General features: G+C 36.5%; 8 protein-coding genes across 17 annotated transcripts in view; 3 read left to right on the top strand and 5 right to left on the bottom strand.

The window, feature by feature from the left end:
* Window positions 1–5505, bottom strand: part of LOC116168239 — a 5965-nt gene extending 460 nt beyond the window's left edge. The window contains exons 1-6 of the mRNA XM_031483945.1: window positions 5071–5505; window positions 4865–5025; window positions 4393–4815; window positions 3945–4344; window positions 3002–3757; window positions 2766–2915 (exon numbers count right to left, since the gene is read on the bottom strand). Of these exons, the coding sequence (XP_031339805.1) occupies window positions 2766–2915; window positions 3002–3757; window positions 3945–4344; window positions 4393–4815; window positions 4865–5025; window positions 5071–5179 (1999 nt within the window). The 5' untranslated portion in view covers window positions 5180–5505. The remainder of the gene's footprint in view (window positions 1–2765; window positions 2916–3001; window positions 3758–3944; window positions 4345–4392; window positions 4816–4864; window positions 5026–5070) is intronic.
* A 3913-nt stretch (window positions 5506–9418) lies between these two features.
* On the top strand, window positions 9419–16970 carry LOC116168733 (balbiani ring protein 3-like). Of its 7 annotated transcripts, XM_031484694.1 has the most exons (6): window positions 10079–10466; window positions 10521–10630; window positions 16193–16441; window positions 16492–16619; window positions 16697–16756; window positions 16808–16837. In XM_031484694.1, the coding sequence occupies exons 1-5, from the start codon at window positions 10256–10258 to the stop codon at window positions 16716–16718; spliced, it is 720 nt and encodes a 239-aa protein (XP_031340554.1). In that variant the 5' UTR covers window positions 10079–10255; the 3' UTR covers window positions 16719–16756; window positions 16808–16837. The 7 variants fall into 7 exon arrangements, with proteins under 7 accessions (XP_031340552.1, XP_031340551.1, XP_031340550.1 ...); XM_031484692.1 differs by adding an exon at window positions 9419–9605 and having other exon boundaries at window positions 10326–10466; window positions 16193–16619; window positions 16697–16970; XM_031484691.1 differs by having other exon boundaries at window positions 10075–10466; window positions 16193–16619; window positions 16808–16970.
* Window positions 13943–21558, bottom strand: LOC116168731 (arylsulfatase B-like). 2 transcript variants are annotated; one of them, XM_031484689.1, is made up of 9 exons: window positions 21266–21558; window positions 20856–21192; window positions 18639–18938; window positions 18284–18590; window positions 18092–18234; window positions 17776–18046; window positions 17417–17730; window positions 14245–17355; window positions 13943–14188 (listed from the first exon to the last, which is right to left on the bottom strand). In XM_031484689.1, the coding sequence occupies exons 1-7, from the start codon at window positions 21380–21382 to the stop codon at window positions 17568–17570; spliced, it is 1638 nt and encodes a 545-aa protein (XP_031340549.1). In that variant the 5' UTR covers window positions 21383–21558; the 3' UTR covers window positions 13943–14188; window positions 14245–17355; window positions 17417–17567. The 2 variants fall into 2 exon arrangements, with proteins under 2 accessions (XP_031340549.1, XP_031340548.1); XM_031484688.1 differs by having other exon boundaries at window positions 14245–17730.
* A 1839-nt stretch (window positions 21559–23397) lies between these two features.
* Window positions 23398–26428, bottom strand: LOC116169302 (arylsulfatase B-like). Its single transcript, XM_031485367.1, has 7 exons — window positions 26200–26428; window positions 25796–26132; window positions 24562–24861; window positions 24208–24514; window positions 24013–24155; window positions 23697–23967; window positions 23398–23651 (listed from the first exon to the last, which is right to left on the bottom strand). The coding sequence occupies exons 1-7, from the start codon at window positions 26308–26310 to the stop codon at window positions 23483–23485; spliced, it is 1638 nt and encodes a 545-aa protein (XP_031341227.1). The 5' UTR covers window positions 26311–26428; the 3' UTR covers window positions 23398–23482.
* A 2096-nt stretch (window positions 26429–28524) lies between these two features.
* On the bottom strand, window positions 28525–32521 carry LOC116169991 (arylsulfatase B-like). The gene is made up of 7 exons (XM_031486220.1): window positions 32146–32521; window positions 31744–32080; window positions 29851–30150; window positions 29497–29803; window positions 29305–29447; window positions 28992–29259; window positions 28525–28946 (listed from the first exon to the last, which is right to left on the bottom strand). Exons 1-7 carry the CDS (start codon window positions 32257–32259, stop codon window positions 28778–28780), a joined length of 1638 nt encoding a protein of 545 aa, XP_031342080.1. The 5' UTR covers window positions 32260–32521; the 3' UTR covers window positions 28525–28777.
* Window positions 32522–34566: 2045 nt separating this feature from the next.
* On the bottom strand, window positions 34567–38490 carry LOC116168174 (zinc transporter 9). The gene is made up of 10 exons (XM_031483850.1): window positions 38230–38490; window positions 37610–38176; window positions 36937–37063; window positions 36749–36887; window positions 36545–36700; window positions 36387–36498; window positions 35233–35443; window positions 34994–35186; window positions 34831–34944; window positions 34567–34781 (listed from the first exon to the last, which is right to left on the bottom strand). Exons 1-10 carry the CDS (start codon window positions 38291–38293, stop codon window positions 34737–34739), a joined length of 1728 nt encoding a protein of 575 aa, XP_031339710.1. The 5' UTR covers window positions 38294–38490; the 3' UTR covers window positions 34567–34736.
* Window positions 38491–41798: 3308 nt separating this feature from the next.
* LOC116168175 (proton-coupled amino acid transporter-like protein pathetic) lies at window positions 41799–60917 on the top strand. Of its 2 annotated transcripts, none has more exons than XM_031483851.1 (8): window positions 41799–41944; window positions 48149–48218; window positions 48565–48669; window positions 48716–48866; window positions 49259–49380; window positions 56632–56716; window positions 59830–60287; window positions 60343–60917. In XM_031483851.1, exons 1-8 carry the CDS (start codon window positions 41911–41913, stop codon window positions 60743–60745), a joined length of 1428 nt encoding a protein of 475 aa, XP_031339711.1. In that variant the 5' UTR covers window positions 41799–41910; the 3' UTR covers window positions 60746–60917. The 2 variants fall into 2 exon arrangements, with proteins under 2 accessions (XP_031339711.1, XP_031339712.1); XM_031483852.1 differs by lacking the exon at window positions 41799–41944 and adding an exon at window positions 48055–48086.
* Window positions 60918–67553: 6636 nt separating this feature from the next.
* Window positions 67554–69337, top strand: part of LOC116168965 (proton-coupled amino acid transporter-like protein CG1139) — a 5687-nt gene continuing 3903 nt past the window's right edge. Inside the window, exons 1-2 of one of the 2 annotated variants that reach the window (XM_031484993.1) lie at window positions 67554–67689; window positions 69242–69298. In XM_031484993.1, coding sequence (XP_031340853.1) covers window positions 69249–69298 — 50 coding nt within the window. In that variant the 5' untranslated portion in view covers window positions 67554–67689; window positions 69242–69248. Of the gene's footprint in view, window positions 67690–67799; window positions 67905–69241; window positions 69299–69337 lie in introns of those variants that run through there. The other variant, XM_031484994.1, reaches the window with a different exon arrangement.

Here is a 69337-nt window from a genome sequence, read left to right as displayed (position 1 = left end):
GAGAGTACCAATTCTATTACTTTAACACATTGCACTTCGGTTTAATTTTAATTAGTCACAAATTTGTGTTGTTCAGGTTCGACTAATTATTGTCTTATATCGGGTAGCGTATCGAAAAAGTTCCAACGCACCTTTTGCTGATGGTGCTGATTTATCGCCACTTTTTTTTGGGTTTTACACTGTCAGTCGTAAGAGCCTATTGGGTAAACTTATCCACTAGAAGCTGAAATGATGTGAGTGGCCGTGCATGTACCTAAATTGAGCTTTTGATTAGTGCAAGAATCACCTGCAATGTTCTACTTTTGTAATTTTGTGTAATAATTTGACTCAATGATTAGATAAAGAAAATTCGTGGGATTTATGAGAATCATACAGCGCTTTTTAACAGCGTAACTCAAAAATGATATTTTTATTATAAAAAAATTGAGCAGAACCGAAGAAAGGAATTATAAAATTGTCCTTCCATTTTAAGGATGTTTCGGACCGTTTTAAACCTTTCTTCTTTCTGCCACTGAAAAAGCCGGAGCCCTAAGAAATCCTAGGAAAGATCTAGAAGGCTCTTGGAAACCTTAGAAAGGATCTAAAGAATTCAAGGACTCAAAACTCTGGAAATGTTAAATGCCTTTCACGAGTTTCTGTACCTACTTTCCAGAGCAACGTCTTCCAACGCAATACAACAAAAACACTCCAGGGCCTTAAATTGACATTCTTGTTGAAAATGTTTGCCAGTTTCAGAACTCCCTAGACCCTTCGCAACATTTTCTATGCCCAAATTACTTTACTCAGCTCAGAAAAGGGCTGAAAAATGCTCTTTTTATTTTATTTTCAAAATATTCTAGTGTTGCAGATCTTTCAAAGCGTTATTATAAAATACTAGAAATGGTCTACTACATGTCTGGAAAGTAATTAAGAGACTCTTGCTAAGGTCTAAAGCTTTTTCTATGGCAACACCTTACAAAATTTTCGCAAAACCATTGACGATAACCACGATGACCATCCTGCCTATTGTCCGGATTTGGCGCCTTCCGACTTTTATCTGTTTCCTTGTTAAAGAAACACCTTCGGGACTGCCGTTTTGACTTGCTTTTGCTTAAAAACTGCTGTTATCAACTTTTTTGCGGACAAGGAAGAAATGATATTTTTCAATGGTATTAGTTCGTTAAAAGGTATAAATAGTTTAAGTGTATTATAGTCCAGGGAATAGAGGGTTTTAACTTGCAAAATGAGAAGTAGTTCCAATTTCTTTTGCATGTCATAGACAGTCATCTGATGGTTAAGAATCCAAGTTTTCGACCTCCCACCCCTTGTGCTTCCCCTGCACCACCCCCAAAACCCCTGAAATTTTTTTAGTTTTTCAATCATACCTTTTTAATGGTTCACTTTAGAAAAAAATATTGTTATAAGAAATTGTAGACCATAAAATTCTACACAACTACTTTTTTTGTGAAATGTTTATTAAAAAAGATATAGAGCTCGAGAGTTGAAGTGAGATACTTTTTTGTTTGTTAGAAAGCCCTACAATCTCACAGTGCTTCAAATATCCCCACTAGCAAGGGTTGAAAGGTGAATTATTAAGCATCCCATTTGGTAAGGGTGCAGCGTAGGGGGATTTATACCACGATAAGTTCAAGATATTTTCCCATAAAACTCTTAATTATAAAGTATGAAATTTGGTTAAAACATCTTCATAGAAATTTCAGAATTCTTAAAAATATAAGCAACTCTGAAGCTCTATATCGTTTTTAATAAACATGTCACAAAAAAGTAGTGTATATCAAAGTTGTGTACAATTTTATAGTCTACAATTTCTGATAACAATATTTTTTTTGTAAAATTAACCTATAAAAAGATGTGATTGATAAACTAAAAAACCATCCAAATTTCTTTGGTTTTAAGGGTGGTACGGGGGAAGCACAAGGGGTAGGAGGTCGAAAACTTGGATTTATAACCACCAGATATTCTTTCATGACATGCAAAAAAATGGAACTACTTCTCGTTTTGCAGGAAATGGTCCATTTTCAGTCTCTAGTTCCTGGACTATTAATGTTAGTGGAGATTACGTAGAAAAATAAAATAATGAAAACAATCGTATATCTTTTGTTTCATGCCGAGACATTTCTTTTCTATTATCCCCCGTAGCCTCCATAAAACCCTCTGCGAGAATATTTGTAAAAGTGTTTAATTACTTTAGAAATCACTTGTAGGATTGGGATAAGATTTCAGAAGGTCTCCCTTTTAAAGTTTCTAGTGATTTCCTTCGAGGACTGTTTGGATTTTTATGGAGTTAATGAGAGTTTTGTAGGCCCTTTCCCTAACTCTCTAGGGTCTTTAGAAACTAGACGCACTTAAAGTTGATAGCATTACCTAGCACCCCACGCTTGAACGCAAGCACCAAGCTCAGTCATTGCTATAGATCTTGTTACATCGCTTTTCCCCGGTGATAAAGTGTTGGCGTCAATGATGAAACAGAACGGGAGAGGTAGGGGCTTAGTTCTATCTAGTATCTATCTTTAATTGAAGCTAAGAAAACCAGATTACAACATAAATGTAGCACAATCTTTAAAAAAGCGATAGATTGTTCTACCACATGAAATGGTTTTTGTTCTTTTTATATACCTTCATAGGCGTGATTTTACGCAAAAGCATAATGTCTTACGCTCTTTTTAATGGTTATATCAATTTCAATGTTTTTGTTTGGTAGATATAATATGTATGGGAAGGGGAGCGGAATCGGATCTCAATTTCTACTTTTTGAATTAACTTACCTTTCGCTATGCTCCACCATGGCAAGGTGACATACGTCAAGAACGCATTCAGAGGAGTTGATTGGGCACGTTTGTTCTCCTTCCAGAAATGAAAGGTTTGAGTGAATCCTCTCATTGTCCAGAGCGGATTGTAGGCACCGTCATCCAATTCTGAAACAAAAAAGGCTTACGTTAGTTCATTTTACGCTGTAGTAGGTACATTCAAGAAGAAACACTGAAGCGCGCATTGTTTTTACCTGGTCGTCTGGTCAAATCGCACCAATAGTATATGTGAGTGCCATCGGGCGTTATTCTGTGGGGCGGAAACACTACCGGACGATAAAACTTATGCTTGATCTTTAGCTTAGGCAACGTGCAATAATTGCGACACTTATTTTGCGTTAGTTTATTGTAATTTGAATCAAAGCGCGAAACGTCCTTCTCGTTTGAATTGATATTACCATTAGCAATGATTTTTATGTTAATATCTTGTAGCTTAACATCATCGCTTGCGGTTAGGTTGTTTTGCTTAGTCGATACTGATATGGGGTATTTCTTGATTTCTTCGGCACATGGCAATTCTTCTTTGCCGTTCACGTTAATGTAAGGATTATCCGTGAACGCCGTTTCTTTAAAGGATTGCGTACTGGATTCGGATGCTCTGCTCGACGGCCGTTCGTCACTCGCGTCTCCATTTAAACTGATGGCGTCGTCTGCAAACTCGAACTCTGCAAAATTCGCGTTGTTACGCAAGTCGCGAATCTTTGTATAGTTCTTGGTCTTAATTTGCTCCTTTCCAAGTTCGTAATCGGATTGATTCAGTAAGCTTTGTATATTGTGCGGAGTATTGCACACGCACTGATCTTCGAGCGGACCTAGGGGAGCCCTTTGAATGCAAGCTGAAGGCGAGGCACATGCACGACAGTAGATTTCAGACAGAGCGATCGATTCTCGCTTATGCCGTCGAAAACAACCACAGCAGCCAGCTTTAGATGCAGAAGCAGGACCAGACACTACAACCAAAAGAATTTATTATCATTTCAAAATAAGTAAAAAAAGACTAAGTCTACGCTACGTTTTATATAACTACGTGCTAACATTTTCCAGTCCTGCTTCGCGCAACCAATGCTGATCAGTCTATGATGGAATAACGCTGTGCTATAAGCATATGCCTAGTGCAGCAGCAGAAAAATGACTTACCATCTCTGACGTCGCCAGCCTCAATTTCGCTAATGTCGTTGTCTATACAGTCTAACCCTTCGTTTTCGGATCTAGACTTCATATCTAACTTTGATTTCCAGCTACCACGAACGAAGTTATTTAGGTTTGAACTTGGGTCACTCAAGCGCCGTTGATGGCGAAATAAAAACATTTCCTCCGGATCTTCGTCCCAGTCCGAATCCCACATCTCCGTTGCACAAAATCCCGGCTCAGAAGACGGCGTTTCGGCGCCCGAACCTTTCGGCTTCGTCACCGCCATTTCCGCATGCCCTTTGCCTTGAGGTCCCTTCATACGCACAAACTCGCATCGCTGAGCGCTCGAATTGGAAAACAACCCGAATGTCATACGTTGCGCCATTTTCGTGCTTAAGCTGGATTGCTGTAAAACAAAACGATTGTAAAGTGAGCACGGAAGAGAAATACCCACCCTGGCGTCGTAAACCTTCTTCAGGGCATCGTAACGAATCGACCCCAAGAATATAACACCTTGCACAATTCCCTCGCGGTCAGATGCGACCAACTCCACGCAAACCATCTCACCATCGCGCACCAAAATGTCGCAAAACACTTCGTCAAAATTATCCACCATGAAACAGATGTGCGGGTACGTAATTTCCTCCAGATCACCTTTGGTATCCATTCTTCGTCTACTGGGCGACGCGTACACCTTCTGCGAATGCCTTTTCAAGACTTGCAACTGTTTCGGGCTCGTTCGCGTGCAAATTGCTAGCGTAAGCGTATACTCAAACTGATGTATGATTAAATTGAGATAAACGGTCTCTTCCCAATCAATATCTGGGTCTCCAATGGGTAATTTGCGACTGTCTTTTCGGAACACGTCAACTTCAGTCTAAAAACAACAACTTGAAACTAATTTTCGTTTTCGCTCGCCTCATCACCTCAAATTTTGGCAGATATCTTGGAGAACCCTTCACGTGCTTTTTGCGCACGAAGAACAACAAATCGTCGCCGTCTATTGTCGATTCATTTTGAAAGAGGAAGTGTCTGACAAACAAGTCCGTCCAGTACGTCGTTCCTTGCAGCATCACAAATCCGGAATCTGGAAGTAATTAGCTTATTTCTGGACGAATGCGTTTATAATTACCGTCTTTGAGAAGCTGCCGCATTTCCTTGGTCCTTTGGAAGTTGATTTCTTCCAAAAGTTGCTCTAACGCGTTAGGTGGTTTAAAAATCGAACTATTTGCAAAGGCCATAGCTGTCGATAGGTTCGTTTTACGTACGTCGAAATGAATTTACAATACGATTACGAATAGTAGCACCATTATTATTAATCTATGAAAAATATGTTTCGCAATTACCTTTAAACAGTTACGGAAAAAGTGATATGATAAAAACGCGCAGACAGTACGGTGACTGTAATTCCGTAATTGTAGTACAACTCCCTCTTTGGTGCGCAGTAATCAATAGTGGAATGACTCACGATTTTCGCGCTTGCGAATTAACAATGACGAGAAGTGTTCATTTAATTTGAAATTCAAATTCATTTTTTCTACCCGTGTTTGTTTAATTATAGACCTCTATGTAATGAACATGTCTGGTCACGCAGATAAACTATCGTTTGTAATATTATTAAACAGTGAGTGATTACTGATGTATGTCGTTCTGATAATTCGTCCTAATTGTTAATCCAATTGAAATGGTACTTTTGGGATAGTACCCCGAGTCATTGACATGGGAGACTAGAAGGTTTACTAAAAAACTGTTTTGGAAGAGATTTCCGGAACAAAAATATTTACTTAAGACTGCTGTGTTCGTTCATTTGGCTGTTTATATTTGTGGAGAGAGTTGTTGATCATTATTTTGTTTGCCTAGCTAGAGAGCACAATGGTGACTAAAAGATATTTATGACCGTTAACAAAATGGCTGCATATAGGTACACACCATTTTGTAAAAAAAAGAAACGCGAACCGATTTCTGTGAAGGTTCCCAGTTCAATACATTAAAAAATCTGTCATATGTTCTTACGTGAAATAGAAGCTTCTTGGAAACGGTTTTCGATTTCGTATTAGATTTGAAAATTGCGAAGTACGAGATATATTTATTGACGCCAAATATATGTACTATTTTGTTATTGTTCACACTTATACGTAAAGAAGGATATTCATTTTGGGTGTTCGAAATGTCGCTTTATCAGGATCTACCTAATAAATATAATATAATAATATATTTCTGAATTTTTTGTATTATCCTATTTATCAAAAATACAATTTATATATTCAAAAAATAATGACAAAATAAATATAAATATGTATCAATTACGTTGACCAGTAAAATTGATTAGAACAAATTACATGGAAATAAAGGTGTCATCATTGGCATTGAAAAATGTTAGCAAACATTGCTAATTTTGTCCACTAATTACATTTTAACGTACAACCAGATAATCAGGGCCGTAACTAGATATGACCGCACCCTTGGCGGCACTTCAAGTTTGCGCCCCCCCCCCTTCCACACCTGCGCGTGGGGGTATTAAAAACCCCCCAACAAAAACGCAAGGACCTCCCCGCTCCCGGTCCTTCTCCGAAAATTTTCTTAAGTCCAAGGTTTGAAGCTTTTTGATCCGAGAATTTCGCTTCTTTAAAACATGGAGAAAAGATTACAACATACAGTGTGTCCAAGATAAGAATGAACATCATGGACACATCGGAAACCATAAGAAGTGCACAGTCGGTTAAATTAGAAGAGTTGCGCATTTTAGGGCTTAATCAAACGATGTTTTAAAAATGCGGAAATTCCGATCAGTTCCGAAGATATTAAAAAAAACCGAAAGTAACTTTTTAAGCTCACCATTTTACAAGATTTTCGCTGCGACGTTTCGTCTTTGAGAAACCATCATCAACTTCATATTTTTATATGGACCGGAAAAAAGTACATAATGTATTGAGTAGCATTTTTTATTACGAATACAATATTATGTATGGTACAATATGTCATTTAGAAGAACAAATTATTTTGACATTTTGTCAACGCCTACTAAACCAAAATGTTAAAAATTTAGTAACAAGCAATTTTTCTGAGCTAAATAATAAATAATTTTTAACATTTTTCTATAGTAGGCGTTGACAAAATATCAAAATAATTCATTGATGGTTCCTTTAAATGATATAGGTGATAAAGAATCTAATTGTGCCATACATCGTTGTTGATGGTTTCTCAAAGACGCCAATTGTACAGCTTAAAAAGTTCCTATGAGGAAGTGTTATTTGTTTTTTGATATCTTTTCAAACAGGGCCGGCAAAAAATAAAACCGAATAGGATTAATTTCGTTTTTTTTCGGAACTGATCGGAATTTACAAACTTTTAAAATATCATTTGACTTGCTTGCTTTTCCTTCTTATATTAGACACACTGTATATATTACATTACCATAAGGAAGAAAAAGGGGAGAAGGGCAGAGATGAAGGTAATATCACTTGGTAACGACCCAGCTATTCACAGTCACAATCCGTACAGTATTAACAATCTGGAATAACATTTGTTTAAATAACCTGAATTTTTTTTCCTAATACACTAATGTAAAAAGAAATTTTTTCAATGCCAATTTTGCGCCTCCCCGGTAGCTGCGCCCTTGGCGGGCGCCCATCTCGCCACCGCCTAGATACGGCCCTGCAGATAATTTACAGCAGAAATGCAAAAATGCAGTAAAACAAACAGGTATTTGTGCATCTCCATTCAAATGTTGCCTGAAGCTTTTCTATAACTTGTTTACGTAATTAGTCCTTGTTCATTGTACATGGTCTGAAAATACGCAAAACTGGGAAGGATAGAAATATATCTACTTAGAAATGTGTATTGTTGGTGGTCTAACCAATTGCAAGACTGTGAATATAGATATTGAATAAGAAAATTACTGATTCAATGCTATCACTATGATTCAAGAAGAACTAAATCCTTGTTTGGGTATTGCATTAACGGCGGAAGGGTTGACATTTTTAACGAGGGAAGTAGCTAATTAAATGGGGGATAATAGTTGATCATCAGTGACAAGTCTACTGTAAATTCATCTTTCATTAGAAACGTTCCTCTGTAATCTACGTGTACGGTAATAAGGGGCGGCGTGGTAGCATTAAGTCTGACTGCTCAGTGGTCGTCTTTTGCCCTTGAGGGTCATGTAATTAATTAGATAACTCACCGGGGGGCCTCTCGCCCCAGCTGGCGCTGAACTCTCCTGGAGATCTGAACACTCTGATTGGCGATTGGGGTGGGATATGCCGTTGGAGATGATATCCTGAGGGATATATCTGATACCTATTTGAAAAAGGGTTACCCCGCGCGCACGTGTATTATTTATGATACATATCCCACTTCGGTCCCCTGACTAAAACCCTTGGCCAATAGATCAACCACCGTCCATATGTGCTTCGCATTGCCCTCCCTGCGAATACACCTTCAGGTCAAGCTCATCCCCGCACTCTTTGTTAGAAATGAGGCTTTCATTTTTCGTATTGGATCGACACCATGACCTATTCGCAGCATAATCATCGGGCACATTATGCACTCTCGGAGCCCAGGAATACATCCGGATACCTAACAATAGCCCAACAACAGTATCCAGCACGATGCCTTGCACAATTCACCTGCACGTGAGATATTACGCCAAACTCACGAATACTTCCTTAGCCACCTTACGGTCGTGATCAGACACACCCATCCGTGGTAGCAAAGAATATACAACGAATGGTAGTTACCATGACAACATGAGAAACGATTTTCTGGGTTTGGTGACAATTTATTGTGGAATTCCCAATATCTGTGAATAGGAAAATTAGCTTTTCTGTATTTGAGAAAAGAGAGTAGATAGCAATTTTTCCCTATCTCCTCCATCTTAGGGTTCGTGGGAGGATGGAAGGTCTACATGCAATAACCACTCTGCGAAATTGATCTAGTGAGGAGCAGATTGCAGAGCTCCGCTTAAGCACTTCGCTACTGTTGAATCACTTAGTCCTCTTTCTCTAGTGAGTGCTGTAAAGTATTTTGTAAATTTATCGAGGACCATTTTTGATTTAAGGCGAAGCGTATCAACGCGTGATAGATGGTCAACCCAGTCGTTCGGTTGCTATGAAGTCCTCCCTTATCGCCACCAATATTTCTATGCTCACTATGCTCGCATTTCTTTGAATTGCTGCATCACTTAATATGAAAGCCTGCTATCAAGTAACCTATGTACGCTATTTTTCTACTTCTTTTTTACGTCACAAATTCTGAAAGCATGATCTGCTAACATGTTTATTGCACCCAGCCTCTCTACGTAAATTTGTTCTTGGATTGTGTCGAGTTTTCCATAGGGATCTCTGGAACTTTACAACTGTTTGCTAGTGGTAATCTAATTGAATACAGTGCTTTCAGTGTCGGTTAGTGCTTCCACTTCTACCTGTCCTAGTTCCGTTTATATTTTTGGAACATAGTTAGGTTAGTTCGGGGTCCTCATGCACTTTGCACTCCTTTGTCTTGATTGGATACTAGTTGCGCTGCTTCGAAGTTGGGACGCGGTTTTGGCTCAGTGACTGTCCAAAACGGACCTAATGTACCAATTCTGTTGGGACTGATAACCATTCTGAACGCATTGTATTTTGGTAGTGAAATGCGTTTCGTTAATCGTTGGTAAACTAGGTCCATTAGGTATGCGCTTTACTGTTTTGCACTGTTTCTGGTTGTTTTGGGTTTCGAATGAGTGACGTCTTTTTTGCATGTAATGGCTACTTTTATTAAAATAATATTTTCATCCTGGCGGATATTGGTAGACGTCAGAAAATTACATAATTAAACTTGGATCACGCTTTTCAAAATCATTTTGATGTCATGGCAAACTAATATCAACAAAGTCTGGGAAACTACCGTTCGTTTAATGGCATTTACATGAAAAACTTTGTGTAAAGTAGGTAAAAACTACGCTTCAAAGTTTAAAAGTGTGAACTAAATCCTGTTTCAACAAAAATAAACATTTCTCTTACGCACGCTTTTACTTAACGATTTTAATAAGATACTTAAACCGCAAAGGAAATGTTTCCGGAATTTGAAACAGTGGCACTTCGTCTAATCTCAATTTACATAATGCATTTCTTAAACTAAATTCTCACGTCACTGAAGTGACAGCAGTAGGTACTTCGGTGAGCTACTTACCGAACCAATATTTAGTCCGCTATTAAAATCTTCACGACTTTTACGTTAAAAATATAAGCAACCACTGGAATAAATTTTTAAGTAAATAAACATTGGCGGTATTAAAGCTTCGTTGGTATCTTTTTAATTTCAGTAGTTTATCGGTCGGCATGAACGTTTATTTTAACGCTGCCATACTAATTCTTCAACTGGTGCTATTGTTAAGTCTTGTTTCTTCAGTTCCCAGAAGGTTACAGAAGAAGAACAAAGGTGGAAATACTAGGTTTATTGGTAAAAGACAATTGATCGCAATGGAAGCCTTACAAAGTGGACCAGGTGTTTTCCACAAAAAACTTAAAACTCACGTACAACCATTGGAAGGTACCTCCAGGAACGTTCAGCATGCGACAGTCTGACGACTTTTTTCCATTTTAGAAAGTTGCCAGTCGGCCAGTTTCAAAAATGAGTTCAATAGTATTAGGCAGCAAGTGAAGTGCGAGCCCAGGGATACTGTTGTGGATCTTGTGCCACCTCTTGGGGCTATCGTGAGTACGATTTGCATTACTTGAAAGACCAGTAAATCTAATTTGTGGTTACCGTTGTTCTAAACTGACTCGCATTGTAGAGTGTTGCGTACGATATTTAATAATTAATAATTAGGGGGGAGGAGGGCACAGAAGATCAATTGTAAAACACTCTTGAATATTGTGATTAATGATTAGGTAAGCATCTTTTTTAAAAATTTCTATATTTCACAGTCACATAGCTCTCGATCATTAAGTTCACAATATTGTCAGTTATCTATTTCTAATACTCGCCTAAAACGCCTATATGTACATACATCCCACCGCGTTTTCGGAAGTTTGGATTGTTTTCACAAAGTGAATTCTTGGAAACCTATAGCAACGTCTTCGTCTTACCTCATGATACTTTCTCGGTAGAATGAAAAGCAATTTATGCGAAAAACTAAAAAAAGTGCATCAGGAATTAACGTCCAGTTTGTTGCTTTCTTGAAAGTTTGGTTTATTATTAACGAAATTGTTTGCCGCAGCAATTCCGAGAAGCCACTTGTCTTACTTACTACCTAATTACATATCTTCTACGACAGTTTCTGATGTGGAACAATACGTTCTCTTATGCAGTATCGTAGCATTCCCAAATGGCGCATAGGGTAAGCATTAAAATTGCACCCCTTCGTAAAATAGCTTAATATAAAATAAGATACCAAGAATCGCATACGATTTTCAGTCGGAGAATTTTTTGTGTAGCGCTCCAATTTCGTTAAAACAGCTACTATTAAAACAAAACGACTTTTAATCCGGCTGATAATCAATACCACTAATTTACCTTGAACTCATATAAATGAATAAATCGATTGGCGAAGGTTTGACATCGCTGTCTCTTTTCGTTCCCGAGTTAGACGAAATAGACGGACAGACGGACTAAACCATCACATACTAAGGGCAATTTTTTTCTTTCGCAAAATTCTGTTATTTAAGCGCCCGTTTTGTTGAACAAGGACACATGTACATATATTAAGTATGTCATTGATTGAAGAGGAATTTTGATTCATTCCGGTTTCGGTTTATTAAGCGGCAGAGCAAAGCATGCGACCTTTATAGGGAAGTCGATGGTGTCCGTCTGTCCGTTCGTGAACACGATAACTGTCCAACGCTTGGACCGATTTGGCTCAAACTTTACACTGTTGACCTATATGCCACATGTAGCAAGCTTATTGAAAATGGATCAAATCCAACGACCCCGTGGGGTCACGCTTCTCTGTCCCTGCCCAACGCTTGAATCTATTTGGTTGAAACTTTGCACAGTAGACTTATATGCCACATGTAACAAGTCTATTGAAAACGGGACAAATCCAATGACCCCGTTGGGTCACACCGAGGTGCTCTGGCACTTTTTTAGATATGCTTTAGGGGCTTATTACTGCATTCGTTTGCCTCGGAATAGTAAACAGTAAATGGAATTACATGTTTCAACTATGACGTTTTTGATATAATAATAATCTACAAACAGAAAAAAATCTTGATTTAAAAAATGTATATAAAAAATCACAATAAGTTCAAAATTAAAAGAAAAACATTTTGAGTGACATTATGACAAAAGCAAATTTCTATAAACAAACTTATTGATTCCAAGGTAAATTAATTAAGCATGTAATACGTAAATTAATTATAACGTTTTATTCATTATTTTATTTTGTAATTTGTCTTTAGAAACGTAACAATAATACATTCAGCTTCGACCATAGGAGTGGAGGCCTTGATTAGGAAGTTAAAATTAAAAATAATATCAAAAGCAACATCCTGCGTTTTTTCTTTAATTTTAATAATATGCTGCTCATTGTATACCATCATTCACCAATATCTTTTCAAGCTTTGATTTTTTTTATTTTTTATTTTATTTTATTATCCCTCTCTTGTTTTGGGTCCTCAACAGGCATGCGCCCAATTACAGAGTGACCCGCATAATGCTATTTAGAGGTGCCTCTGCAGAAGGTCTTAAGATGGTCTATACTACTCCGGTATTTACCTTACGAATTAGGAAAACTGCAGGAAAACCTAATTCGGAGTAGCCGGTAGAATGCTCGGAACTAGTCTAAGGTAATTTCCATCTCTGCCACAGATGAAAAATTCACCTCAACCCAGGTTCGAACACCCGACCTCCGGATTTATAACCCAATTTAAAATTTTTAGATGATCATCCACAATTTCTCTATACATACCCGTTGTTTGTTCCGAATTGCTAATTCGCCCCGGGAAACTCAGGAGTATTCCGTCCCCAGAAAACTCTTAGGTAAATTTGCCCCAGGAATGTTCACCCGCCTCGAAAATTCAATGCTCATTCAACTTCCGCATTTTTGTGTGGGAAACTCATCTTATTTAGATGCGCCCTTCAAGATACAGAGTTTCTGATTTCTGCAGAGTGAAGGGAGGGGGAGTAAAATGTGTGCACGAGATTTCGTTTGGTCCAGATGTCGCGCAAGGGCAAATATTCATTGGCCAAATATGCTAAGGTCATCTTTCATTAACAGAGGTTTTCATTAACTGTTCGGGTAGTTGTTGGGTGTGGTGGTGGCGTCAGGCCGTTGATAAGTTGGTATCGTTTGATGTCAATTGTCAATAAATGCCATCTTTATTCCTGAATTGACAAAAACAAAACCAAAAACACTTTTTAGTTTTGACAAAACGTACCTGCAGAGATTCGAAAAGGCAAGTGAGCAAGGCAGCTGTCATGTAGTAATTTTCTAGGACAAAACCCCTTGGGCAAATTACCTCCGGTCAAAAACCCCTATTCCGCACATGAGTCTCCGGTTGACAATAATTCTTGGACAGTAGGTAAACCCACCGGACTGGGGCAATAACTCCCGACCAATTTGACACCTACGCACTCCTGGAAAATTTCATGGAGAAGGGTTTTTGTGCGGGGGCATTCTGGTCAGGGGTTTTTACCCTGCACCTAATAACAAGCGTCTAACGTTTTTTGTGTCAAACACATGCGATCTGACCACAACAATTATCGAGTATTCTGTACACGAATATTCTTTCGTTAAATGGGAGATTTTTCCCGTGGAGAATGTTTCGAAGACAAATTCAGGTGGGAGTTTCTTGGTTTTGAGATGGAGACCTACCTTGAACGATCACTTCTCGGATTCGGCACCCTGAAAATTATATGCAAAAATAAGTGGATCTTCTGGAGTCCCATTTGAGTGTAATTTACATCTTGAAATTACGAATTGTGCAAATCAGATAATGCAAAGTGTCAATTCCCTATTATGTAATATCGGTTTACAATTACTTGACTCTTTGACAAAAGACGTTTTTCTATACTTACAAATACCATTTAGTTTTTAGAAACGACTTTATTATACATAATTAAAACTCAGCATTCACAAGTGCATTCACATCTATACATCACTTCTCCGTTGGGCTTAATAATCTTCTCGGCGTTTTCCAGAGTGCACTCCATCTTGCATTCGCACTTTTTGCTCTCTCCAGGCGCGCATACGCACTTAAAAACGCACTCGCAGGGAAATTCGCCTTCCGGTGTATTAATCGTGCACATCTTCACGATCGTGCAGGTGCATCCTGAAATTGGGAAACGGAATTTGTGATCAAATGTAATGCATTAAGGAGTGGGTTACCTGTGGCAGGCATAGTCTTTGTTCGTAGGTGGAGCTGGTTTACGTTGACGAAAAAGTATCTCAATAAGTACTGACAATTCCTCTGTGCTACTCTCGCTATTTATGCTAAGTCATTGTTTAAACAGATAACGTTCGATAATCTTGGGCAACCTTTGCTTTCTAGTGCATGGAAGAAATCCGCCACTTTTACGAAAAATGTGAAAATACTGGTCCGGAAGATTTTGCTTAAATTTTGATATCACGTTCAAAATTGGAGGAAAAATTGATCACAGCTGTTCTCGTCTGTTGTAATAGGGAAAATTTGATTTTACAAGGCTTCCATGGTGTATAGTTTAGAGATCGTTTATTGAATAGCAGATGCGAGAACGGTATAGGTCTAAAGGAGTTTGCGTTTGGGCACAGTAATTACTTGTGCAGCACATTCTTTGGAAAAATGGACCAAGCATAAACGTACAAACCTAGGTGCAAACCCACTTATGGTGTTAATGAGAGGAATTTTTTGAGTTCATTGCATGTCACTGTGTAAGCATGACAAATCGCGCGAACGATAAAAAACGATAGCTCAGAATGTGTAGTAGATAAATCCTATTCATTTGAGTACACCATAAAGATAACCTTGAATGAGGAAAGCTATTATATAGGATTTATTTTATATGTTGTGTTGCAGTCGAGTCACCTTTGGAAGTTGTAAACAAAAACTCCTAGGGAGACTCGACAGCAACTAGGAATAAAAAAATTCACAGATTTCGCAATCCATACAACCATCGGAGGCATACAACCCTATAACGCCATATGTAAAACACAAATACCTCTTATTCAATCGACTCACTCGCTCGCAAAGGAGATGTGCGAGAATTATAGATTGGGATTAACAAAAAAATTGAGCATTATTAAGTAAGTACCGTATCGACTGTGCCCGCGACTTTTCCTTCACCGATCACGGTCGAGTACGGTACACTCGTCAATTGATGCGACACAGTTGTCTTTTCTGCTTGAACGAAACTCATAACTTGGTACCCATATACGAAACCATATAAAATTTCCAATGTTAAAAATTCAACTTTACCTATCTCTATAAAACAGGATCAAATGATGACTCCTATTTAATCCGTATGAGAGGATCGGCCCAGCAAAAACGAAGGGGCTAACGAGGAACGTTTCCTGATGGAGTGAGAAAAACATCGGGCTAAAGTCAGAACGCTATTCGACAAACCCCAACGACAGAGGCGCGAAGAAACATGGGAAGAGTACAGAAGCGCCCTAGCAGCGTACCAACAGCATCGCGCCTACTTAAAGACCACACCAATGGTATTGGCATTCTTAAGAAAGTCGATGGGAAATACACAGTGAGTGCCAGGGAAACAATAGATCTCCTCATGAGAACTCACTTGCAGGCTTGAAATGGTGTTCATGTGAAAAGAGGTGACTCTAACCGCGTCCAATGTGTATTGTCGGGAAACCAAATTTAACATTTATTTTCAGTTTAGTATTATTTCATCTCCATAGGTGGGTGACCATCCCCCCAGGGCATTTAATAGAACATGTGATCGTGCGTGTTACATTTGATTAATTTACTACAATGATTTAAATGAATGCGTTCTGGCTTGTTCCATATTTTACTCCAAAAAATAAATGATTTTCATATTTACACTATAGGAGGTAGATAATGAAAACTCTCGATTAACGAGAATTAATGCGACTTTATTTATGTAAAAGTTGGTAAAGAATACAAAGAGTTCCCATGAAAGCACCTGCATATGGAATCCGCTATTTGTAAGCAAACCGCAACGACCTTTGTATTGTGACTAACAAACGTTTCACAGTCAAAGAATCATCGCTCTTCCAAAAATATGCAATCCCCAGAAACTCAGATTCGGGAAAATTGCGCTGTTTGTGTTTTTACAGACTGGCGCCAAAATTGTTGTAGTAATTTCTCCTTTATTTTTAGATAATTCCAAACGCGGTGATAGTGAAACGTTGCGGTGGGATGTGCAATGGATTTAAGGGCTGTTTACCACTACAAACCCAGGAGAAGAAGATGTACGTCAAAACTGTGAGGAACAGCGAGATTCTTTGTACTTCAATTACCGTAGTTGAAGACCTGAAGTGCAGATGTAACTGCCTGCAAACGCCCAAAGATTGTACCCCGTTCCAAGTCTACAGCAAGGAGACGTGCTCCTGTAATTGCCAAAATAAGGTGAGCTCCGGTCCGAAAGCAATTTCCTTTGTAAACTACAACTTCTTTAGAAGGATTACGCCGCGTGTATCGATAGTAAAAACGAAAACGTATTTTGGGACGAAAGTACGTGCTCCTGTATTTGCGAACAAAACAAAACGTGCACGACAGGGACACGATGGGAAGAAAGCGAGTGCAGGTGAGGCGCTTCTTAGATATAGAACAAGATCTAAAATAAGCCATAATCAATTCATCCAATTCTCAATTTTTTTGCAGATGTGTTAAGATCAGATCGTAACAGAAGGCGACAACAGTATTATAGTGTAAATATTTATGGTAATTTATTTCGCAACATGTTATATTATGCTAGTCTGAAGCTAATTTTAGGTTTTAATACAGATCTGTCTGAGATCTCGAAAATGTAATTTAGTTATGTAAAGCTTGATGCCGTTTCTTTCTTTGATTCGATTAGTTATAAGAGCCTTCAACAGTTCTCTAATTTATGTAGCGCATGCTAAATGTTAACGAAATAGAGTTTTATACAATGTTATATGTTAACCGAGTTTTGTTTTAAAAATTCTTTTCAGTTCAAAAAACCCATAGTGTATTGTCCTCTTGGATGGCATAATAGTATTTTTGGTTACAATGAATTGTTTTTTAGATCCATTTTTACCAGTAGCCTGAAATAGACTATTATACAAATATCTCGATGAAATTTTGCATTCGGAAACTCTCATAGTTTCATCTAATTGGTCAGTTCAAATAAATCATGTATTTTCCAAGGAAAGTTTTCTCTTTCACATTCGAAATGAAAAGTTAATCCGAGTTTCGAGTTGAGCTGAACTTATTTTTTTTTCGAACCGAGCTGGCCATCCATAATTTCGAGTCGAGCCGAGTTTTCCAAAAGATCGGATCGGCTCGGCTCGATTCCATCCCTAATGAGAATACACAGACGTTCCGGTATGGCGTACCGTCACAAATCTAGCGCTGGCTTACCTTGGAGCTATTTTAAATTTTCAATTACAATGAAAAATTTCCGTTAACTAGTTAATCATAAAGAGACAATTTCAATTTTTGTTGATTGTCTGAAATTATTTATAATACAGAACTAGAAGCAAAGGCGGCAGCGTTCACCAATCATCGCACATTAACTAGCTACATAATAATCCAAATAGTCCCCAAAATTGGTCCACGTATGCCCCCAATTTTTCGGATTGGCTTTCTGGTCAAGAGGTAAATTGTTTGGGGGAATCGCAGTTTCTTTCCATTCCTGTAAACGAGCCGCAAGCTTCCGAAGTGTATCAGGATGGCTGAAAAATTGCGAATGACATCAGGATGTTGTATCCTTTACTCACTCGGTTGCCAAGTTAGTTCTTTCGCAAGGATCGGTTTCTAAATCGAACAAACACGGTGCTTCCAATGGCTTACAGGGAAAAGAGTTTTTTTGAGCGCCGCAGTCAACATCAGCCACTTTCCGTAAATGTGCGATTACGGCAGAGTTTGTAGATACCTTTATCTTTGATATCGCCTTACCTGCGGGACTGGTCAACACCTTGGTAGCATTATAAAAACCATTCCTTCCACTTGGACCGTACCAGTTATCCCATGTTCCATTATAAGTGCTACCTAAGCGGTATAATTATATGGTGCAGATAAACTTCAATAGTTTACCATGCAATATCTTCCATTTGCCTACTGTTAAAGCTGAGACTCCGAAGTCCTCATCAATGTTGTGCAAAATTTCATTTCGCGGAGATTCGCCATTAGTGCTCAAAGCGTCCCAGAGATCGTAGCCGTCTATGCCTTCTATTCGACTGCGAAACATACGTTATTCAGCTGTCTGCAATGATTCAACTATTTTACTTCAAGTCTCCACCGGCTGCACTGTACAGTGTTGGTAACCAGTCTGTAACATGCATTTTTTGAAATGCAACCCTCTGCTTCGCCTTAATTAGAGGACTCCATAAAAGCGCAGCACCTCTAACGCCCCCCTCCCAAAGGGTATTTTTAATACCTCGCAAAGGCCAGTTTGAGGCAGCATTGAGATTGAAACCACTCGCGGGTCCACCATTATCAGTGCTGAAAACAATGATGCTGTCCTTCAACATGTTTTTGGCTTGTAAAGCTCGTACCACTCTCCCTACAGATTCGTCTAGCTTTGTCAACATACCTAGAGAAGTAATAAAGAATTGATTAATAATTAGACTTTAGATTTCACCTGCGAATCTCCGACGTTTGTAGTCAGGAATGCTCTCAAGTTTCGCGACAATACGGTCTGGTACCGGCAACGGGTTGTACACATTTCCCGAATGCACCGCGGCGTGTGCAATGTAAAGGAATAAGGGATTTGACCTGTTGTGATTTGCTATAATCCTCTCCGATTCGCTTGAGAAAATGTCGGTGGAATAATTTCCGTGCAAGTCCCACGCGACATCCATGTTGCGTCTCATGTCCAAACCCCACATTCTGTTTTCAGTAGCCGTATGGTCGTTGTAGTCGTGTCTACCTGTCCAAAATCCTAAAAAGTAAAAGTATTTTAAAGACTTGTACCGATCAAGAGTTTTGAGTCAACAATTGCCAATCCAACTACAGTGCGGAGCGATTTTTAAATTTGAAAAAGGAAACAGAAGTATTTCATCATAAATCTCCCAGGAATTCGAATGCAATGAAACTCCAACATCAAAATAAGTGGAGTAACTATGCTACAGTGTTCAATTTGTGGAAAAGGAAAGACTCATCACGGAGATGTCTGAAAACATATTTGACATTTTCCACCTCATCATCCTGTGTACTATTCCCGGGCGGCCATATCTGCTTGGTGTCACAATCAATTATCATTTGGATTCAGATTCAAACTCTTTTGCGCAGAAGATGAGAACTTGCTTTTATGTGGATAACTTTCTCACTTCCATTTCGTCGCATGAAGAATATGCGAGCTGCAAGGAACAGGCAAGTGCCATTCCTTAGAAACAGATCCAAATGCAAATGGAAATTGCGATTCTCTTCCAGAAATGTCAGTTTGTGAGTTACGAGGGGCGGAAGTGTAGGTACGTGCCGAGGTCTCTTCAACTAAAAGATTTCCTCATGTGTAACAGATAAAACTGAACGAGTGGATGTGAAACATGACCATCAATGACTGATTCACGTGGAAACCCGACTTTGGTGTAAAAAGACAAAACGGATTTCATCTCCCCCATCTTGTTATGAAAGATTCGCCCACACGTCATCAAACCTGCATCTCCTTGGTTTGGGTGTGGGTGTGGAAAGATGAATTCGTTTTGTAAAGGACGTTCTCAAGAGGATATTAAGAAGATCAAAGCTGGATTATGATCAGAAGAGGACTTCACTGGCCAGTCTTGCTACCACCATTAATGACCGACTTCACACAGTGGTTACACAAGATAATCTACATCCTTTGAGGTCTTCTAAGTTCATTAGGCCCCTTAAAATAGGAATTTTTCGTGGCCTGGAGAAAGCAGAAGGCCTTTTCGAACGATATAATTTAATGCAAGAAGTTAAGAAGACGTTACAAGAGCGATTACGTAAGGAATACTTAGCATTTATTACAATGCCTCAGAATTTTAACAATCGACGTCGTTTCGAATGGTCGAGGAAGAGTTGTGGAGAACCCGCGATGTTATATGGAGAATGGACTCACCTCATGTCCCTCCAGAATTTCAAAAATTCTATTATGTTGTGTTATTTGATTTTATGTTATAATTTGTCAAATTGTCAATCATTATTTGAATTTGCGTGGGTGGAAGTGTTGAATATTTTTAAAACAGAAGTTTAGATACGCGAATGAAAATATTGAAGTTCGTCAGAATAGTAAAAAATTGTCCCGGTTAATCATATAAATCTTACGATTCACGAGGAAGAAAGAAAATTATGTGTCTCAAACTTTGCGCAACCGTAGAAAAGAAAAATTAAATTTTTATGTCTGTAGTCGTATCATTAGTTCAAAAGTCAAAAGTAAATTGTTGATACTGTGAAGGCTGGCTGACAATGTAACATTAGACGTATTGAAAATCTGACCATTTTGCACTATGTCATAGTTTTTTCTTACGCTATCATAGTTGGGGGTCATCCGACGGGCGGCGTGTGGTAATCTTGTCTTAAACTGTAACGCCAAGTAATCAGATTTTGCGACTTCATAAGTATTATCTACGATTTTTGTCTGGTAGTATCTAAATTTATGAATCCTATGATACCCATAATGAAAACAATATCTCTATAGTCGTATGTCCCACTGTATGCAAGAATTTTGCATACAATAATAATCTACATGAGAATCAAATAGATGAAATAGATGCAGATATTATTATTTTAATACTATTGTGAAATTTTATTAAACTAAATTAAATTATGCATAAATTATTACCAAGCTTGAATGCGTATCTACAAAGCTCCGTTTATAGAGTTAAAAATTTCTTACCCAAATGCGAATCGAAGCCTCTAAACGTAGGCGTGTATTCCTTTTTGTATGAACCCAAATGCCATTTCCCAACAATATGGGTTGCATATCCCAGCTCTTTGAGGTATTGTGGTAAGAGGGTTTCAGATAAAGGCAAGCCACGCGGTTCTGCCCCATATATTACCCCATGCTGCATACCGGTGTGTATTGGATGTTTTCCGGTCATTAAAGCACTACGTGACGGGGTGCAAAGGGGCATCACATAATAATTGTTTAAAATTAAACCCGAATAAGCTAACGCGTCAATGTTAGGGGTTAATATTTGGGATGATCCATGAAAGCTGACGTCGTTCCATCCCTGCAAAGATCATAGTAAATTGACTATTCGGTGTTCATATGAGATGAGAACAAATAAGAAGTGAATGACATACCAAATCATCTGCCAAAATAAACACAATGTGTGGACCTGCGGCATTTGCATACTGGATCAACAATACAATTGACCACAACTTAGACACGGATCCGTTAATTGCACATATCGTTTCCATTTCAACGTCTATGCGTGTCACTTTAAATAACCAGGATGATGTGACTTTTGCAAAAACGTGCTTTTACTAACACTCGCATATAAACTAGGTTTTCTCGGACTTTTATATTCGCATTAAATTCAGTTATTGTTTTGTACGGAAAACAATACTTGTATTATTACCGATGAGTGAATGAAATGACCGATAAACTTGACCGTCTATAAATGATCTTAAAATTTTTTAGTAGTATCAGCAAGCAGCAGCCGATATCCCCCATCGCGAGTGAATGTCAGAATGGCTTTTTTGATGTTCATGTGCGGTTATTAACAAATCCTTGGGGATTTACATACATTGCCTGGTGGCGCAAATGCTCAGATCCAGGAAAAAAATACAGAAGTTTTTTTCTCAACCAATTTTTATGTTTTTGAGGGTGCTAAATTCGAATTTGAACCTTGCCTCCAAAATATCGAACGGCAACATTGCGAAAAATGAAAAACATGCAAAAAATTAACCTTTTTTTGTTTATTGCTTGTAACACTGTATTTCACGAGAAAATTCATAGTAGGTATAGAAAAATAAAGGAAATTAAATTTTCGAACAACTTTTCATGTTTAGATCGTGGGACTCCAATAAGATCATCGCTTTAGTACTGCTGAATTATTCTAAAGCTTTTGATACAGTAAACCACAATCCTCCACTTGCTGCTCTTTCTTACATTTTCTTTAGTTCCCAAGCAGTACAATGAAAACCAACAGAATTTGCCTTGGCTACTCGTTAATTAAAAACAGTATATCTTCATTGGTTAGCATTTCACAAAAACACCCCTTAGACATAAACTCCTGTAAATCTTATTTAACCTTATTTGACCCCAAAAAGTCTCGTGAAATGCTAACGCACAAATTAGTTATTAGGATGCATAATGTTACGTTACGTGAAAGTAAAAATTCCCGATTTCGCCAAAGTAAAGGATCCCGAGTCCCAGTCAGTAGAATTGTTACTATAGCGCGTTCACACCTCCAGATGCAGTATGGGGTCTTATGGACTAATTGCCTCTCTTACTAGTTTGCGTCATTCTTCCATAATACTATCCTTGTTTCTGACCGCATTGATGTCAAATTGACATACGATTCAATTGAAGTATTAAAACAATACATAATCTCGTTACGCTGCCATTGTCACGTTTGGCAAGCATGTACTGTATGTCCATAAGCACCATACTGCATCTGGAGGTGCATGAATTTTCTGAATATTTTGTGTCGTATGTAACCGTAACTATAATATAAGATTTTTTTCGGATTTTATAGGCAAGTAAAATTGAAATTAGAGCAGTACTGCATACCTTCGAAAATCTACAGGGTGTAAAAATTAGAGGGTGGAATTTTCCAATAAATTATCTTTTGTGGCATTGAAAAGGATAATCGTAAATTGTACTTAGTAGAATTGACATTTGTAATAGTTTTAGGAAGTCAAATTCCAGAACGGCGGAGATAACAGCAGCTATCTTCTACCTTAATTGGGTTCACGTATTCAAAAATACGAACTGAGAAAGGTTTCACCACAGGCTTGGGAAAGTTTGCATTTTTTGAATTCATGTGGGAGTTACAAGGTTTACTTTTAGAAGTTCCGGCATAAAAAAGAACCCAGTGGTGATTATGGTTGTAGAGTACAACTTGTTCCATAGGTATCTAGATTAAAACATCAGTACGCGGTCAAGAGCAAACTAATTATGCGCACCACTATCCTTATGTTACCATAAACAGCTATTGTTAAAAATTCAGTGTAGTTGCTGCCTGGGAAACCAAGACGGGATTGCACTTTGTCTTCACAGTAGCAAGAACAGTAAGAAAAATAAAATGTACAATTGGTACACTCATGTAGGGAAAACCGAGACACTGATTGCTCGTTGAATTTGCGTTTTAATCGTATGAATCGGGCTCGACGAAAAATGGGTGGTAATAATTTGAAATACATGTCATTCATGACGGTTAATAATTAGAAGATAATGTGTAGAAAAAAGGACATGTAAGTTAAATCTATACATTTTCTTTGACTTCCCGAAATCGATTATAATTCAGAGGCAAATGTTTATAATGTTCACAAAAATGTATCAGCGTAAACCAATCAACGTGCTTTAAGTATAGAATAATCCAAATAGTCCCCAAAATTGGTCCAGGTATATCCAAAATGTTTGGGATTGCCTCTCTGATCAATAGGTACATTGCCTGGGGGAATCGCAGTTGATTTCCATTCCTCTAAACGTTCCGTAAGATTCTGAAGCATGTCGGGATGTCTGAAAGATTGTGTAAGATCTTGAAACGATGTATATCTTACTTACTTGTCTGCCAAGTTAGTCCTTTCGCAAGGATCGGTTTCCGTATCGAACAAACACGGTGCTTCCAGTGGCTTACAGGGTACTAACTTTTTTTGAGCGCCGCAGTCGACATCGGCCGTTTTCCGTAAATGTGTAATTACTGAAGAATTTGTAGATACCTTTATTTTTGATAGCGCTTTACCTGCGGTACTGGTCAGTACCTCGGTAGCATTATAAAAACCGTTCCTTCCACTTGGACCGTACCAGTGATCCCATGTTCCATTATAAGTGGTACCTAAGCGATATAATTATATGGTGTAGATAAACTTCAATAGTTTACCATCCAATATCTTCCATTTGCCTACTGTTAAAGCTGATACACCAAAGTGCTCATCAATGTTGTGCAGAATTTCATTTCGCGGAGATTCGCCATTGGTGCTCAAAGCTTCCCAGAGATCGTAGCCGTCTATGTTTTCCATTTGACTGCGAAACATACGTTATTCAGCTGCCTGCAATTATTATTTAACTATTTTACTTCAAGTTCCCACCGGCTGCACTGTAGAGTGTTGGTAACCAGTCTGTAACATGCATTTTTTGAAGTGCAACTCTCTGCTTGTCCTTTATTAGAGGACTCCATAAAAATGCAGCACCTCTTACGCCCCCTTCCCAAAGGGTATTTTTAACACCCCGCAAAGGCCAATTTGAGGCAGCATTGAGATTGAAACCACTCGCGGGTCCACCATTATCAGTGCTGAAAACAATGATGCTGTCCTTCAACATGTTATTAGCTTGTAAAGCTTGTACCACTCGCCCAACAGATTCGTCTAACTTTGTCAACATACCTAGAAAAGTAATAAGGAACTGGTTAATTAGACAATATAAATTTCACCTGCGAATTTCCGTCGGTTGTAGTCAGTAATGCTCTCAAGTTTCGCGACGATACTGTCGGGTGCCGCTAAGGGGTTGTATGGATTTCCCGAATGCATCGCGGCGTGTGCAATGTAAAGGAATAAGGGATTCGATTTGTTGTGGTTTGCTATAATCCTTTCCGATTCTTTTGAGAAAATGTCGGTGGAATAATCCCCGTGTAAGTCCCAGGCGACGTCCATATTGCGTCTCATATCCAAACCCCACATTCCTTTTTCCATAGCCGTATGATCGTTGTAATCTTGATGACCTGTCCAAAATCCTGTAAAGTAAAAAAATCTTAAGTCAACATTATTCGATTGCAAGGTAACATTTATGCAAATTGGAGTCATCCTCGTCGTCGATCTAAGCCTTATCGCCTATGCAGAAAGCTATGGGAAAAAGAAGTACCTATTCCTGAGCGATTAAATGTACCGCATGTTATGTAACAGGCCCTAATTTTGTATTTGTATAACTTTTGTAATAAAGTCATTCGCTGAGGATATAAATATACAGGATGAGTTTCTTTTCATTTTTACAATGGGGATCTCGTGTATATCAATTTGACAAACTAAACGTGACATATTTTTGCTTTCGAGGATTAAAGTGACGGCACTAATAATGTCGAACCCTCGGACTCTTTGTAGTGAGTACAAAAGATGTGTGTAATGCTCGATGCCGACAACTTTGCTTCGGGTACTCTCGGTATTAAACAGTCACTTTGGTCCCTGTGGAATATAAGTAGTCATTTCAATATATTTTTCAACTTGAAGACTTTGAAGAAACCGTCAACCGATGTGTTAGGTTGCTTATGCTGCAAAGTTTACCAATTAGGCGATCATTACTTGTGGCAATGACCGTACGTACTATTAAATCTCTAGCGATTTAAATGTGTCCATCTTCATTTTCAGAACAAATAATCGCAATTACTCGTTCAAAGTACTGCAGCGCTCTAGGCGTAGACTACTTGAACTAAATGTTAAACCGCCTCAATATATTTTGTTCTCTAATTTAGTGAGTTGATGAGTGATTGTTTGATCTCAAGGCTAGGTGACTGTAGGTACCCAATTAGTAATTTTGTATATCCAATTGTTACCGCAAGGTATTTTTTTAATTTCAGGGTAACTACCATACCGAGATTACCCATACTCTTACGTGCCGATTTGCATAATTACACTAATTACATAACTTCCTTTTCAATGTTAAGAAATTCTTACCTAAATGCGAATCGAAACCTCTAAACGTAGGCGTATACTCCTTTTTGTATGAACCCAAATGCCATTTTCCAACAATATGCGTTGCGTATCCTAGTTCTTTGAAGTATTGTGGTAAGAGGGTTTCCGATAACGGTAAGCCGCGTGGTTCTGCTCCATATAACACCCCGTGTTGCATACCGGTGTGTATTGGATATTTTCCGGTCATTAAAGCACTTCGTGACGGAGTGCAAATGGGCAAAACGTAATAATTGTTTAAAATTAAACCCGAATAAGCCAACGCGTCGATGTTAGGGGTTAATATTTGGGACGATCCATGAAAACTGACGTCGTTCCATCCCTGCAAATGTTGTCACAATAAATTGTATACTGTTCAAACCAGGTCATTTCTAGGCACTACGACATACCAAATCATCTGCCAAAATAAACACAATGTGTGGGCGTGCGGCATTTGCATACTGGATCAACAAAAGAATGAAGGACAATTTAAAGACCGTTTCATCACACACATACTTCATTTTAATTCCGGAATGAAATAAATATCACTTTAAATTCACAGCAAGATGCGACTTTCGCAAAGGTCTGTATTGATTTGACGCGTTCTTACAGAGTATAGGTGTTCGAACATTACATAAACTAGAATTTTCTTTCGACTTTTATGTACTAGCATTAAATTGAGTTATTGTTTATTCGTACCAAAGTATAGTTTTATTGCTGCCTAGTGAAAGAAACGACCGATAAACTTAATCGTCTATAAATGGAATGTAAAGTATCACTATTTATAATAATAAGTAAAAGTCAAATGGTACAAGTCACTGGATTTGGCCAGTTTAACGCTTCAGTATGCTTTATTAAAAAAAATAAGTAAATTAAATTCAAATTTTTACATAAAATATACCTAGACCTATTGATATTTTCCTGTTTGGAATACAGCACATACCATTTTTATCGTGCTTTCTCTCGTTTTATCACATTTCCTTTAATTTTATTAAATTCTACCATTGAATTTATAACTATCTATAAATTCAATGATTCTACTGCTTGGCTTTTCGTGTTCGGGGCTTCGTCTTATAGTTTTTTGCAAAGTACTTCCGTTCAATTTTGTGCATCTCTTGTCCCTCTCTTTTCTTGCTTCTCTCTTTTTCGTACTTTGTTTCGTTTTTTTACTTCTTTTCCTCCAATTTCAGCCATTTATCTGACCTGGGATGGCATTACGTTTGTACAAAATAATGATTCGCGTGCTTCGAAAATATTTATTACAGTAGCGTGGTAAAAGCTAAAGATGTATACTTATAGGCCGCCCAACACAATCCCATGCGAAAATAAATCGTGCCGTCTTTTGGTAATAGAAAATTATCTTACACTAACTACACCTCATTTGAGCAACTTTGAATTGAGGTGCTGTAGCTGTTATATACCTATAGACTTCCAGACCTGAGTGTGAAGTTTTTGTTTGACTTTGAAGATTCTCTAACTCCAATGGATCCTGTAGTCATTTGTATACGCGACTATAACATGGACTAGCCTACAGTAGAGCTTGTAATCCATCTTCCCAACTTTTAGCTATCACTGAATCTTTTTCTCTCACTCAATTAGGGCAGTCCTTTCCTACTCGAATAACTTCAAACTCGGCTACTATGCTGGATTTATTCTTCACCTATTTGCATTCGTATGTGTGTAATGTGTTTACAGACGGCTGCGGTGTTTTACCATTACCATTATAGGTACAACATAATCCATCCGATTGGTGCTTAATTTATGCTGCCCTAAAAATTGAAGATGATCCTATAAGCGTCCAAGTTTCGAAGATACCGGAAGCTTGAGATAAATCTTGATATTTTCGACGAGTCGATTAAACATGTTACTATATGATGACATGATTGAATATCTCAATTTAAATATTATTTCATTTTTCAACTTGTGCTTGACGTAATGTGCAGATTAGGCGGCAATTAAATCTTTTTTCTACAATCGATATCCAAAGTAGGCATTTGCGCTCGTATTTGACAACGCAAACGTCATAATTTTCGAGGAATGTCACTTTGTCGCTTATAAGCGACAAAATAGAAAAAACGCTCGCTCTCCCAATTATTAACTATAAATCAAATATGCATTGCTCAGAGTATCCAATGACAACGAGTAAATGACATCTTTCATTTGGGCATAAGATTAAAATGATTTGAGTGAAAAATTTAATATGTGAACTGCTCGATTGTAGAAAAAATCTTGTGTGTAATTCGAGCGCAAATTGATTGTCGATTTCAAGAGATTGCCGCGCTCCTTCGTCGCGCGTCAACTGTCTCTTTCAATCGACAATATATCATTTTGCGCTCTTAATACACAAATAGCTATATAATAAAATATACTTACCTCCCCCAATACCAGTCGGGGTGTAAACCTGGTTTCAGTGAAGCTACCGCATCTACTAGTGACGAGTTTATTTAGATCGTGAGACTCCAATAAGTCAACTTTTCAGAATTCGATAAAGAGAACTTCCAATTTAGTGAGTCCATTATGATCATTTTTTGTGTATAGAAAATTGTGCCGTAAATGGTTATTTTTGTGTATTTATGAAAATTGCAAATTAGGAAACAATTACCACATACGACCGTTTAATTTTTACTTTTTTCTCAATCAATAAGCAGCTGCGTTGGGATTGAAAATAGGAGAGAGTACCAAAGAGGGTAATTCAGGGAAGAACAACGTAAACAAATAATAAACCTTGTCGTAACAAAAAGTTTATTTTCGAACAACGAGCAGGGAAGTGGTTGTGTGAGTTTATGTGCAACAGACGGCTTTAAATCGCTTTAAATAAGTAGGTATTAAATGCATCACTTGACATGTTTAAAAAGGAAAACTTCTCATATGTCTGAATATTTCCATGATCTGTGTAGTACCTTTATACCTTATGTGTGCAAAAATAGGACATAATCTATACATTTTTGTTGATTTTGTGCAATCGAAGCAAATGCATCAGCGTACCAATCAATGTGCTTTAAGTACAGAATAATCCAAATAGTCCCCAAAATTGGTCCACGTATATCCAAAATGTTTCGGATTGCCTCTCTGGTCAATAGGTAAATTACCTGGAGGAATCGCAGTTGATTTCCATTCCTGTAAACGTTCCGTAAGTTTCTGTAGCATTTCGGGATGTCTGAAAGATTGTGTAAGATCTTGAAACGATGTAAATCTTACTTACTTGTCTGCCAAGTTAGTCCTTTCGCAAGGGTCGGTTTCCGTATCGAACAAACACGGTGCTTTCAGTGGCTTACAGTGCACTAATTTTTTTTTAGCGCAGTCGACACCGGCCATTTTCCGTAAATGTGCAATTATTGAACAGTTTGTAGATTCCTTTATTTTTGATAGCGCCTTACCTGCGGAACTGGTCAGTACCTTGGTAGCATTATAAAAACCGTTCCTTCCACTTGGACCGTACCACTGATCCCATATACCATCATAAGTGCTACCTAAGCGGTATAATTATATGGTGCAGATAAACTTCAATAGTTTACCATGCAATATCTTCCATTTGCCTACTGTTAAAGCTGATACACCAAAGTGCTCATCAATGTTGTGCAAAATTTCATTTCGCGGAGATTCGCTATTGGTGCTCAAAGCTTCCCAGAGGTCGTAGCCGTCTATGTCTTCCATTTTACTGCGAAACATACGTTATTCAGCCGTCTGCATTTATTCAAATATTTTACTTCACGTCCCCACCAGCTGCACTGTAGAGTGTTGGTAACCAGTCTGTAACATGCATTTTTTGAAGTGCAACTCTCTGCTTGTCCTTTATTAGAGGACTCCATAAAAATGCAGCACCTCTCACGCCTCCTTCCCAAAGGGTATTTTTGACACCTCGCAAAGGCCAATTTGAGGCAGCATTGAGATTGAAACCATTCGCGGGTCCACCATTATCAGTGCTGAAAACAATGATGCTGTCCTTCAACATGTTATTAGCTTGTAAAGCTTGTACCACTCTCCCAACAGATTCGTCTAGCTTTGTCAACATACCTAGAAAAGTAATAAGGAACTGATTAATTAAACAGTATAAATTTCACCTGCGAATCTTCGTCGGTTGTAGTCAGTAATGCTTTGAAGTTTCGCAACGATACTATCCGGTGCCGGCAAGGGGTTGTACGGATTTCCCGAATGCACCGCTGCGTGTGCAATGTATAAAAATAAGGGATTCGATTTGTTGTGATTTGCTATAATCCTTTCCGATTCTATTGAGAAAATGTCGGTGGAATAATTCCCGTGTAAGTCCCAGGCGACATCCATATTGCGCCTCATATCCAAACCCCACATTCCTTTTTCCATAGCCGTATGTTCGTTGTAGTCGTGATGACCTGTCCAAAATCCTGCAAAGTAAAAAAACATTCCATCAACATCGTCATCGTTCTAAGCCTTATCGCCTATGCGGTTTTGCTAATATGCAGCAAGCGATATGGGAAAGAAAAGTTAAGGCAGCGATCAAGAGAATCCAAGAGCTACTTTCGGTCACTACCAGTGTTATTATGAAATTAAAAAAAAATCATTTCATACCACAAAAAAGTTGGAAGTACGTGTTTAAACTAAATATAGTTTCTTGAGGCAGAGTTGTGCGTTCTTTATAAAATAAAACCAAAAACCTTTAGTTCTTGAGTGCATAGCTCACTTTCAGATCAGTTTAGATGAACTTCTGGAAAATTTTGGCATACAGAATACATATTTCCAATTATCGCATGATGTCAATTTTGTTCATGAGGTGCTTGCAAACCCTTTTTTCAATTAATGGAATTCCTTACGATTATGACCACTAATTACTAAATTTATAATAGATTTATTTACTATCTGTAATTGTTGCCAGGAAATCCTTTAATTAGCAATTAATTTGCATTTCTCCTTCATAATAAATTTCAACACAAATTTGGTACCTCTAAATTTTTCATACAAACGAAAGAAAGATTTTTGTTAAAATATTGAGTGTTTTGTGCCGTGCGATTTTAGGTACCTATGTATATAGATAAGAAGGTAGTAGATGGCGCTGTGTTTAAAGATAGACACACACAGGATAAATATAAAACGGCACAATTTGAAAAATATGAATATAAATCAAAAGATTTCACGTTTGGATCCATATAGTCCAGTTATTCTATTCGCACCCTGTTACTCTTGTGTGTACTGTCGCCTAAAGTCGTCACAATCGAAAAACAAGTCATAATTGGTAAAATAGAAGTCAAAAGCTTGTCATTACCGCGAGTTTTGTTGCGGAAAAAGATAACTACAGTAATTGAATCAATTAAACGCGTTTGTTGAAACAAACTGTTGTGGAAAGAATATCTTGCTTATCTGAGATTTATAAACATGGAAGTTTAACGTTCAGAGAGCATCGATCCCCTGGAGAAGTTAGAGAAGTAAATTCACCCATTGCTAACGATCCAATCTGCAAGTTCCATTGTTAATTTCCGAGCTAATGTCTCTAATACTCTAATACTTTCTCTTTTAAATGCAAAAAAAAAACACATTTATTAGGCAGTTTTAAGATAAGCTAAAAATAAGATGTTTTCGTCCACTGAACGAATGTGACGGTATTGATAAAACAATTAATACGGATGGCATTACAAAAAAAATGCCAAAATATAAAAAAGAACTCTATTATTCAGGGGCATCTAAAAATACAAACATACAGATGTCAACACACATACCACTTTTATAAATTATAAATCATTATAAAACTTCTGAAAATTCTGAATGTAATTAAGACGTCAAAAATAGCAAGGTCGAGTTCTACCGTCGTTTCCATGGAAACAGTATTGTTTTCTATTCTGAACTTCACTGTGTTTCGTACTCTGCGACCCGGTTTTTTTTTACTTCAGGGTAATAACAATACCGAAATTACACATACACTTACGTGCCGATTTGCATAAGTACACTAACTACATAACTCCCATTTCAAATTAAGAAATTCTTACCTAAATGCGAATCGAAACCTCTAAACGTGGGCGTATATTCCTTTTTGTATGAACCCAAATGCCATTTTCCAACAATATGCGTTGAGTATCCTAGTCTTTTGAGGTATTGTGGTAAGAGGGTTTCAGATAACGGTAATCCGCGTGGTTCTGCTCCATATAAGACCTCATGCTGCATGCCGGTATGTATTGGATACTTTCCGGTCATTAAAGCACTTCGTGACGGAGTGCAAATGGGCAAAACGTAATAATTGTTTAAAATTAAACCCGAATAGGCCAAAGCGTCGATGTTAGGGGTTAATATTTGGGACGATCCATGAAAACTGACGTCGTTCCATCCCTGCAAATGTTGTCACTAATTATCTACTGTTCAAATCAGGTCATTCTAGGTACTAACTGACATACCAAATCATCTGCTAAAATAAACACAATGTGTGGACGGGCGGCATTTGCATACTGGATCAACATAAGAATTAAGGACAATTTAAAGACTGTTCCGTGGACATATACACACTTCATTTTAATTCCAGAAATTCACAGCAAGATGTGAATTTCACAAAGGACTATATTGATTTGACGCGTTTTTACCGAGTAGGCGTTCGAACACTTCATGAACTCGATTTTTCTTTCGACCATTAATTGAGTTATTGGTTATGCGTACCAAAGTCGTTGAATAATTTTTTATTCGATGCCAAAGTATAATTTTGTTGCTGCCGAGTGGTTGAAACGACCGATAAACTTAACCGTCTAGGACGGACTGTAAAGTCTCACTAGCGATACTTAGACAAAGCATAATCCTCTATGGACAAAGTCAAGGGTGATACTTGTATCAGCAAGCTGTAGTTGATATCCTCAGTGTCAGTTAGTGGCGTGCTGTTACTTTTTACAAGATTACCTATTTAAATGTTGTACGAGGAGCAGCACTATTGGCAATAAAATCTTGAGGACTTACGTTCTTATTGGGGATAAAAGATTACGTTTCCAGTTAAAATAATAAATAAAATTCAAATGGCAAATGTCACTGGTTTTGGCCAGTTTAGTGCTTCAGTACGTTTTATTTTTAATCTTAATGCAATAATATTCCACTTTTTATCACAAACAGATACAAACAAGCCATCTATTTTTAATCTCGCATGGAATAAATTGGTCCTCATAACGAACAATTACCGCGTCTTTTATTTCGAATGGGTCTGAGGTCAATATGAGTCCAATTTTTATTCTGTTTTCTCTACCTTTATCTTCTTTCACTTAATTTTATTAAATTTGCGACTGCTTGGATTTTCGTGTTCGGGGTTTCCTATTAACTTATCGTTTTTGTGTTTCTTCTTTTCGGTATTTCTGTTCAATTTTGCTGCTTTTCTCTTTTTCGTAGTTCTTTTCATTTTTGTCTTCCTCTCTTTTTTTTCAATTGTTGTTCTTTTCTTCTTTTCCTCCAAGTTAAATCATGTCATGTATATGACCTTAGTACACTGCGCATGATCCTTCTATCCATCTATTTTTCGACTTTCCAAGGCCACAATTTGGCAAAACAGATTTATGTAGATGAAGTCGTTGAAATTCATATTAAATTAATGGAGGTGCAAATTATCTACATACGTATTTTGAATTGAGTGTTTTTGACGATTATGCCAAAAATACTTCCTCGGTAATTAAATTGACCTTTTATAAGCAAACGAGACATACCTACTCATTATTTTCAAAATTTGTTATGCCTAAGGCTTTACCCAAATGTAACAACTGTTAACAAAATGGTTACGGGGTACTCAAGAATTCATGTCAAACTTCGCCTTTCGGAAATGTATATACCTAAACTTAATTTCTAAATTCCTAGCTCGAAGATGGCTATTGCGTTTACCGTTTTTTGGGCAATGATTCGGATGAGCGAGGTTCTTCCTGTTGGGCACGAAAAATTTAGTAAATTTCGTTTTTTTTCGGTTATCTTCGTAAATATTCGGAATTACTTACTCAAAAGTAGGCGTAACAATGCAGCCACGGGCCCGTGTTCTAAAATATAGCCAGGCCCTATTAGACGCGAAAAAGGAGAACCCTCATTTCTGAAAATAATATACCTACCTATAACATTCCGCTCACTTTAGAAATTACATACTTAATGCTTAATTTATAAATAATGATACATCATTAATAAAAAACAGGCATTATACATATTAATGCTTTAGGTATTTAAACATCTTTTTTTCTGGTTTAGTTTGCGGCTTTGCGCAAATGTCGACAATATATTAGAAATGTTTATTGTTCTAGCAATTGCTTGTTTTTCACTGTCATTGATTGAAGGACGATCTGTGCGCCCATAGCATTTCTTAAACAAACCTTAATAATTTTTAGAGAGTATATAACACATGCATTTATAATTTCAGTAAAACTGATGCATATATTTTTTTCAAGTGACTCACTTGTTTCAGTGCGTACCCATTCATAGAGGCAATATGTAATAAAATAATCAATAAATGAAATATAATAGTTCGGCAAGCAGTTGCATAATGGTAGTGCTCTAGTCAGGTAGATTTGGTTGAGAGTAAATTCGCACAACACTCAATTCCTTGTTAGAATTCTATTACATACTTTTTTAAGGGAATTTTTGTAAGATAAAATAATAAAACACAATTATTACATTATAGGTAACTATTCTTAAAAATTGTGAAAGATTTCTATGGGCTGGAGTCAGTTTGCGCTTGGATGCTCCTTTTGATTTCGGGACCCAGCGGAAGCGGGCCCATGTTTCGCGGCACAACCAGAAGACCGGTAGTTAGGCCACTGCTAGGTCTTATCAATTCCATTTGGCAAACGTTAGGTATTTAGAGTGTACAGTAAAAATAAAGATTGTATTTATTATAAAAAAAAGTAACAGGCTTACAAGTAATAAGGGAGTTGTTAAATGAAAAAAATAACAATAACAATAAATAAAAAATATGTTTATATGCGTTAAATTTCACTACAGCGAATAAAATTTTTCTTACACCTTTGGATTGCTGGAGATTTTACAGAATTTCCAAATCACAGTGCCTTATTTCAGGATGGTTTTTCTAAAAATTGCCAGAATTAAAAAGGGCGATTGTAATCACGTTATACTACCCGTAATTTCATTTCTATCCTATCGATTTCACCTCCCATCATATCCACAATCGATTCGCCATGCTTCAACATGAACTCCTCCAGTTGATCTATGTTTTCAAACTTCTTTATTTCCTACAAAAAGTGCAAATATTACGCAAATTCGTAGTCACGCGACGTGTACTTCTAGCAGAGCAGTTAACTCCAACTTATCGAGATACATTCTGGTCAATTCCCTACCGTCAAAATCCAACTCGGCCTTGTATCTAACCAAAAAGTTACCCATGTCGATACCTTTAACATCGTGTATTGCTCTGATCATGACGTCCGTTTCCAATTCGGCGTTAATTTTGTCTAAATTTTCTTGCGGTATCGATCTACGCAAGTAATTAAAGTAGAAATGCTTCTCATGAATGATCTCACCTTCCTACAAGCGCAGCTACGTTGGTGTAAATTATGAAAGAAGCGACAGAGCCTAAAATGCACCCAACCAACAAGGATCCTAAAGCGTCTGGAATGGGACTGTGAGTCCACGAGGAGATTCCCATACAGGTGCCCGCTACAAGGACACCAACAACTGCAGCGAAATCTTCTAGCAAGACGACGTTTACGCTGGGATCTTGTCCTCTGGTAACTAGCAAGCAGATTAAATGATGATGTAGTCTTACTCTAGCTTAATTTTTGGGGGAATTATTTTAGAAAAACTACAGCGCGCAAAACTTAACACCTAAATGAAATAAATTTAGAAAAAGATCATACAAACTAACCGATTGGGCACCAAAAACTATTAAAAAAAACTTCCATTTCTTAAGATTTTTTTTCCATTTGTCCAAGGTCAAGGTTAGTATTATTACAGTACCGTGTGTCCTATTTGGGTTCAGTCTGCGGTGTATGTCAGCTGTTTTTAAAGATAGAGACGGTTTTCGCGACCCTGTGGCACTCTTTTGTGAAACTTTTACCACAAACAGAAGCAATCTAGCTACGTTTGTTTCCGAGATACTGGGTGAAAACGAAAAGTTTGACTTTTTGGGATGTTATCATATCTTGCTGCCCATGTAAGATTGAAAAAAAGTAAAAATTGTCCCTTCTAGATATTTTTACGTAGAATCCAGTGGCGTAGTAAAAATTAATTTTTGGACCACCGTTTCTGAGATTTGACCCAAAGTTTTCCTGATTACATTGATATATTACAACTTTTATTTTTTAAATTTTAGCCATGAAACAAAAATTGAAACCTTATTTTTCACGATTTCTAAATAGTAGGTGATGGATTCAAGATTTTTTTTTTTTATTGTAAGTATTCATGGCAGGCGATACATGTCATTTAAAAAATTTGAAAAATAAGATATAACATATAATTAATTAAAAAATATAGGTTGTCATACATCAATGCAATCAGGAAAATGAAAGTACATAATTCACGGTAAAATATATAGGGTGTTGCATCTAAAAAATAGTAACATTGCGTCAAACACCCCAAAATGTCAAACTGGTTTTCACCCGGTATCTGTAAATTATTTTCAGATTATATAGTTTTTGGTGTTTGATGCACCACGACCTTTAAAAGGCCAACTTACTATATTCTCTTATACTCATGTTTGAATTATGAGCACCCTTTCTAACAGAGTTAAGGGCAACAAGACATGTAGCACCCTCGGAGACTAGAGAACCTGCCAATATAAAGTATGCCTGAAAATGCTATATTTGTACGCATATCCAGCAAAACGGCCATTACCCAAAAGAAATCCTCAATGGGCTGTGATGCAATTAAACCACTAATGCCATGATAAAACGACAATCCTGTACCGACGCAAAAAATACCAACACCCGATATAAGTGAGGCGACATACTTCATATTGGCATAACCGTACGGATGATACGAATCTGCAATCTGAAAATAATTAACCTTCTCCACCTCTTTGAATCGCCCTCAGTTTACCTGCACAGATTTGTGAATCCCGTACGCCAGTATAATTTGATTTATCGTGTCAGCGAGCGAATGAATGCACTCTGAAAACATACTGTGCGAACCCGTATACAACCAAGCGAATAGCTTGAACAAGCAATTGGTGGCATTTCTGCAAAATAATTCATTGAAACATGCTCTTCAATATCAATTAAACGTACATTGCAATTGCAGTTATCACCACTTTGCCAGATCGACCCATCAAACCTTCATCAGCCTCTTCTACATTTGTAGGCTTCCCCAATTCGCGGCGGAAATCCCGCAGGCGCCTTTTAACGGTGAAGATATCTACAATTATTTATCACAACAATGTAGGGCACGAACTTTTATTTATTTTGAACATATTTGAACTATACAGTGATATTTATTAAGAAGTAGACATAGGGATTGTCTATTGTTTTTCTCTATGTCTACTTTGAAAAGACAAGCTCTCTTCTGAAGAGCGCCTAATTTTATGCATCCAAAATAACTTTTTAAAACAAATACACATCTGCAGGCGGGGCCAATGTGGCTTAGTGGCGCACAATAGGTGCAATGAAGAGCTTCTTAGCTGTCAGTACCTTTACGCATTTCTGAGGCAAGTGAGAGGCACTTTATAGCTGACTATGTCTGGAACAAATGCAGATGTTGTGTGATTAGCACTGTGCTCAAGAGCCCCCTATTATTACCCCAGACATTAAACTCTCCCTACGCATTTTTAGAGATTGAATGGGTCCCACAGGCAAAAATGATCTGGCAGAACTGCTAATCAAACCCGAGTACACTTGCCACTAGACCACACTGGCCGTACACACACAATTATTATACTTATATTATCAGAATGGACAGTCTCACCTTGTTGATACTTCTTCCGTTCAATGTCTCGTTTAAGTACCTCCTTTGCAAGATTCTCCTTGGAACCCCATAGCTCCAGAGCCTTCGCTTCGACGTCCTTCCGCCAATACACAGTTATAGGCGGCTCGTTTTCGTACGGAGAACGACGCTTAGTCTTCGGCAGAGATTCAAGATCGGACGGTTTCAAGAGAAAATCAGACATAGCCTTGACAGGGGTAATGAAGTTACGTTCGACGGATGCCGCCGAGAGGTCCACTCTCGCACGTTTCTTCGGTGGCGGTTTGACGGTCTCACTTTTCGTTTCATCCTTCTTTGAGAGGATCTTATCCTTCAGTTTCTGTAAGGATTCGGTCGGTTTTAAATTCGGCTTCTCCAAACTCTTCTCTTTTATGTTGTCAAGATTCACCTCCTTCGCTTTCTCAGGTGTAGGGCTTTCTTTGTTTTGTTTATCGCTGGCTAGCGTTCGAACGGTGCAGAGTGTTTGCACCAATGACTTCAGTTCACTTTGAAACTTTCGTAAGTTACTACTTTTGCAGTGCGTAAAATTAAGGTGCCGTTTTAAGATAACTACGGGTAGAAGTAAATATTGTCGCCTTATTTTAGTAATTGCAGTTACTTACGTTGGCCAGTGCAGTAAGAATTACAATAAATATTGCCTAATAATATACATGAACGTGGTATCATGCTGAAACTAGTTATGACTTAAAAATCTGGTTTTCGTCGAGAACTCTTAACTTAAAACACTCATGATTGATTAGTATTTTGTAAACATCTACAAGCAGATCAAATACACTTTTCTAACACTTAGGAGAATTTAAAGCAAGAACTTTAATGAACAAAACAAAGTGACATTTGTTTTTTAGGTTATAATTATTTTCGTTTCGAAAAACGAGCCTCCAACGTAATAAAATAAACTTTAACTAAGTTTTTTTGTTGGTACCACTGAGCTGAAGTTCACGAGCAGGTATACAGGGTAAGTGAAAATTAATAACGTTATGCACATCCTAAATTGTATTATTTAAACTATATTTATGTGTTATCATTGAGTTCAATTCAATGGTGTTATTGCCAGAAATAAGTTTTAAACTGAACAGGGCGTTTTATTTCAAAACGATTCACCGGTGATAATATGCAATTTTGATAAAAAAATCTAACATTTCAAAAACACGTCCATTTATATGTATAGTTACTTACAAGGAAAAGTTAAATCGAAGCTTTAGCTTAATATTAAAATTATAATATGCACTCCCATCGAGTGCGGAGTGCCACATTATTTTAAAGGACATAACATTATCTTTTACAGAAATACGCACGATAACCAAATTTGGATGGTTTCTTTAAAAATTACTTTCTATAAATGTATAGTGGGTTGGGTTTGTAGAGCAGCCTTGGCTGAAACCCCGCTCACTCAAAAATAAAGATCAGAATAAAGTAAATAAATAAATTAATAATTTGTCTACATTCATGTGTTATTTGTGCCTTAGTTCTTGATTGTCCCCAAAGAAAGAAACTAAGCGGGCTCAAGTCGTCGGGAGACAGTGGGGATACCGCCGATGGAGCCAATACTGAAGAACCAGAGCATAATGAGGAGGGCCCTCAACTTGGTGAAAGGACAAATTTTCTTTGCCTAGTAGCATTGAATAAGATTCACTCAACGCTAGTAGAGTCTACCTACTTACCTATTGTAGTTTACTAGCCAAAGATTGTGCGATCAAAGGACCTATCACATCTTCCAATAGATTCTGATTTAATCCCCGTATTAAATTTCCTTCTAGGACTATTGGCCCCATAATTTGATTCCCAAGAATACCTGCCCAAACATTCGAATCCTTTTTTTGAATGACGGAAAAAAACTTGACACATATTGTGAAGTAAACACAAAAACATTTATCTTATTATCTTTATCGAAATTTAATTAGTTATTTAATTAGTTATTCTGGGGCCTCTTCTCTTTTTAATTTATATTAATGATATGCCAAGCTTTATTTCTGGAAATGAAAACTGCCTTCTTTATGCAGATGATGCTACCTTACTTGTTGGGGCCGAACACATTAACGGGGAACTAAATAACTCCAATGAATTACTTCAACGAGCTAATACTTGGTACACTATAAACTTATTACATATAAATACAATGAAAACGGTATCCATGCTATTATCACTGCGATCACATGATTTATCAACACCTGAATATGTGAAATTTTTAGGAATTTGTATTGATCGTAAATTAAATTTTGATGTTCACGGTAATTTTGTTGCTACGAAGTTAAGCAGAAATATATTTGTTTTGCGTAGATTAGCGAGTAATGTAACTATGAATATTCTTAAAACTGCCTATTTTGCACTCATACATAGCCACTTGTCTTATGCTATTAATGTTTGGGGTCATTTTGCTTGTTGGAGGCAATTATTTAAATTACAAAGAAAAGCCGTTAGAATTATTGCTAACATTTCATTTAGAGATGATTGTCGGCAAGCTTTCATTGATCACCAAATATTAACGCTTCCATCTATTTTTATTTTTACTTGTCTTTGTTTTGTTAAGCGCAATGAACATTATTTTGTTAAAAATTGCGATGTTCATAATTATGACACCCGCAACAAATTAAATGCATTTGTCCCTTTTTGCCGTTTAAGTAAGACGCAAAACAGTTTTGATCATATCAATATAAAAATGTATAATTATATTCCTCCCAATATTAAGGCTTTACCTTTTAATTTATTCAAATCAAGAACTAAAGCATTTCTTATTGATAAAGCGTTTTACTCGTATGAGGAATTTTTCAGTACAGAGTTCTTTTTGTTATAATTTTGTTTGTTCTTACATTTGTATTATTTTTATTTTGCTTTTGTATTGACTTATGTATGTAGGCTGTTCTACAAAACATTAAATAAGCTTTATTATTATTGTTAGCTTTGGATAGTACCAATATTAAAGACTGCTAAACCACATCTTCTTGGTGCATTTATATTGACGTCAAGGAAAACAGATTTTCGAATGGTCCGGATGGCAGAATTCATTTTGGATATTCATTCAAGCAGCAAGTTATTTATATTGCCTGTTTTATCGTCCAAATACTCCAAAAGTTTCAATTCAATTTTTTAGACTTAGGTTCACGTGCAGCCACACCCTCATCAGTAGAAGAAAATAGAAATATTGTTTACTTCCAGACTAAGCAAAACTAAAAAACCCCGGTGCGCGCCCCAAACGAACTTCCTAGCGAAAAAAACCAACTGCTCTTTCATCTTGAACCGATAGTGCGCTTTCAGTGTTATTTTTAAAAGCGTTTTCTCACGACTTTTCCACTCGATGCGTCACCATCCCCACACAGACCTGAAATGTAGCCATCGCTGCAATTTGAAGAGGAAAATGGCAACGTTATTTGAAGTGATTATGGGATAACATCACTTGAAAAGCAAAGTGCCGAAACTTTTTCCTGGGGATAGCAGCCTCCAGATGGATTGTTGAGAAGCGATGCGACTTTGTACCGCGGACGTCTTCACCATCCTGGTGACAACACATCACTGAACACTACAAACGCTCACTCGTCCGAAGACCCCTTTAAAACACGATTACAGATGGTGGAAAAGTCTATCGCCAGACTCATTTTCTGGTCTTGTAAGGCCCGAACAAATCGGCAGAGAGAAGGAAGTCATAATCGAAATCCAAAGTCATAATCACTATACAATTCCTCGTAGGCATCTCTCCCAAATATCCTATCAACTTATGGTTTTGTCCAAACTGCCCTAAATCGCCCTATTATCTAAACCTGCTTCTATGATCAATCGCCTCTTACGACGTACAGTGTCTTTGCAGTAGGGTTATTCTTACCCAACTACCCAACTAGAAAAATATGAACAGATGAAACTAAGAATGAAGTTTTTTAGGTAGGTAGGTAATTTAGTGTTGTTTACACAAAGTGATCTTAAAATAGACGTTTCGTAGGATTTCACTTTCGTGGCACTACAGTATTTCAAAATGCATTTTGCATGAATTTTCGTTGGTAACTAATTATATCTGTAGAATTAGTACCTACATACTAGCATTGTATTTATTCGTTTATAAATACAGTGCTACTACTATAATAGTCATGGATTTCATTTATTTTTTGTTCTTTACCAACCATAGATAAGATAACTGCAAATGTAAGCATAAATGAACAAATAATGTGGTTTTGATATATGATTGTGGAGACAAGTATTGTGAAAGTAATAGGTACCTACAACGAGCAGAAAAAGTACGTGTGGTTCAAGAACATCATCTAGAAAATTGAGACATTGACTTAACAGAATATATAAACATGGCATACTATAACAGAGCGAGAAGATTCTTTGGTAAGTAGTTTGCTTAATATGCAGGTAGGAGGAAGAAAGATCTCCTAGAAGTGTTCTTGTTACAAACTGGTAATTGTGTAAATCTAAAATCAGATACAAAATTCTAAAATGAAGTACTTTTTAAAGTATGGAATTTTGGTATTCTCCGATGTGACAAAATCCTTTAGTACGCGGTAATACCTAATACCTATATTACATACTGTGGACTGCCTTCAAACCTTTAACGTATGCTGGAAAATAATAGTCAACGATTTCCAATGTTTAAATCTGTTTGAAACGGATGGATGAATAACGAAGCATCTTACAAACAAAGTCTTATAATGCACCGATAATATGCTGTATATGGAAATGTCAAATGTATTTAAATCTTCTACCCTTTGGGGCATTCATTAAAAATTGGTTAACGGTTGGCAGAGTTGGCGCTGATTGGACTCAAACCCGCCGCATAAACGGCCAATTAGCTCAGGGTTGAAAAACAAAATAAAAGCTTGAGATCTTCCACAGCGGTAGTTCGTTCTGGGCATTTGATCTTCTTAACTTCGTTGCACTTACAATGATTGAGCGCCACTCAATTTCTATCTTAACTTTCTCCGTATGAGATTGAGAAGATGAGAGGGTAAGAGAAGTACAAATCAATTTAGGTACCAAAGGAAATACTGGTTTACATTAGCAACTAATTACTGAATCATAAAACAACTTTACACAATTAAATTGATATTCCGAGCAAAAATTAACACGTATAGGGCCAAGTACAAGTAAAACATATAAGCCAACCCTGAAGCCAACTCTTACCTTGGAATAAAGTTAGATGTTGACGCCAAGAAGTAAGTTCAGTTTTCGCATCCGAAACCTGAAATCAATCAAAAGAAAACCTCCCAAGTCACATTAATTGATTAAGGGCATCGCTCTACTCGTAATCTGCTTCTATACCAGGTACGGTACGGGCAAATTTTCTTAGAAACTAAAACTCAGGGGGAAACCTTTATATAATTTATCCCTTTGAATTTGTACTAGACCGTTCTCGTCTAATGTCTCATACGGACCAAAGTTATAGTTTGTAAGTAAGCGTAATTTATGAGTACAGGCAAGGCGTTTTTCGATCCCATTTTTCGAGAGTTGTTTTGATTGAAGGCAGATTCACCATGCAAAATTCGCCCCCGAAAATTTTCCACCAAACTCTCCCCCAGGTATAATTATCTTCCGGAAGATTGGTCCTAGAAAATTCTTTCGCGCAAGATTCTGCGTCGCTTATGTAGAATTCGCTCCCACCGGAATTACTCCTTTGCTTGCTCCAAGTAAAATTAACATTCAGGAAAATTCGATTCGGATTCCTGGTGCTTCAAAATGTGTATTTCTGAACATCTGAACTAGTGGATTACAAAGAAGATGGCGTAAGGAATTCTAAATAAAACCAAAGACTATCCATACTCTTTGATAAAACATACCTAACAATCGAAGATTACGTAAATCGCTAATGCCAAACGGTAAGAAAATAGCGTTACAAAATGTACAAAATTTTTAATGCAAGGAGCGCGCAATTTACATTACATGATTTTGCCACCGGAATTGTAAATAATGTTGTTCCTTTCATCAGGTCAGTAAAAAGTTGGTTGGAGCTCTTCAGCCACATCATTGAATAAAGATTATTCAATGGCCATATTGAATGTTAAAGAATGCACCTACGCCGTTTTGCGGATGTACTCAAAAGAACGACAGAAAGCAAAAAAAAATCCACTTCTCGATATTTGCAAAATTGAGTAGACCGCGCAGTTTTTCTTTAGGTCAAAGTGACACCTTTCGACCATCAGTTTATGTGTTCTTACTAAACTTAGTTATCGGTTTATTCAATCGGAATAGAATACGGAAAGTATGTAAAAACATTGAATAAAATAGTGTTTTTATTCAATGGTAAAAATCAAAAAAATGTTTGTCCAGCGATATCGATATCATTTGCCAATAATTCAAAGAAGTATCTCATTGTTACTGTCGCATTATGTTCAATTATTCATGTAATAGATACAACCTCTAAAGCTTCCCAAGTATATATAAATACATGGGCATTTCAGTGACGTAAGGTAAGGCTGTCAGGTCCGTAAGAGAGTAACGTGTACCAAATTTTTAATACAAAGATATGAGTCATTATTTAATTTGGATATTCCTCATTATCGTTTTATGTATACATGGGAATACCAAATATAAGAAACCTTGCACCTGCAATTCTTAGCATCTCTCAAGTAGGTACTGCTGAAGCTTTGAATAAAAAGCTGTGGTTTTTTATACAATGGCTGTAGAGAGAAAATACTACAATCTGTGGTACTACTGTAACAGAAACAGATTATCCTATTCAGTATGATTTGTGCTATGTGTCACCTGTAGATCAAACGATGAAACTTCCTTGATCAATCTCTCTAAGTACCTATTTATTAGTTGAGGTATTCTGCAGTCTACAGTTAATTAAATATTAATGAAATTAGTTGTAATGTTCTGTTTAATTACAGGCATTTTAATGTGTAATTATTTACACAGATTCACTGGGTATCTAATTACAGACAATGGAAGTAGCATAGTTTCCAGAAAAATTTATTGAAGTTGCAAATGGTTCGCAAATCGTGTAGCGATTAATGCTTCAATTAAATTAAAATTTTACTGCCATTAGATTAATAGAAATTCATTCGTATTTATCGTTCTTTTATCTAATATTGGTATCCAATTATTAAATTAATAATTTAATTTTGGATCTGCATAAGTATTACCATTTAATATTCGCAAAATACACCACCATAAAATTTGCGTATTTTTCAAATCGCCATCATCCTGATAGGTGATGAAAATCAACCACAAGATAAAAGTGATTAAGTGACTATGGTACAATCAGCATAAAACATTGTAATACAACATCATGGAATATGACACACTATCAAAGAAAACTAAAATATTTAAACAACGACACTCTTATTGGGATTGGAAGCACAGGTTTAATCAAGAATTGTATAATAAAACACCTTGAATAAGTATGTTGATAAAAATTCCAAAAAGATCCGGAGCTTGTTTTAGACACCGATTGGTAAATCAATCAGGAAAGCATCTTAGTACAAACTAATATGATTGTAGAGGACCATAATTTACAAAAAATTGACCAAAACGACTCTAATATTTCAATACTTTAAATAAATAGCCGTAAATCTCTGGCATCAAATTGACTCGTTATATACCTACTCTTTGCTAATAGAGCCTGCACATCTACACTACATCAGAAAGCTTTTAGTCAAAATGTGAAGTCTTTAGCTATTGTCACAGCCGCACAGCCAGCCATCCAGCCATTACGAATATAATAGCTTATTTTTTCCAAAAATTCGCTAAAAATGGTGCGTATGCGTTGCCTATTCTGCAAATTTACGAATTTTTAAAATATCATTTTACTAAGCCCTAAAATAAGCAACTTTGTTTGTAATTTAACCGACTGTGTATTTCTTACGGCTTCCGATTTCCCCATGCTGTTCATTCTTATCTTGGACACGCTGTATATGACTTAGATTAATTAATTAATTAATTCAAAAAAGTGGTAATGCCTAGGGTAATGCGCTGTTGTAAAAGAAATACGTTTTTCGTAAATTGAGATTATTTTCTAAGCTAAAAGAGACGCGGTACATTGCTGCACAAACCTGGGATAATGTAGAACTTAGCACAAACGTTTGTCTCAAATCGATCATATTTTCCTGTTGTCAACTACTAGTACTTTTCTTGCGTACCTACTAAATATTAGAGCGGAATTTTTTTAGCATCCCTGTTTAGTGGTGCGCTATCTTTATCTTAGGAGTTGTCAAAGAATGTTTATAAAATTGGAAAGAGTACATACATATATCCAGTATCGGCCCTATTGGGTTACTGCAGAGTTTTTTTTATTTGTTTATTCTGAAACTGTATATTTTAGCATATTTACGTATCTTAGTAAAAGTCATCACTCAGTAATTATTGCTATCATTATACCGTCGTTAGTTCAAACACTTTAATGCGATATGCCAAATTTAAAAAAATTGTGTGGCTATAGTACAGATAACACCTGCACGCTTGAAAATGTGCGATTCTGCCCTTTTATGTTTAAGAATATGTGTACCAAAATTGGTTCCAATCGGTTCAGCCGTTTAGCTAGAAATGAGAGTACAGGTAGACAGACCGATCGACATCATCGAGATTTTGTCTGATTCGGATTCCTGGTGCTCAAAACGTGTATTTGCGTCAAAAAAGTGGGGGGTCATTGTTTACCCCAATGCAATACCTCCCTTACTAACATGCGGGCGGTAGAGAGTTTTTTTTTAAATCATTGGGGACGTAGCTTCTAGTTCAGACCTTTGCTTATATTGGTGGAAAAGAATTTTATTTTGTTCTCCTCTACCAGCCCACTTCTAAATAGTTAGTCCATGAACATCTTGATCTTTCAAGATTCAGTTCGTTTATTGGGGAATAAAAATATCGTCTGTACGAATTTGCGCAAGATCAGATTGAAAACAAATCGCGCAATTGGCAGACTAAGCGCCATTCCTGAAGGTTGTCTTGTGGCTGTATACATTGCGATGAGTAGACTTATAGAGCTGGTCCAGAACTCTCCACAACATGTGCAAAGTGCCTTGCTTGCATGGAAGCGATGCGAGCAACCCCCCACAGTTATCATCGAAGCCCTTCTGGGTCTGCCTTCACTAGATCTCCACGTGAGAGAGCAAGTCATTCTGGTATCCTTTCGTTTGAAAGCTAGGGGCCTGTTGAATAGCAGAGGTTTTGATGTTTTGACGCGTACGCGTGGACCCTGTTCATCCGCCTATGAAAATCCAGATAACGTTTAGGAGTGCGCAATCTTCATCTTGGTGTAGGAATTGTAAAAACTGTTTACAAACTTGAAAGGAGAATACTCAAAAACATAGTCAAGGCCGTTAGGTTCCTGCCTTTCTGTTTTATAATTGTAGATAGTAATAATTAAAAGAGATTTTGGGAATACCAAAGGGTACCCATCTCTTTGAAGAATATGTTTCCAATCTAACACATACTAACTCGCTAGTTCATCGTACGTCTGGATCTTTGAAAAAGCGATTCAAATTTAGTTCAGTAGGTTACTGAATCTGGTTTTTTCATTGAAGAATCACAATACAGTCCACAGAACTACAGATCGTACGATCAGATTGAAAACAAAGTGAAATTTTTACTTGTACTAAAACAGACGATAACCTTGCATATTTTTTGGAGATAGTGATGGTCCTGAAGATTAATAGTTAATGTCCATATATTTCAAAAAAAGGGGAAACTATCTAAAACATATAGCAAATTAACAAACGATGTTCATAGCGAGTGAGTATATACTACTTTTTGATGAACCCTGAATTTTTTCTAAAAGTTTTCTGTTGTTCTTTTTGCATATATTGTTATAATCAAATAAGAACCAAGAGCGACACGGTCGACGAGCAAAAGAAATTACGTGATTATTTATGAAAAAGTTAGTGTAAATGAAATTATCTACTGTTTTTTTGCGAAAGTGGTTTATTGCGCCAAAGAATTAACTGTACCTACGAATTCAAGCGTTGGCGTTTTTGTTCTTAATTGATAGTCACATCACAAACATAATTAATCAAATATTTTGTCTGGCGCAACCTTGTAATTAAATTATGTATTAATTTTTAATTATTATTTGCTTTGTCATAATCACATGATTTCACTTATGACAACGATGGTATGGTATACCATCTTCAGTGATCATTGCACTCGAAGGTTTCAAGTGTAATTTTCAAAAGGGAGTTTCAGTTTTTCCCATTCCATAACTACAAAACAGTTACCAGCATATAGTTTCCCATGCATCAACGAAAATTGGAACTGCGACTTCCGAAAGGTAACCATTTCTTCTAAGAATGTTTACGGAAGCACGTAGAGTAATTTATACTCACGGCAAGACGGGTTTTCAGGTTCAATATTGCGTTTACGTCGACGATGAAGAATGACTGCTGGTAATTAGGAATCACTATTTTCACAACCGGCAAATTACAATAACCCCCTCCACTGATAGTAGCCAGGTGAAGCTATTTATTTACCGGTAGGCTGTCTTAATCTTGTATTTACAAATCGCGCTCGCGAATTGTTTATATTGTTTCATTAGTAGAAAATAAGTCAACCTTTAATCGTAGTAGTTGTAGTAGTGGTGCAATAACTTTAATCGCTTTGCAGCTTTTATAATGGGCGACCAGAAGCAGAAGAATTTGTCCGCCAGCTTCAAACTCGAAAATTTTTCATCGACGTAAGTATTTCGAATGTTGAATTTTATTTTAATTTGAATGGCCCTGATGAAAAATAAGCAAAACGTTTGTGAAATAATCCTAACTACTGAAGAGTGAGATTAGGTATTCTGAGGAAATGATCATTAGGTAATTTTCCAACGATCTTAATGTAGGTGGAAAAGTCATTATCATTGATTGAATTAATTGAAATACAAACATAATATTATTATCTCGAAACGATATGGGAATTTGAGTGTGTTTTGCTACATTTTTACTTTGCCCGTGTATGCTTAGGTACAACAACCCGCAATTTCAACACTTGACATGAATAAACAAATCATTATCAATAACACTTTGTATTTTCAGATCTAAGCTCGCATCGAATGAAGTATGCGTATCAATCGATGGTAAAGATGGCCAAAGTGATGACTACAACCCTTTCGAGAACAGAAATGTCGAGCACCCAAATTCGTAAGACTCTTTGCCATATTTGCCGATGCTAAACTTGTCATTTTAGGACGGTGGGCGCTCTGATCCACTTACTCAAAAGCTCGCTGGGCACAGGAATTTTGGCAATGCCTGTCGCTTTCAAAAACGCAGGTTTGCTAGGAGGATCCATCGGTACACTTTTCGTGGGATTTTTATGCACATATTGCGTACACATGCTGGTAAGTTTGAAGGTCCATTTGCGCGTGTTATCGTCACGTATTTTAAGAGTACCTAAATGAAAAACCTCAACATTCGTGTTTTTCCTTGAATTATTAAATAAGGCGACGCGAGTTTAACGTAACCTTCATTTGAGATTGTATTGTTAAATTTGTTTTGATAATTGCTTCGCAAAAATAACATGAATTTGCAAAAAGTATGGGGTTAATGTAATGTTCCAATTGTAAATTATTCATAATTGATTTGACATATTGGGAACAATTTGTGCCTCAACTAATAGAGATTAATTACGTGCAGGTATTTACACCTGTAATAGTTTTATAATTATTCGATTAGTTCATAAGAACGTATTCAACACGTGGATTACGAATGGCTGTAATTATGCATCTTTTAGGTCAGCGCATCGCATGAGATATGCAGGCGAGCAAAAATTCCTTCCCTGGGCCTTGCTGAAACGTGCGGGGCGGCTTTTGAATATGGACCAAAATCTCTGCGGCGGTTTAGTACGGCTGTAAGGTAAGCTCAAATATAAAATTTTGACAAATCACATAGATAACACTATATTTATCATCAGTAAACGCATTAAAATGTGCGGTACATGAATTTTGTGCTAAATAATCAAAAGATAGATGTACTTGTAAACAAATCATAAGGAGGTAGTTCAATAGACGATAGTCCACTTCAATTCTACGCCACTTTTACTTATTATGGTTCAACGAACGAACCACTGTAGAACTGAACCAACCAAAGTGCAGTTGAGGAGGAATTTTCAACCTCTTCTTACCTGACATTGGCAAACATCTTCTTGCGGCTTGCCGTAATAGCGTAAGAAGTTGCCAAAATCTAAAGGGTTCCATACCGCTACTAATAAAATGTTTATAATCATCGGAAGTAGATAAGGCCATATGAATGAATTACTTGCCAAAGCTTGCAGGAAGAATTTTTTGATATTGTTTGGTAGTAGATACAATAAAAAAGGGGCTGCCTAAACAGAATTGGACAGAAATAGTGATTATTAGAAGTGCAAATAAAAAATCCGTTGGTTCTCTACGTGAGCAATATCATCCCTTGAGCATCAGAAAGGGTTGCTATAAAGCTGGTAAACTTTTTTTGTCCAGTAGAGGGAAGGGAGTGGCTACGGTAAACGTGATACATGCACTTGCAGACGATGTAATAACCACAATTCCGCATTTCAGAATTTGTTGTACAATTACAATCTAATCTTTCTACTATTTATATATTGCAAAGTGTAGGTGTAGTCACCTTTCGTGACTTTATGTCGAAGTGTGTGGAAAACCCATAAAAAGCATTAATTTGTTCATAATTATACCTGGTGCAACAATCAAATGTATCAAAAAAGACTGAATGGTAAAAAAACCACCGCAGCATTGTTTACAAATGAATCAATGATTTTGCGTTCATTCTACTTTAGTATTTCGTTTCAGTTCTTTCAGGAAAGGGTCGAAAAATTAAATTGAATTTCTGCGGCACTGCCAAAAAATGTTACTGTAACAATTAATCTTTGGCAATTAAAGACCTGGTACAATTTTCTATTCAAAACAAGTCTGCACACCTCCTGGATGCTAAATAAAAAATTTAAAACCTACACAAAAGACTGGTATTGCTGAACTTAAAATTCTAATTCTACCATTAAAGAAAAATACGAAATTACCATTACCATTATCGATGCGTTGAAATTTTCTCCAATTGTCAGTTGGATTTCTCCTTTGGAAGGCAGTAGCAACTTGGAAAATTGGATGCAATACAATCGGACCTCTTGTGTTACTTGTTGAAAATTTATTTCGAAAGGTAGACGCACGTTGATTTCGGAACAAACCGTGTTTCAGGCTTACTTTGATTTTGTTGTACTTTGCGTTGTTCACAGTAATTAATTATGTAGGTACCGAGGTTCTACAGTCTGCAGTGTATAAATGTCAAAAAAGTGCCCTTGTAACTTAGAATTTTAACAGCAAACAGAAGCTTGAATTAATCTCCTTTATCTTTTTTACTTCACTTCTTGATTTCACTTGCATTGGAACTGCACAAGTGAGATATTTCTTCTTTTTCTTCCTCTTCCAATTTCGAAATTTCCTTCTTATATTGACCTGCTCTTCTTATAATATTTGTTCTTTCTTAAAACTCTTTCTCTTCATGAATAATTCCAACTTTTCGGGCAGTTATATTTGATTACTTTTCTCTCTAATTATCCTTTGTCGTAAAATACTGTAACGTGTTTTATAAATTCGGGTTCGATTTATATCAATATTTATTAAACAGAACTAAAACACTATAAAATCCGTACAATTTATATGGATTATTTATATCACTCACAAATTTATATCGATTATTTATATCACTCACACTTCGCAATTTATCTTTCCGTGCTCGATGTTTACGTACTCGTTCGGTAGTAGACTCCGCGATGTTCGGTCCGCAACCATTTATACACGCAAGCAATGTAAGTCCCGAACATTCTCGAATACGCGTAGAAAATTCCAGAGCGCCAAAGGCGACGTCATGTCTGGAGCATTTCCGTTACAATACTGTAATTTAATTCTTTTCTCCTTTTTTTACTTCGTCAATTTCTTATTCTTTATTATTTTCAATGACTTCGAGTACAAATTCCTTCTTCATTGTTCGTCTTCTTATCTTTTTAAATCTTTACTTCTTGTTGTGAATTCTTGTTCACGTTTAGTAATGAAGGTGATGCTTCTTGATTCTTCAAACGTTTTAGCTTTAACGAGCCTTTCGTTTCACTGTACTTCTTTGATCCTTAGTTTCCTAACTAACTCTTTTGTTTCTTCTCGAGCTTTCTTCATATTTTTCCGTTTTTCTTTAGCTAGCTTTACTACCATCTCCATGCTCTTCAAAACAACTAGTTGACTCTCCATTCTTTCTTTTCTTTCAATTTCTTTGATTTGTTTTAACTTTTTAATCAAATTATTTAAATTTTATTCTTTTGTCACGTTATTTAGTTCTCTCTCTTTCTTTTGGTTCTTCTTATCATCCATTAAGTGTCTAGTGGAGCTCCTGGGCCCCGACATTGTAGTTTTCTAGATGTCTATTAATGTCTGTATTCTACTCCCTCCAATACCGATTGTTTCTCTCTCTACTTCCCTGGGGAAGTGACGTGATAATGCTTCGACTAATTGAGCTTCTCGTATTGCCGACTGTAAATGGTTGGTCTTGTTGACCCAGTACCAAACGTGGTCACTGTATCTTCCGGATTTCTCCTTGGACATCTTCAGACCAATATTGTATGAAAAATGTTTCCTATAACTTTTCCATTTGTTTTTCTTGCACTCGCTCAGGTTTTTGCGTGTTCTTCGACCATCTTTTTTGCATAGATTAACATTTGGTTCAAAATTTTTAAAATAATTTTCGATGACGTTGACAGGATGGATGGTTCGGACGTTGCCATCAAATTTCTTCAGTTTCTACTGGAGCCTTGTAAATAACTGGAGGATTTGCATGGTTGGTTTTCTCCTTGATTCGTCCGATTGATTTCTTGGTTCTCCAATATCATTGCCATGCTGGTCGATTCTGGCTTTGTTCTTCTTCACTCTCTCTCTTCTAATTCATCGACCACAGCCTTTACTCGCTCCCGAAAATTTGTATCTGGCAGCTAAGCATGCGCCATCAAAGGCAAGGAAAACTCTGGCCTTGGTATCCTAATTACCTGAATCATTATAAAAATACCAGAGGTTTATATGTAGCCCTTGAAGAGAATTTCAATTTTTGGATGATAAAGAAATATTAAAATCGTTATTTGTGTAACAAATTTAGTGCATTTTCTTTCTAAAATGCGCATCGAACCAATCCTGTAATACAATTTAGTAACGAAATCCTTAGTGTGACTTGTGGGTGTCCCTTCGTATATTTTTTCCTGTAGCCACTCTGGATCTGTCTTATGAACTACTATGCGATCAAAAATGAGTTGCTTTTGAGTTACCTTTGGAATTTTTGTTTGCATGAGAAATCGTACTTGAATTGAACTTCCAAAGGCGACTCGACAGCAACTCATTTTGGATCGCCCGTTAACAGCAAGAATCTTTAAGCTCGAGGATCACATCTCTAAACTCTACACGCAAACTAACGATTCTAGGAATCTATGGCTCAAAATAGTAGACTCACAACTCTAAAATGCAAGGTTTCAAACACAAAGTTCTAGGTCGATATCTTCGAAACTATTCTTTTTGTGCAGGAAGGCAAAGCACCAAATGGTCAAATGCTATTAATGAATTAGTAATACTTGGTGGCCATTTAAAATAAACTTATCCTGGTGATTATATCGCATGCAAACCAACTTATGTGCACCCTGTATATTTTTACATTATTGGATTCTACAGACTGAAAGTTTAGTTAATTATTTCATATGGAATTACAGTAGCCCATCCGGGTATTTTGAAGCACACTTTATACCCTTCAAATGATCAACGTTCTTCTGGTTCGACTACTCTACTCCTGAGGAGTAACGCTTCAAAGTTTTTTTCATTTACCCGGGTCCCTGAACCTGGCAGAACATTGGTGAACCAACTTCTTTGATTAATGGTGGCGGTTTTTTGAAACTGTAAAAGTCTTACTTTCTTGTACTGGGAGTAGAAGCTCGACTACGGTATTCAGGGTCTCTAGTTTGAACCCGGATTGGAGCCTGGATATTTGTTATCCTAGAACTAAAAGTTGGAAATACAAATTCCGTTTTTTTGTGCATCCCAACTAATTAAAGTCTTGACTTTTTGTTCCCCTATGCACGCTTAGCGTAAATGTTCTTCGCCTTTTTCATAGTCAATCAAGGTTGTCGCTTTTAATTATAATTACTACCTTTCTTAGATCCTTTCGTTTATTAATGTATTTTAACTTTTGGAACTCAAGCCTTCGAATTTCTTCCCATTTGCACCCTTTCATTTTTTCGTTCAATCAAGCAAGGATTTGATGAAATTATGTGATAGATTTATACGTAGATTGTGTAGCATACTGAAGGATCATAGAAGTCGGACATTACAATGGAAAAAGAAGCTAGAAAGAACGTTTAAATATTATTGATACCAAAAATGACTGTGACGTAACCCTACCCACACCATTGAATCTTATTCAATGCCCACACTGAACAGGTATCCACTTGTATTACAGTAGTACTAATATTTGCAAGAAAGTGGCTAGAAGCATAATTGTAATCACCGACCAAACAGTAGCCCAAAAAAATGTCCTTATTTAATGGAGCGGTCTCGCTAATTAAAATGCAAATTTGACGTTCGGGACGGGATGAAAAGTACCTAACGATTTAAATGATTTGTAACGAGGACAGGTATGAAAGGTTGTAGGCAGATGAGGTCATGGTGCTTGGTTTTTCCTTCAAGAAGAAGTGTATCGGCCTCTAAATAAACAATTATTCATGTACGAGTTCGCTGATGAGTGCGCAAAAAAAAAAGAATCGATTACTATCATGAAAATCATTAGGGTTGTCTCGTTGAGAAGTACAACGAAAAGCTGTCAGAGTTAAGTAACTACCTAAAAATAGAATTAATAAAGTGGTTCGCTGAAGATGACGCAGATTGCACCTAAGGTCATTTACAATAATTTAAAGTTCCGGACGGGCGATGGTGAGGACTGGCCTCAGCATCTGTACACTGTGACCAAACATGACACTTCCATTTCTTTAATGGCACAACTTAAAAACTGACAATGTTTAGTACTAATAACATTTCACGAAAATAGATTTTAAACATTACTTGGGTAATTTAATATGGTATAAAAAACAGAAAATAGATAAATTATACCTAGCATAAAAAAATTTCCTACATCTTATTACCAGGAGGAAAAGCTCTCATGACGAAGCACGCGTTTCCTCTTTGTATGGTAATGTTAAGTTTTTTTTAAAGAAAGGATGTGGATCTTAATCAGTAATTTGCCAAGATCTTTTGTGAGTTGCAAAGCTTCTTCACAGAAGGACCCAAGTGTCCCCACAGCAATAGGAACGAAGCAATAATTTTGTTTGATGATATATACCTACCGAATTTTCTGTTTGGGCGAAGTATTAGCCACTTAACGAGAGTCTTTTGTGAAAGTTGGTATATGAGAGCTAATGTGTCCGAGCAAGTGGCGTCCATTTTTCCAAGGAATAAGTATCATCCCATTCACCCGGTTTGAGGGTCCGGAGTTCTTATAAAAATCCTTAGCGACTTTCTCTCAGCTTTCTAAGAATGTGCAAAAATAAAACTTTTATGGCTTGTGGGGCGAGAGTAAATCACATCAACTTCCTGATTTCTTATGGACGCCATTTTGTGCATATGTATAAAGGTACTCTCACAGGTCATCGGTATTTAAAATCTTTAAGAGATGCGTTAGCCAATATGGTAGATGACCTGCGAAAATGGATGACAATTTGAGCAATATTTGTAAATTTAAGTATTTGTTTTGTCTTTTTTTTAAAGTAATTGTTTTTAACATTCTGTTGTATTCACTTATTTTCGCCATTTTAAAATAAAACCGATATAAATCTAAACATGCATTTTTCTTATAAAAATTGTTATTGAAAGGTATATAAATATTATATCACTGAATTCGGATTAAAATTCTGTATCGAATACGAAAACAACAAAATATAGTTCCATTTAAAATAGCAAAGTTGGTTTCCACAGTTTGTGAACCACTGGTTGAAAAAATTTTTTTCGTGCTCATTAAAATAGTCTTGTGAAATAGAAATTGTTTGTTTATTTAACCGACCTCGTAGCTCTTATAGTTCGCGAGATAGCAATAGTGGACAAAATATGATGAACACCCTGTATATTCAGGGTGAGTTTATTTTCACTTTCACTATGGGGATCTCGCAAACCGTATGAGATCAGGTCAAGATTAAAAACGAAAGGACAAATTCGGAACTTGGAAGGAAAATTCCAATTTAAAAATCTCGATTTTCAGAGTAAAAGGTTCTCAGTAAAAGGTAAAATACAAACTCAAAAATGGATTTCGCGTTTCAAAAATTAGACAGGTCAACTCATAAGCTTCGGATACGCTTCCATTAACTTCGAGTGGCCAATTAGAACTAGACTGGAGGTCTAGATTAAAAAGACTAAAGGGCAAAATCGAAATTTGCATTTTAAACTTTTTAAATACAATGGTATGAATATTATCCACCCCATGGTAGTGTTTTTATGCGATTAATTTGAAATAAAACATAGCTCCTTATCAAGCAAAAAATTACAGATTGCGGGTGTCACAGATTCAGTAAACTAAACCTAACACTTTAAGAAGTGTTTACTATTGGAATTGGACCGCACACTCCCGAAGCGAACATTTTTTTGGACATTTCCCAACAAGTAATTGCTGACAATGATTCTTCTTATTGCCAATGCGTATCTGGCGAGACAAGATTTTGATGGCATGCACTGTTAAAATGAGTACTACAAAAATTGTACCGAGCCAAACCTAGCGCTCTATACCGTGGTTAGGATAAATTATCCCATTTTCTCCTTTCAAAATTTTTGAAATGAGTATATTTTTTGCTACCATAAAAGAGAAAAAAAACCGATACCTGTCTTAGAAAGTTAATGTGCAGTTATAAAGCATAAACATTTAGTTCAACGGCATTCTTAACGACGCAAAGTAAAACTTTGACTTATTTCCATGCGAAAATCTGTGTGCAATAAGTCAAAAACTCAAATGCCTACTCCATGATAGATGCATGCGACAAGTGGATATCCTTGTAGCTGATGTGCAAAAACAAAGTTATGTAAGTAACCAATTAATTGTGTATTCTTTTTGTTACAGAATCTCGGTGGATATTTCCATGGTGATTACCTACTTCATGATTACAAGTGTCTACGTCGTCTTCATGTCAGATTCTCTTCGGCAGGTAAGATTCTTTAATAATCAACGCTAAGCGAAATTTACCACCGCGTACAGCCTGAAGGCGTAGGTACGAAGTTTGAAAAATGTTGATACTACGCCGTCTGCCTACAATTTGGCGAGTTCAACGACAGTTCGACAGCTATAGGTTATCGCGAATTTTAGCATAAATCGGCTTTTTACGCACGTGAGCAACTTGTTTCAAATGAGTACGAATTTAAAATACTTAATGAGCATTGCAATATTTTTTTAATGGAACCTATGCTAAGACCAGACCGGATTCTTCGGATACCTACCACTATATTACGCGGTGCCATCATAGGGTTTCCCCATGCATCGATAGATTTGTCTATTGTTATTATTCAGAACGAGACGAGAATTGAATCGTAACGCATTGCTATGCAATTATCATTACACAATTGTGAGCAATTCATTTTCCCCTACGGAAAATCTCTGGTGCACTGTCTCACAGATGCATTCGAATAAATCGTCCAATTTTGCCTTACTTTCTTTTCTTAAGCTACATTCGAATATAAACTGAAAGTACTTTGTTTACGGCAGTATTGATGGTATGCCAAAACTGCGGTCCTTAGAAGAGCAATCACTCTAATCATTACGTAAAAAAATTAAATACTTTCATATGAGAAACTTGTAATCTTTCTACAGGAGCTATAGGGAGTATGGGAAAAAATTAAAAGGAGTTTTTGCAAATCTTTTAAATGTTGAGACGATTTCCACAGAAATACTGGCCGTTTTTGTGCCTCAAGGGCAGAAAGTAGTCATTATACCATTGAGTAATTAAATAATCCTTCACTCAACGATTATACTGTGCTCCAGCAATTTCAATATATATGACAAGCTTTGGGGAATTTAGAGGAAATTTCGAGGAATATAAGGAAACTTCTGAGCTATAAAACGGAATTTTTATGGAAATTGTGATATTTACTGTGCACATAATTTGGGGAAATTTTTTATGGGAATTCTAGGGAGTTCGGAAAATCTTTTACACGGACATTTTGAGAAATGCGAAGAAATTTCTCGAGAAATGTGGAGAACATTTTGGAAAATAGGAAGTCAACTTTTGACCAAACGTTTATATTGATGTGGCCCCACGTTGGGCGCTAAATAAATAATGCTGTGGCCCCACCTTGGGTGCCAAATAAATAATGCAGTGTGCAATAGTATACGGTCACTATAACATCGAGACACCTACTTAGCTAGCTCAAATCACACAATCAGTTTTTTTCCTTAGGGCACGACTAAAAGTTCCAACATAACAATAAAATCCTAACACGGACTTAGAACACTTATAATCTTGAAAGACTCACTCGAAGGCCGCAATTAAATTCCGTAAATTTCAATGAAACCACTACTCAAATTTTGAACTGGAAATAACATCCGGATAAACCGAAATTAGAAAAATCTGACACAGAAAAATTGGGATTAAAATTGGCCATAATTAATTGATAAAAACACACACGAGGGACATATAAGGATGTCTTACATAGGATGGAATTTTGGAAAGTTAAAAGGCAAATTTTAAGGAAACTGGAGACACAAGTCAATACAATGAACTTAGGGAAAATTAGAACTAAATGTCATTGATAGGTGGAGGACTTGCTAGAATAAGCGGAAATATTGGGGAAAGATTCTGGGAAAATACGAAGATATTCTACGGAAAAATAATAGGAGGGTATAGGGAAGACCAGGCAAATCATATCATATCAAAAAATATGATTTGCCTGGTCTCCCTTATACCCTCCTAGAAATTTCTTATTGATCTCCGACAGTTCCTTGATTTTCTGCCACGTTGTAAACAGATCATTTAAATCTGAATACGTTGATTAACTCAATTTGCTCACCAGTCATAGCAAGCGTCATCAAGGATAGCGCATTTTCATCCCTTTTCAACCAGGTTTTGCTTCCAATCATTGACGTTGCTGTCGGATTTCAATTTTCTCCGATGTGTAATTCCTTTTTCGCCTGATTTCCGTTCTACGTACTGTGTTTAAGATGGCTTTCATTTGACGACACCAAGAACGATAACAGTCCTGTGTCAGCGGCTCGACCTTCCCTGATCGTACGATGTCAATTTTTAACTTGAAGAATTTTTTCACGCGCGTTCGTCTAATAGTTGTACTTTGAAGGAAATGCATGCTTATGTTAGGTACTTATATCGTATGGAAATTAAAGTAGCACAAGGAACGTTTGGTGAATTAAAAGAAGGTATGGGAGTGTTGTGGAATTTTGTAGAACAAGGAAATACTACTGAAATCCGGAGAAACTTTTTTAAAATAAGAAGGAATTATTAGAAAACACGAGGGTATTCTGGAACGGCAGCTTATAAATTCCGCGAAACTTAAGCATATATAAAAAAGGGGGATACTTGGAAACCTTTCGGAACGAAAAAATTCTCGACAAGCATGAGGAAACGTTGAGGAAATTCTCACTGAGGAATTTCTGGCGATGTTAGGAGGAAATCTTAAGACATGCAAAGGGGAGTATAATTATTACTTTTTTGGGCCGACGACTAGGTGGGAATTTTTATTTACCTGTTGGGTATCCCTTCTCACGGGATGCTCGAAATTGGGTAAAATTATGACATGTTTCACCTAAAAAACCATCATCAAGTCACAGCATCGACCGGAAACGGTAAAAAAAAGTCGATAAGAACCAGAACAAGTAAAAGATCAATTACCCCGAAGGAAAAAAAAACAAATCAAATCAAAGATTAGCTAACGTGAAGGGAATAGCTAACTGAAAATATTTCTAAAGAGAAATTATTCCAGAAACAAACTACATAAGAATATACCTTGTAATTTAAACTCACAACAATCTATGAATTCAAAATCAATTTCGAAAAACTTATGAAAAGGGGCCACTGACAGCAATTTTAAGCAAGTATCTTACCGGTTCAGTAAATTTTTGCATAACTCTTTTGTTATTTATAAGGTAACGGACCACTTCACGAAACAAACACGCATGTTAGTCACGTAAAATATTTAATAATAAAGAATTTATTACATACACCCACAAAACACCTTGAGCGTTACGGTTTTCCCAAAAAACCCATACAGCATGTCAATTGTTTACATTCTAATGCTTATTCTTTAATTTCAGCTCGTTGAGCATTGGCTTCCAGAAACAACGTATAGCACAAGGCTGTATATGGTAATGATAATGGTGCCATTAATGCTATCGTCACAAGTAAGAGAACTAAAGCATTTAGTACCTTACTCATTTCTGGCTAACATTTTTATGGTTACCTCCTTTGCAATTTCGCTGTATTACCTATTTCTGGATATACCCGATCCGTCCAGTAGACCGTTGTTTTCATCGATTGGTCACCTGCCATTGTTTTTCAGTACAGTGATATTTGCTATGGAGGGTATTGGCGTCGTGATGCCAGTCGAAAATAGTATGAAGAAACCGCAGCACTTCTTGGGATGTCCCGGAGTCTTAAACGGCGCTATGAGTATCGTTGTTCTTCTGTACGCTGTCATCGGATTTTTCGGTTACTTGAAGTTTGGTGACGAAACGCAAGGTACGATCACCTTGAATTTCCCCGTGGATGAAATGTAAGTATACAGAAATTGCGCCGAGTATTAAAACTAATACTTACCACATTTTCAGACCGGCCCAAATACTCAAGCTTCTGATTGTACTATCTGTGTTCTTCACCTACAATCTGCAAATGTATGTTGCGTTAGACATAATTTGGAAGAAAGTGGATAATCGCATTGTCGGAAGTGTCAAGAGAAACGTCACGCAGGTCATTACCCGGTGTTTGTTTGTAGCAGGAACTGTTGGAATCGCTGCCGCTGTTCCCAATCTGGAGCACATAATCGGCCTTGTGGGTTCCATTTGTCTGTCGATTATTGGCGTTTTATTACCGGCTGTTATTGAAACGGTGGTATATTGGGAGTACAGTTTTGGTTGTATGCGATGGAAGTTGATAAAAAATGCTTTTCTGGCAATATTAGCTATATTTGCTCTGATTTCGGGAGCAATGGAAAGTATAAGTGCACTGTTTTAGGTTGCAATTCGAAAACACTTGCCATTTACGTACTTTACTAACCTTTACTGCATAGCTTTACAATTTTAGTTATACGACAGCTACAGTAATTATGTAATATGTAGATAATGAAATCTGTGATTTATTTAGTAAGCTAACATTATTAAATTATTAAATAGATTTATTAAGGCGATTTCATCTGGGACTGGAATACCTCCCTTTAGGTTATTATCTGTTCAAAATCCCAGATCTTTGTATAACAGACAAATACATAGAAAGTTTATCCCAGAACAAAGAGATTTTCGTCCTGAATGAGTCGTGAACTCACCGGAAAACCCACAACACAAGAGGCGTGCATGGAGCTGATTAAATGTGGATGCATATAGTTTTACTCAAAAGTGCGAACTCTATCTCACTTTTGGACTTACATATAAGCACCCAGACTGATGTCTGCCTTGCTCGGTTCGATGGTTTCTGCTAGGGATTAGATTAGCACAGCTCCTGATCTGATCACCGTCGTGTAATTTTCCGACTGCCGTGGTGTGGTGTATTCCCATTCTTGTCGATTGAGTCCGTAGTTGCCTCTTTCTCTTTTATTGTACCCTCTTGCTGTGCAGCTAATTTGTCTTCTGTTGCCGGTCTTTCATGGCTATCTCTTCTCCCTTCTTGATTTCTCATCAGTTCTATTGTTTCTTTGCTCATTGTTTGCGATCTGATTTTTTTTCTAAAGTACTAACTCCTGATCCAATCAACACACTTTCCACTTCCTTGGGGAAATGACGAGAGTGCCTCACATATTGGTGGTCACATATAATTAGTCTTATTGAGCCAATATTAGATGTGGCCGCTGTATCTATTAAAGTGCGATACATGGTGTGCCTAGTCGGAGTTCTTCAACATCTTCGGACCAAGAATGGTTTGTGAAATGTTCCTTAAACATCTTCCAGTTCTCCCATTTATTTATAACGTTAGACGATCTCGTCGTATCTTACGACGCGACGCTAAGGCGCTTGAAGTTAGAGTCAATAATAGTGGATCAGGTTGAAGCTGGGAAGTGTGAAGGAATCAATCCACCGGATACCTGGGGTACCTAAAGTTTTGTACTTTAGAGATAAGAAAAAATACGTACCCCCCCTTCTCCTTTATTAACGAATGAGCTAACGCTAAAAATAATCTGAAGAAGGAAAGTCAAAAAATGACTTTTTCCAAAACATTTAGAAAACTATGATGAATTGGAGAAACAAAGGATGTAACGCACTTAATACTCCACAAGTTTCCCTATTTAATATAATTAATTGTATCTCATACTTTCGGCAATCACCTATTATTCATAAAAAAAATTACCCTGTGTATTGTATCAGCAAAATAAAAGTTTTCGTCTTACTTCCGGTCAAACAAGAAATTGCATCCTTGTATATTTTTTAATTGTGTAACGTGCGATAAACAAAACTACAATAAAACAATGCCAAAAATTAAGTACACTAAAGAAACTAACATTTATAAACTAGGGAAAGCTATAGTCCCCTTTTTGTCTGGTATTTTCTAATTAATAATCAAAAAAGTGTCCACGAGAAAGTTTTAGGAGATTAAGTACATGTGTTACTTTTGTATGCCATATTTTTTGAATAATTACAAAAACAACAACAGTTTCGTATGAAAAAATGTTTACGCTTTTAATAAAAAATTGTAGTTTGATAAATTTGCGATTATGTACAGTACATTGTTTGCACTTGATTGTTTCCTAAAATCAAAAGAGGCATTCTAATGAGCTCTTAAAGAACTTGAATCTAGACTGGAATTATAATAATAATTATAATTTTAACCGCCTCCAAAAGTTCAAAGAATTAGTTAACAATATAACAAACACCTGATGTTATTCTGGGTATCTAATAGAAAAATTTAACATAAACATTCTTATCTAGGTTGTAATTTCGGTTCGATTAACACAAAACTCTTAACTTACAGATGAAATAAATTTATTCGACATAAATCAATCAAATAAAATGAAAGAAAAATAGGCGCTAAAGCCCAGAGAAACAACTACCACGCAACAAGCGATTGATAGAACAAATAATTAAAAAAGTCTTAATTGCCTTAAAATGTTAATACTTAATCTAAAATCTCCGGTCGTACCAGGATTTTCAAACAGAGGCAAATCAAAATTCTGTTCATTTTGAATTAGTCACCATCACAAAAATACTAATAACTAAATACCTAACTAGATCCAAACAGTATTGAAATTTATTATTTTGTATCATTCTGTTTAATCTTTTACGTTAGCGACAGAGATAAAAATTCTATGATTTTAATGATATCTACCATAATAAATCTTCTTGTAGGAATTGTGATTTTTGGTTATCAGAAAGGACTGGAAAAGTTACGTCTTTTCCCTACAAGATTACCTATTCTGAACGTTATTGTCTGACAGGTACATATACAGGGTGACCAAAATTCAGTACCAATGTAATAATCTTCCAATCATTTCTGATAACGAAAAATCACAATTCCTACACAAATAATTATTATGGTAGATACTGTTAATATCGGAGAATTCACTTTTTTATCTCTATCGCCTGTAACACGTGTAAGATTAAACAGAATGATAAAAACGATACACCTCAATATTGTTTGGATCTAGTTTTTAGTGCAGTATATGTTTCCGTTCATTAAGTAAGCAGTGTGCAGAAAACATGAGTGAAGAAGAACCATTCATATTGTTCAGGTAAACTTCGAGTTAGTCGAAATATTAACGCGGGAATAAATTTAAATTTGAATTTATAATTCGTAATTTATAGTTACAATTTATAAGTTTAAGTTATAAAGGAAACCTTTTACGTGTAGGAAAAAATATTTTTATAAACTTAAGTAGGTCAGAAAAGGTTTTAATTTTTGAAAAAATGTAGATGACAATTTTCATTATACACTGAAATATGGAGCAGTTGAATTTTTATAAACTTAATAGAAAACAGACAAAATTTTGAATTATTTGTGATGTTTTATTATTATAACAACATGGAGTACAGATGGACATTATTTAAAGAAAAAAAGTTTTGTAACAATTTAAAAAACGAGGACGAAAAAGCACAAATTGGTGTTGTAGCAAAATTAAATTATTCAAAACTTATATTGTAACGTAAATAGTGCTACAAAATATCCTTAATAAGCAGTGCCTTGTCTCAGGATCTGGTATGAGGCCATCTTATTTGCTTCTGATGGTTTACCAAGAAATATTTATCTAGTTGCAAAACTAATCTGTCTGATGTTGTGCAATTTAAGCAGTCAGCAGTCTTGCTTTCTGGTCATAAGGCAGCAATTTGAAAATGTGAAATGCAAGTGCAACCTGTTTTGCAATATTTCTGATTGTGCATGTACTTGCTGTAAATTTACTGAATACGTTTAAATTTCGCATATGGAATATGTATAGTAATATCCTCACGCATTATTCGTATTAAATTCGTCGATAATGTACTGCTAATACTGAATACACGTAGGTATATAATAAATGCAATATATGTGCTTGGTAGATTGTATATTTTTAATCAAATCTAAAGTCCAAATTATATAAAGCGCATAGTAATTACAAAGTCCATCATAAACATGCAGGGTCCATTATATTCTTTGCCTATTTGTAAACCTGGGTATATTCTTCCTTCCTTCGCATCGGTAATTGGCACCGCTAACGGTTCTCAGTATCCATACGGATGCAGTGTAAAGTTTACAAGCTCGGTAACCAAGAACCTCCGTTTCCAATTCTTATCCTCTTCGCATATATAAGAGGCCTCGCGTCGGAGAAGCGTCCCTCTGCAGGATAAAAAAAGACAAGTTTTCAGCTACGATCTATTGAAAGTAGCTGTAGCCAACTTTACGAGGACGATGCAGGTTCCTCTCTAGAATAGTGCTGCTTTACCATGTCCAAATGAAAATGAATATCAGAAAAGATAATTTCTATTATTGTCAACTTACCAAATACCGCAACGTTTTTGGATCAAGAAATAAACTTAACTATCACACAACTCATAAACAAATGCGTACGCGAGTGTAAAGGAATGTGCAAAATGAACAGATAGAAATAAAATTATGCATAAAACGGTCGTATATAATACGACAGGATGCGATCGTACAAAATACGTATTCCTTATGCTTATACCAATCTCAATATTCCAGTAGGTATATGGTAAATTAAAACCGTATTATATACGTTTGCCGGGTTAACACTAAAAAACGTTTATTTATCTACTGATTTTCAACGTTTCTTATATCAGTTTCGTTAGATTATGACATAAATAATACGTAGTTTCGATACGTAGAATATGCTTCATTGTAATTCGTATTTTGGAGGAAGTAAATATACCAATATTCCAGCACGGTAAATCAAAGTGGTATTTTATACCTTTATCAAATTATTGCTTAAATAACGTTTATTTATATACATATTATTACATACACGAACAAAAATCGTATTGGAATAAAATTGGTCTACAAAAAAACGTATACCATAATATCAATACCGAATTTATCCTTTCAAAACGCTTTAAAATCGTTTATTAAACGTAATTGTGTTGACTCCAAATGTAATATGTCAATTGCCAACTGTTTTGAAATTTGGAAGGGAGCAATTGTTTGACATACTTTGCGAACCTCGTCTAGGTCACCAAAGTACTTCCCGACCTGCACGGTCATGTTGATTAGATTTCAATGTCACGCTGACAATGGTGGAATTTGTTATACTACCTCTTTAAGTCAGATTGTGAATAAAATAGTATACAAACCTCGCTGGCCGGTGGTTCATAACCAACGCCTCGCGCTTATACCTTACCTCCGCGCTTCGCGCGTCGGTGTGTACCTTAAGCCTTCGGCGTAGGAAATGAACCACTTCCCAGCTCGGTATGTAATCTACTATTATCTGAACTGCAGCAAACAAAATGTATAAGGGCAGATTTTATCAGTTATTCAGGATGTTTACGGTTCCGCGTGATAATAAATTTTGTAAGCATTAATACGAAATTTTTGTTAAGTACGTACTTCACTGTTAACTCGCCCTACCAAATTATATAAAAAAATACATAAACATATTATTAACATTTATTCAAGGTTGAATCTCTATTATTATAAAAATATTCAGAGGTTTAACTCTTCCAAATCTAAACCAAGCAGCTTTAGGAATACCTACTATAAAAATAACAACAAATATCAGCACTGATCTTATTCTCTGACTGACATTCTTCCTCATAAGTTCCTATTTAGTTCAAAAGTCAGCCAAAAGTCGTACATTGGCACATCCCGTGAATGGGGAGGGTGTTATGAGTGATTACATTAATCTTATTTGCAGCCAGATACTGTACTGACTGGAGAATAATTATGATAGTTTTGTTCTTTATATTCTGCATATAAACTTTTCTTGAGCTAAGCGTCAGTCCTACAAACTCAGATTGGAATACAGCAGGAAGTTTGTCAGGTGGTTGTGTGATATAGAGGTTCGGTTCTTTGGAGTAAATACCTGTACCTGTTCTTTTCATTGATTCATAGATCTATCCGTGAAGATGAATATGTCCGGTTGGAATGCCACATCTTCATCAAGAAAGATGTGATAGTTTCTCTCTAATCGGAATTGGGCAGTGAGTAGCCATTCTAGGATAGGCAAGCGCTGAATCACCTCGCACTTCGAGAGGCGCCCACATCAATACCTCTACCAATACCTCTAACAATACCTCTGCTATTCGACAACCCCTTATTTTTCAGATGCAAGGTTGCAAGAGCGGCCTGCTCTCTCACGCGGACATCTAGAGTAGAGCATAGGCCTTATCAGGGCAGTGTACATCCACAGAACAGCCTTCGGGGATGGTCTCGCAGTGTGTTTTCGATCAGACCAATTTCGAAAGAAAATTCAAAGGGCTGTAACTTTTGAACTAGTAGCCCAATCTTGGAACTGTTTGAAATTATGGATTCTAAAGGCCACATTCTATAAGAAAACTTTTTTCCGGGTCGATCTGAGACAATTTTTTTTTCGGGCCTCAAAAAAAGGCAGTGTATAACCTTCCTTTTTTACCAAAAATCGACTGCACCAAAATTTCTCGGGAAAACACTTTTCCTTATTAATTTTGGTGCGTAGAATCCAAAACAATTCGTACTTTTTCGATCAGACTTCTCAATCAAAAGTTATAGATTAGAAACCAATTTCGAGAGAAAATTCAAAGGGCTGTAACTTTTGAACTAGTAGCCCAATCTCGGAACTGTTTGAAATTATGGATTCTACAGGCCACGTTCTATAAGAATAATTTTTTTCCGGGACGATCTGAGACAATTTTTTTTTCGGGGCAAAAAGAGGCAGTGTATAACCTTTCTTTTTTCCAAAAATCGACTGCACCAAAATTTCTCGGGAAAACACTTTTCTTATTAATTTTGGTGCGTTGAATCCAAAACAATTCGTACTTTTTCGATCAGACTTCTCAGTCAAAAGTTATAGACTAGAAACCAATTTGGAAAGAAAATTCAAAGGGCTGTAACTGTACGAACCTACTGCTGGTGGAGATCGGACATGCGTAGTCGTATAATATATGACAGCACTCAGTAGCCATCTTTGATAGTGACTTTTTAGCAAATTTTTGCAAATGCGAAACGACGCTCCGTCCGTCTGTCTGTTCCTCGAGTGAATGTATAGCAAATTATTTGCGATAATGGAAAACCTTAAAAGTACGACTATACTAAGGTCCCTATATTCGAATTATCACACCATTAGTAAACAATCAATGCTTTTTTGTGTTTGTAACGGTATGTAATACGTAATGAGGAGTGATGTACTTAATGAATAATGATAAAAATTGAAGTATCGATAACGACGGATTCATACTACAGTATACAATTTTGTAAAGCAACATACCCTAACGACCGATTCGTTAATTCGTATTAATAATTCATTTGTGCTCTTTTGGTTTATGTGAGCATTGTGAGCCTGTACATATATAACGGTAAGGTTAGATGTTTTTAATATTCAATAATAATCTATTTGAAACAAGACCTTCGGCCTTATAGATAACTATGGCAGAAAAGCAATAATTGCAAGTTACTTTGGGGGTGACGGAAAATACATGTGATCAAACAAGGAACTGAGCTGATTTGAATTTTGATGCAATTTTTCATTATGCTGTTCGTTAATCACATATGCCTTGGTAACCTGTGTATGGTAATTTACAAAACAATTGCAAAATTATTAATTTTATTATCTGTCAGTTTGTGCTGTCGCGCGTTGCGTATGCACGGAAATGAATAAAATCCAATTGGGCTGTTGTAAAATTCCTTACAATACAAGGGAAAACAAAACCTCTAACAGTTATTCTTGAAGAAATGTTGACTATATGCGAGAATGATGTAAACATTATCAAGAATCACTGGATTATAGTCCCCGTCTAGCGCGTCCTGTTGATGTGATCATTTCAGATGTTGTTGAAAAAACCAAGTGTTTGGTACTGGAGGATGCAATACTAAAAAGCTACAATCACGGTTTATAGTTTATTACCTAATTAAAAAAACAAAACAACATCGTATTTTGCAGATAATAACAAAAATGTGACTCTTTATATGGAACGCCCTGTATATTATCAACCGACAGCTTAATTAAATTCTCTACAAAAGTTCTTTATGCACCATACCCAAAATACTAATAAACAACATTTTTCAATTATTTTCATAGGGTGATTCATTTGAAAAAAATGAGTTTACGTACATGAATTTGGTCAATGGTTCTGAATCTCTAACTGAGGTTTTTAATGACTTTACCATTGTGAAGAACATACAGGTAGGCACCTTCTCTTTTAAATGCAAAAACAACCGTATTTTTACAAGGTTCAAATTCATTTTGACTACAAACTTAACTTTTTACATATAATCATATCAAGACATAAATAAATATCTATTATCGAGGGATACCAAGAAGCACAAAAATATATAGGGTGTTCTATTTAATAAACCATGTCGATATACGCATGAATTTTAAGGAAAACCCTGTATGGCTAAAATTGTGTTTATGTTATAAGGTTTCTCATACACTTTTGTTGAATATTCATGTACGGACGTACGGTGTATAACTATTGGAGTTCATAGTGAAATTTAAAAACATGATTTTTCAATCAATGAGATTTGTTGCATTGGTAACCATGAAAGAAAATCTGAAAGTGAGTGAGGGGTGGTTTCACAATACAAAGTTGTAGAAACTATTTATTCTATCTGTCTATTGATGACAGTCAGGAGAATTTGAGCAAACACCATCGTGGCATCATGCCATTTGGCCTACGTCAATCTCCCTGTATGCAACATTTTAATATAAGTATTTTAAAAGATAATTTGAAAAAAATGTTGCGTTTTGTTCGCCATTTTGAAATATCCAAAGCGCTGTTATCCATATTTCAAACACGAATCGACTACAGTAATTGGTTATCTTTTTGAAAAGGTGATTGACGATCAAAATGACTATATGTAATGATTCTAACCATACATTTTTATTAAACTTTACATTTGTTGTAGGCTTTCGATGAGGAAAAATAAGGACATCGACTTAAATCTGGACGACTTTACATCCACGTAAGTAGATATTGTTTAATATTTTATAGTAGATATAAC

This window comes from Photinus pyralis, unplaced genomic scaffold, assembly GCF_008802855.1.
Source record: "Photinus pyralis isolate 1611_PpyrPB1 unplaced genomic scaffold, Ppyr1.3 Ppyr1.4_LG4, whole genome shotgun sequence".
NCBI lineage: Eukaryota > Metazoa > Arthropoda > Insecta > Coleoptera > Lampyridae > Photinus > Photinus pyralis.
This window is presented reverse-complemented; position numbering and strand designations above follow the sequence as displayed.

Excerpts from the sequence above, each read along its gene's own strand:
- LOC116168174 (XM_031483850.1), bottom strand. The coding sequence starts at position 38,293 with ATGATACCACGTTCATGTATATTATTAGGCAATATTTATTGTAATTCT. Across the intron at positions 36,888-36,936 it reads GTGATAACTGCAATTGCAAT|AAATGCCACCAATTGCTTGT; the intron begins GTACGTTTAATT and ends ATTATTTTGCAG. Across the intron at positions 36,499-36,544 it reads CCATTGAGGATTTCTTTTGG|GCATACTTTATATTGGCAGG; the intron begins GTAATGGCCGTT and ends TAGCATTTTCAG.
- LOC116169302 (XM_031485367.1), bottom strand. The coding sequence starts at position 26,310 with ATGAAGTATGTGTGTGATGAAACGGTCTTTAAATTGTCCTTCATTCTT. Across the intron at positions 23,968-24,012 it reads CAAATGGAAGATATTGGATG|GTACCACTTATAATGGAACA; the intron begins GTAAACTATTGA and ends TATATCGCTTAG. Across the intron at positions 23,652-23,696 it reads AGGACTAACTTGGCAGACAA|ACATCCCGACATGCTTCAGA; the intron begins GTAAGTAAGATA and ends ACAATCTTTCAG.
- LOC116168733 (XM_031484690.1), top strand. The coding sequence starts at position 10,256 with ATGAACGTTTATTTTAACGCTGCCATACTAATTCTTCAACTGGTGCTA. Across the intron at positions 10,631-16,192 it reads TGCCACCTCTTGGGGCTATC|ATAATTCCAAACGCGGTGAT; the intron begins GTGAGTACGATT and ends CTTTATTTTTAG. Across the intron at positions 16,620-16,696 it reads TGGGAAGAAAGCGAGTGCAG|ATGTGTTAAGATCAGATCGT; the intron begins GTGAGGCGCTTC and ends ATTTTTTTGCAG.
- LOC116169991 (XM_031486220.1), bottom strand. The coding sequence starts at position 32,259 with ATGAAGTGTGTATATGTCCACGGAACAGTCTTTAAATTGTCCTTAATT. Across the intron at positions 30,151-31,743 it reads AGGTTTCGATTCGCATTTAG|GATTTTGGACAGGTCATCAC; the intron begins GTAAGAATTTCT and ends TTTACTTTGCAG. Across the intron at positions 29,448-29,496 it reads GCAGCTGGTGGGGACGTGAA|TAAAATGGAAGACATAGACG; the intron begins GTAAAATATTTG and ends TATGTTTCGCAG.
- LOC116168175 (XM_031483851.1), top strand. The coding sequence starts at position 41,911 with ATGGCATACTATAACAGAGCGAGAAGATTCTTTG. Across the intron at positions 48,219-48,564 it reads CTCGAAAATTTTTCATCGAC|ATCTAAGCTCGCATCGAATG; the intron begins GTAAGTATTTCG and ends TTGTATTTTCAG. Across the intron at positions 60,288-60,342 it reads AATTTCCCCGTGGATGAAAT|ACCGGCCCAAATACTCAAGC; the intron begins GTAAGTATACAG and ends CCACATTTTCAG.
- LOC116168731 (XM_031484688.1), bottom strand. The coding sequence starts at position 21,382 with ATGGAAACGATATGTGCAATTAACGGATCCGTGTCTAAGTTGTGGTCA. Across the intron at positions 18,235-18,283 it reads GCAGCCGGTGGAGACTTGAA|TCGAATAGAAGGCATAGACG; the intron begins GTAAAATAGTTG and ends TATGTTTCGCAG. Across the intron at positions 17,731-17,775 it reads AGAACTAACTTGGCAACCGA|CCATCCTGATACACTTCGGA; the intron begins GTGAGTAAAGGA and ends GCAATTTTTCAG.